Source organism: Apium graveolens, chromosome 11 (assembly GCF_009905375.1).
Source record: "Apium graveolens cultivar Ventura chromosome 11, ASM990537v1, whole genome shotgun sequence".
In the NCBI taxonomy this organism is placed as follows: Eukaryota; Viridiplantae; Streptophyta; class Magnoliopsida; order Apiales; family Apiaceae; genus Apium; species Apium graveolens.
This window is the reverse complement of record NC_133657.1, coordinates 57731258-57803346: the sequence shown is the minus strand read 5'-3', so window position 1 is coordinate 57803346 and position 72089 is coordinate 57731258. Positions and strand designations below refer to the sequence as shown.

Sequence of the window (72089 nt, the reverse complement as noted above, 5' to 3'; positions counted from 1 at the left end):
TTTCGAAAGGTGTGATGACATATGTTACTCAGGAAGTAAAAGATCTTTATCATCTTTTGGAGCATGAATTTCTGCCTCTAGATTTGGCATCGAAAGTTCAACCTTTGTTGGAAAAGATTTCGAAAGTTGGGGGTAAAATTTCATCAGCATCATCTGTGCCGGAAGTACAACTTTCTCAGTACGTTCCTGCTTTGGAGAAGCTGGCCACTTTGAGATTGCTACAGCAGGTAAACTGTTGCCATCTGCTTGTTATTATATAGTTATAGTAACACATTAGTGCTTTCACACATTAAAAATTATGAGTTTAATTTAGGATTATTTTGTCAATTTGCAGGTCTCTCATGTTTACCAAACAATGAAAATCGAGAGTTTAGCCAAGATGGTCCCTTTTTTCAGTTTTTCAGCCGTGGAGAAGCTCTCTGTAGATGCTGTCAAACATAATTTTGTTGCAATGAAAGTCGATCATATGAAGGGCGCTGTTATATTTAGCACTTTGGTTAGTCAAGATCATTATTCTGCACACACACACACTAATTTTTATAAACCTCCAATATTAACTGGAGACAACACTTAACTATTTACTCTTAATGGTAAACAAACCAAACCGTACTGTTTTCTCTCTCTCATTTATATGCAGAAACATATACTACTTATAAAAACCTCCAATGTTAAACTGTAGGCGACGCTTAACAATGTGTTCTTAATGGTAAATAAACCGAACAGTGTTCTTAATGGTAACTATTGCCGTACTAAAGATACCTTATTTTGAAAATAGCGAACCATTTATTAAAATCAAGACATTAATGAAGTAAAGATTCAACACATCAGATGTATTGATTCGTAGTGTTTCTCATTGTTCTTATTTGAGCCAAACCTTTTATGTATACATGTACTAAATTTCTTTTTCTTCATACAAGGTACCTGTCAATGTAATTCTTAATAACTGCTTTTTGTTTTATGTTAAGTATGTAATCGCATATGCCTATTTTCTTATCGTTCACCCAAGCATAACGTTATTATTATCAATTATTTGGAAATCAATAAAGCGCGCATCAGTGTTTAGTAGATTAATAAACTCTTATCCGAGTCTCTAACTTTATTCTTATAGTTCCTCTTTGAAGGAAGCCATTGCATTTGTGTACCTATAGTTTGCATTCCACAATGTGTTTTACTGAAAGTGTTTTTCTTTCAGGGCCTTGAATCTGATGGTCTGCGTGATCACCTGAGCTTATTTGCTGAATCTTTAAATAAAACAAGGAATATGGTGTACCCTTCTGAAATGAAGATATCAAAATTAGGTGAAATGTTGCCTAGTTTAGCTGACGTTGTTGATAAGGAACATAAAAGGCTACTTGCTCGAAAATTGGTTATAGAGAAAAGAAAGCAAGAACAAGAACGCCATCTTCTGGAACTGGTATATTAAACAATACGCTTTTAACATTTTTTTAAATATGGATGTTATCATTTTTTGGGGAATTATTATGATTAAGTTAACTTTCTTTTTTGAAGGAACGAGAGGAAGAATTAAAAAGGCTCAAGCTACAGAAAATAACTGAAGAGGCAGAGCAAAAAAGGCTTGCATCTGAATACGAGCAGAGGAAAAACCAACGAATCTTACGGGAAATAGAAGAGCGGGAGCTTCAGGAAGCACAAGCCTTGCTTCAAGAGGCTGAAAAGCGTAGTAAAAAGAAGGGAAAGAAGCCCCTCATGGATGGAGTAAGTAAAACTTATGTCTAATTTTACAAAAGAACCGAGGCTGATATTCATTTTTATTGCTAAATTCTAAGATTGAATTTACGATTGTAATCAGGAAAAAGTTACAAAACAATCGTTGATGGAGTTGGCTCTTAGTGAACAGCTAAGAGAAAAGCAAGAAATGGAGAAAAGATTGCAAAAGCTTGGTAAAACTATGGATTATTTGGAAAGAGCAAAAAGAGAAGAAGCTGCCCCCTTGATTGATGCAGCATTTCAACGTCGTTTGTCAGAAGAAAAGGTGCTTCATGAACATGAACAACAGGTATTATGTAAACTTTGGATAGATCCTTTGCAGATATTTTCCCAAGATCGGAAAACTTTTGTTCATCTAGAGGAAATCCCACCTGTTAATCAAGAGGTTCTAAGACTTGCAGGAAAACCGACCATCTTTATGTCTCCTTTGATATAAGGGTTTTTCTAGTGTGTGCCCCACATGCTAAGCACTAAAATTTAAAAATTTGGCTCATTTTGATTTGTTTAGACTATGTGAATGCAGGGGGTCCATCACCATTAAGAGCTATAAGCTAATCAAAATGAGCCAAACCTATAAAATTTAGTGCTTAATGTGTGCCCATTAGCACACCATAGAAAAACCGTTGATGTAAATATATCGAAAACTGACATGGTCATCACAATATTAATTGATAAATACCACATACTTATTTACATTATCGGGTTATTAGTTCTATTTTTGATGGAGAGAATATTAAATGATAACCTCTCAATTCCTTATATTTACTAACTCGTGTTCCATGCCCTATTTATTAGCAAGAGATAGAGCTAAGCAGGCTGCGTCACGATGGCGACCTCAAGGAAAAGAATAGGCTGCTAAGGATATTGGAGAATAAGGCAAGTACCTACTGCATTGTGTACTGTTACATAATTATCTAGTTTCAGCCTTCTGGCACGTGTTTCCGAAACCTGACAGAATTTATTGTTATGTTCTCTGTCATATTGATGTCATTTCTTAGGATTTTTGTGCATCTTACATTTCACATTGTTGTATGGGTTCATTTTTGCAGACACAGTTTCAGAACAAAGTTGTTAAATGTCGGCAAGATGAGTATGAAAGGATGAGAGGGGAAAGAGATGCACGGGTCAATGAAATTCTTCAGGCACGGAAGGAAGAGAGAGAAACCAAGAGAAAAATGTTGTTTTATTTGAGCGTTGAGGAGGAAAGGCTGAAAAAGCTGCAGGAAGAGGAGGAAGCTCGCAAGCTTATAGGTACTTCATTTTGTCATACACTACTAGTTAGTTTATGCAATATTTTGGGAAAGTATTCATGCAAATCTTTGTCGTATATATTTTATTATCATCCGCAGGTCAATTTGGAAACTACCACAAAATGTCCACAAGAGTAGTGCAAACGCATTCAGTAGAAGTACACTTTTTGTTGTTGAAGTGGTTGCTGCAGTTGCCCTATTGTGGGACTGCTATATCCTGCTTTTATGCGCACATATACAATAGTCTATTGTACCAATATTAAATCCAATAAATTTTTCGGAAAAATATTTATACTCTCTTGCCTTTTTATCATATATTAATTCAGAGGCTGAGAGACTTAAGAAAGAGGAAGCTGAGAAGAGGGCAAGGTTGGATAGAATTGCCGAGATTCAGAGGCAAAGAGAGCAGGAAATCGAAGAAAGGAGGAAAGCAAGTGAAGGACTCGCCAGACCTGAACTTCCTGGTGGATCTCGCCCGTTGGAGGCACCACCTGCTCCAACAGCAGCACCAGCTGCTGCCGCTGCAGCACCAACCCCAGGAAAATATGTGCCCAAGTTCCGTCGAGCTGAAGGGCAGGCTCCTCCTCCAGAACCTGACCGGTGGGGGAGCGGCAGACAAGACGATCGGGCACCACCTCCTCCTGGAGGTGATAGGTGGCGTGGTGGTGGTGGTCAAAGACAATCTTGGGGATCATCAAGGATCCCACCAAGGGGTGGCTAACTCTGTTTTAACTTGTGAATTTCAGCAGTTAGTAAAATATAGTCCTTTGTGAAATAGTGAGTGGATTCGGAACTTGACGATTATTGCTTCAAATTTTGGTGTTTTAATTTGGCTGCATGTAGAATCAATATATTTAGGGCCCAGATGTGTCGAATCTTGGTACTACTTTATGTGGTGAAGTTTTGAGAGCAATACAGTTCATTTGGACGCCAGATTCAAATTATATTGAGGAACGTTGTTGATTTTAATTGAGCAGCTTATTTCTTTTCCGATTTCAGTTGAGCAGCTTACTTTTTTACAAGGACTCTTTATGAACTTTTCCATGTGGATGGTCACTCTGTTAAGAACCTTGTAACTTAGGTTTTGCATACCTATACTTCTGGACTCTACCGGAGTAAGGTATATGATATATTTTGGTATGTTTTTTTTGTTGGTTGTGTTATTTCCATTTACACACTGTTATTTATTGAATATGCGAGTTATAGATAAATATGCATATTAATTATGCTATACCTAATAGATTTTAATAAATGATTGATAAGATAAAATAAATATTACAGATGAATTTAAGGGCTTTTATGTAAATGGTTTATACCAAATTTTTACTTAAAAAATATGTATATATTTATGATCAAATATATAATAATGAGTTAGATATATAAAATACATTGATGAGTTAGATATATTTTATATTGAAAGTATTAGTGATTAAATTTTGTTGTATAATAATAAGTAAGATATAAATATATGTATTAAATATGTAATAATGAGCTATTATTATCGATTATAATAAATATTTAATTAAAATATTTATGATTAAATTTATTCATTCAATATATATATTGTTCTATTATATATATAACTAGCATAATAACTTGTGCGAGCCACGTGTTATGTTTTAGAATTTTTTTATGGATCATACAATTATAATGTTCTTAATTATTTTTTTATTTATAAATGTTGTACAATATCTAACGTATAACAAATATAAGTTGATTGTTTATCGATACGTATTATTATCATTCAAGATATTATCAAATTATACAATATTTCTAATATAGCCCATTAAATGAAATATTTATATTTTTATTTGTGTTGTATAATTTTATTTAATGAATGAATATAAACATGGGTAGTCAATGTACGTTTAAAACGAAATGATTAAATTTAATCTCTAGAATGTCGTTAGTATGTTTACAAAGAAAAAACTAAAAATTAATATATATGTTGAATACAGAGTTGACAAAAAAATTTGAATTTTATTTAAATAAATATATGTACTGGTCTATATTATTACCGAGTTCACTACTAACTTACAATTAACTTACTCAATTTTAAAAAAAAAATACAGAACTAAAGTTAGAATGACTTGCAATCATAATACACAATAATGTAAAATTTACACTACTGTTAATATAAAAGTTGATTTTAATGAAAAATGTTAGTTTTTGAAATTCAACGCATGTATGTATGGAAAATGTCAGTTTTTTATTTACACTACTTTTAGCAAAATAAGATTAAGTTATATGCGCGTGTCATGTAAATTATCGCATGTTACATTTTTTAGTAAATTATGATGATTTCAATTATTTATATGCAATATTTGATTTATGTACATATATAATTATTAGTAACATTTAGTGAGTCAATTAATTACTTAAATAACATGCATTTATAATTTTTCAAAAATTAAAATTATATAATAAATAAATTGCAATAATTTATATATGGTATTCACATTATCACTGACAAACAATCTATATCTATTTTTCACGCAATCGAGTATCAGTCATGATTGTAACATAAAAATAAATTATATATTGTAAAGACTTATTATTGATATTCAAGATTTTTTTAAGAATTCGAAGGAGAAATTGTAATTATATCGTTATTTAAACCGTTTTTAAGTTTCTTTCATTACGATTCTAATATTTCTTCATATAATAATTTAATAACATTGTATACTGTTCTCCTAATATTAAATACTTTTCAATTCGATAAAATTTTATAAATATCAGTTGAACGAGTTAATTCTTTCAAATTATTGAATAATATATATCTTTTTCTTTAAAAAGTATAAAATGTATTGAATCAAATGCTACAATATATTATATATATAAATTTTATTTGAATAATTAAAAATATTAAAATAATTCAAAATATTTGTACAATATTATCTTGATCAATGAATATTTTTTATCGAAAAGAATTCTTTTTAAAAAGCTAGTTTTTTTAAAGTGAAAAATGAAAAATAAATTCATTTAATATATCATCGTAGTTTTAACAAATCTCGTGAGATCTCATATCAAATTTTGAATATTTTTAAAAACGGAGAAGTCCCAAAAACAATAATGTGCTACCAGTGAAGTTAGTAATTTTAAATACAAATAATTAATTGACTTAATCCTATAAAAACCCCAAACACATTAATTTATATGCATATGATATTAAAAAAATTAACATTATTGGTAAGATATTTTTGCCGAGCTTGTAATTTAAATTTGCTAAAAGTAGAATGTGACGATGTTTTTCGGCCAAGTCATGTAGACAAATTTCGAGTATTTTTTGAATAATGGGTCAAGTTCTGATTTTAAATTTGAAATAAACTAAAATGCATTGACTGATTATAGTTCGAACTTATCTAAATACGTAATACCAATATAGATTAATTATATATAATCGATTCTATTTTCAATGTTTTATTTACAAATTATATCTGTACATTTTAATTACTTTTTATAATATAAAATATGTTAAAAATATATAAGACATATTTTCAAACTAAAAAATGATTAATAAATAAGATAATAATCCATTTATGTACTATGCCTAACTTTATATCTGGAATTCAATTTTTTAAATTGACCTTACAAATATTCAACTAACTATCTTTTTTTTTCCAGAATACAAGTAACTATCTTTAAAATTAAATAAAGTATTCATTTAGCACACTTACATATTATGTGTATGATAAAAAGTACATATGATAATATGGTATAGTGATATAATATTATACAGGTGAATGAAATATCTTGAATTCGATTCCCACGAACCACGTATTCTTCTATTATATATAGAAAATATATGAGCACCAATTGCACTAAGATACGAAACTTCAGGTCCAAGTGCATCTTAATCTTTTTTTCTTGGACGGAATGGATCCTTTTCACTTCGAGTGACTGAACAACCATTGGTGTGGTTAGTGGGTGAGATTTGTCCATGTAGAACCGATCAAGGACTTTTTCTGTATAAATGGACCGATGAACAAATATGCCTGAAGATAAGTGCTCCACCTGTTTACCTAAACAAAATTTTGTCTTTCCAAGATCTTTCATTTCAAACTCATTTTTCAAATAAGTAGCAGTGTTAGTAATATCTTCAGAAGTACCTACAATATTCAAATCATCCACATATACATCAATAATAACAAATCCAGTTTGTGACTTTTTGATAAACTCACATGGACACACTTGATTATTCATATATCCATCATTCAATAAATATTCACTAAGCCTGTTGTACCACATACGACCAGATTGTTTTAAAATATATAATGATCGTTGTAATTTAACTGAATATAAATGACGGGGCTTAGTTTCATCTAACTTTAATCCTTCAAGGATTTTCAAATAAATATCACTATCAAGTGATCCATAAAGGTAGGCTGTCACAACGTCCATGAGACGTGTTTCTAATCTTTCCATACAAGCCATACCCATTAGAAAACGAAAAGTGACTCCATCCATTACAGGAGAGTAAGTTTCCAAGTAATCAAATCCAGGCATTTGAGAGAATCCCTGGGCTACTAGCCGGGCCATATATCTCCCAATTTCATTTCTCTCATTTCGTTTTCGTACAAACACCCATCTATTCTCGACGGGGACTACACCAGCTGGTGTTTGGACTGCAGGTCCAAATACATTTCTCTTGCGCAAGGATTGCAATTCTTCTTGAATCGCAATTTTCCATTTTGACCAATCATCTCGGTGTCGACACTCTTCCACACTTTGTGGTTCAGGATCGGAAGTCATAATAATATCATATGCCACGAAAAAAGCGTATACATCATCAACCTCAATACTCCCACGATCCAGTAATTTCGCGTTATGGACATAATTCATTGAAATCTCATAATTTTCAGGTATCTTTGGTTCTGTTTTAGGCAAAAAGCATGCACTAAATAAATCACGCAAGTATACTCGTTCGCAAGTAATATAAAATGATTTCTAGTTCATTCCCACAGAGACTCTGATTAATTATATTTAATTAACACTTACTCACCAATGTATGATTATTCTTCAATGCCAAGACAATAACAATCAAGGTTGGTTACTAATATTAACTACGAGAATTAAACACTTGAATTAACAATATTAAATACACATGTGATCCTAACTTCATTACTTCTTCATTCAATAGTTATTGTTATTAACCTTAGCATGTAATGGTGATGATATTAATCGAACAACACGAAACTGATAATCGCCAATTTTCGTTGCACGAATGCCATTCTACCAAACATCCACAATTAAGATAGAAGTTGAATAGGCATTAATTATGATGAGACCTTATATGTCTATGGAATTTGACAACATAACGATTTAAGCACAAGTTATTCATGATGATTACACAGGGTAAGTAAAACGGTTAGAGTCACCCACTAATCATGCATACAATACATGAACCTATGCTAGTATGGCAAGTTCTAAATTTCAAGATTCACTGTCGCTTCACAAGAGATTAATCGACTATCTTACATGTTCGCGACACATATAAGACGAATAAGCACAACCTATACTAGATATCATACAATCACCACATACCAAGGTATTAAACAATTAACTAAAGAAATCCATAGTAAATCCGCTAGGATCCCATGATCACGATTAGCCCATAATAGAACTCATCGTCACCATGGGTTCATATGAAAGCATGATAATAACACAACGATAAAGGGCTAATAAAAATACTTAATAAATAATGAAGTACGTCACAAGAGTATTAAGGTTCAAAGCATAAAGAAAACTAGCATCCACTGTTACAACGAATTAAAAGAATCACAAGATGAACGTATGCTTCCCCTTCTTCGTTGTTGCGTGGTAAAATGGTCTTCTCAATCTTCTTGCCCTTGCTCTTGATGAAGAAAATGTCTTCCCATAAGGTTTATATAAGCGTCCAAGAGTACCAGCCCCACAGAAGCCCAATTGTAATTGAATTAATAAAATCCAGATTCTGAAATTCCGCACGCAGGCGGTCGCCTGTTGTCTCCACGTGGCCGCCTGCTAGCACGCGGTCGCCTGCTCCTAGCGCGCGGCCTCCTGCTACCCTTCCGAAAAATACTTTATTTTGCTTCTGTTTTTGCTGATTTCTTCGCTCATCTCCCCTGGACTGATTCCAAGCACTTCCTTAAGCTTTATTTGATGAAAACCACCTATCTAAGCAAGTTATACCCTGAAATGCAAAAAAAAACTAGAAAACGCGTCAAATGCACAAAATACTTGAGTTCAAGACACCAATTCAAGCCGTTATGAAACACTCTAAGTGGTATAAAATGCCACTTATTACACCCCCACATTTGAATCGATGCTTGTCCTCAAGCATCACAGACTCAAATTTAGAATAAAAACATGCATGAATGCAACTATATGAATGCAGCGATCCCCTCGCGATGACTAAACCAACCAACACATGACATATCAACAAATGCAATTAGGCGACTAAAGATCAATCAAATCACGCAAGCTAACATACAACTAGAAACGTGGTGTGTGCGTATGCTTAACATATGTTAGGTCTCACATAGAAGGGGGTTGAATACAATGTTTATCACAATCAAATCGAATATAAGAACACAGAAAATATATTTTATTTAACACAATAAACTCTTTTACAATATGGAACTGTCCTCTCTCAGTGATGAACAACTTATCACGAGAGCTGCTAGGGTTACAATAAATAATAACTTCGATTATGTTAACACATATAGTGTAAACCATATGTCTGTATTTGTATACTACACAGTTACAAGATAAATTCTAATTGATATTAAATATAATTCTGCTTCCTAAAATATATCAACTAGTTATCTTTTCTTCCAAGTATTCTATTCTTCATAGAATTCCTTCTTCATGCATATCTCTTCTTGCGTTTGTCTTGATTTTCTTTCCTTTCAATCAGCCGCCTTCCTTATCTGAAAGTCTCCTTAAGTCCTGATATTATCTCCTGATAAATATCTCCTGATAACTTAAGTTCTGACAATTTAAGTTCTGATATATTAAGTTCTAACTTCAGTATAAGTACTAATTTCCAGTTATGTCACACCCCCAACTTAAACAGCAAAGTAAATGTAACTATTACACCTTTTAAAAATAAATAAACATAACCAAATCCAAGATCTTACAGTTTAGGGTTTGGAACAACCCAACACTACCATCTATTACAACTGATTTTAAATATCGAGTCCTCACACAAAACTACTATCTCTTATTCTACCTGAGCTCGAACATAAGCATCAGCATCACAGGTCTTACGGGCGGTCTGCTTGAATCTAACCATAGCTGCTAGCTGTAATATCAGGGTAAAGCAAGGAGTGAGCCAAATGCTCAACAAGTGCTAATCAATACGATACAAAACATAAGTCGAGATATATATTAAAGAATGTCAATGAGAGGACATAACCAATGATATCGAGAGATAAAACTTTTGGGTAGTGGCATCATTTTGTTTGTATCAAAACAACTTCAAAATCATACTTTTAATCAAAATCATTTTATGACGCTACGGATTACAGCCGGTGATCAGCCACGAAGTAATCCCGAACCTCGCTGGGTTCTACAATTTTATTAATGGGAATCCCTAGGCAACTTTTAAGCCTAATATAAGTGTGGAAAGGACTCGCGTCTCAGTCCAGATCCACTATTCAAGAAAACGTTTATCCCCCTTTGGGACTGAAAACCCACATTTTATTTATTTCAAAAACTGATTCCGAATTATAACAAAATCTCTTTTAACAGAAACATTTTATCAAGGAATTATAGATCTACTCGAAACACGGGAAATATGGTACTAAATTTCAGGGCCACGATCCACAAAACTATACTCTATTAGGGTAACTGAATGGTTTTCATATATCAAAGTTTGGACAAGGGAATTTAGCGAGGCTATTGGATATTATGAAGGGTAATGCCAAACTGGGCTTAAAGCAATGGTTTCTCATCAAGGTTCAAGTGCTGGATCATCAAGAAGGTAAGCTTCATGAATACTAAGGGTGTTAAGGTATGAAAAAAATGATCTTTAGCTCAGGATTTATCAGAATTGTCAAGCTTTAGGATAAGAAAGAGGGGTAATCAATGAGGAATCACTTTGATAAATATCTGGCTTTCAGGGTTCAAGGTAAGGTCTATAGGGGTTCAAGTATCAGGATGAGATATCAATACTTAGGAATCATTAGCATGTTAATCAAGAGAATCAACCAAGAGTTGTAACTACCCTTTCTTTTATCATGGCATTCAAATTACTTTAAATTACTGTCATGATAAGACTTTTGAACTACTTGCAATACGTACTCAAGGGTTCATGGCATTTCAAGGATAAACATAAGATACGCTTGACTTAAATATATATATATATATATCAAAATGACTCAGGATAGTTGCATCGATATAAATGAACTATTTACAGTGAATACGAAAGATAGGTTGAATCACTTGCCTTGAGAAAGGCTGGTCTGGTCTGACTGGTAGGAGCAACTGGAAGCTTCACTCGACCTTTATGGCAAGTTTTCCCTCATCTCGAGATCCTACATAAATAATAATAATCCTCATTATAATATATCCTCACCAACTTAACCTATTTACAACCCGAATTTAAACACGGATGACATTTAGGCCTATATGCACTTAATTTATATTCACCTTTAAATTATAATTGCACACACATAGCCACATAATCACATATCATATATTAATATCAAATAACACCATAAACACCATAATGCAACACTTGTCTTGGATGATCTCGACTCACAACTTAAGTCACTTGGTCGCTAAACTAGACAAAGTCTTCTAATTTTTGGCTTCCTAATTCGATGTGCCTTTACTAAACTATCCAAGACCTATTGACCCTCACTTGGGCCTTTTGCTCTACTGACCTTATACTATCTTACAACTATGGCGGTCAACCTAAATCTCACTCCTATGTGTTCTAAAACTATGTGATAAGTGTAAGTGCTCGCTGGTGCAAATTTCAGAATGATATCTATGGTTTCTTGAGTGTATTAGACACTCTTAAACTACAATTTTTCCTTCAAAACTTTTACAAAAGACTCTACTGACCTAAGGACATCTCTCAAACTTAATGTGGCTCAAGGGCCTGGCTTCGGCCTTCTTGGGCCAAAGCTCAAAGTCCATGGTTCCCCTGTTTTTCTGGGCAGAAAACGCCCTGACTTGAATTAACTTGTGACACATGGTTCTAACTCATATCCTATGATCTATGGTTGGAAAAACTTCTCTGACACTCCCTCTAACTAAGGCCCAACAGGGCCTAATGAGGGCCTACCCATGACATGGTCAAATCTCCCTATTTCTAAGTTGTAACAAAACTGTCCCCTGCTGGACATATTTTGTTATTCTACTTGTGCACCTAACCAAATGATATGCAAACCTCCAACCAACACCTAAAACCTTTTATATACTCCCAATACTAACTTCTGGTGGCTTGGGCCTCAAAGTGCACATCAATGACATGGTCAAAACTCACTGTAAACCTCAGGGTACTCAACTGATTTTTTGCAGAAACTATGACTCTCCTTTCTCTAAGGTTTTTACTTGACAAACTCAACCACCAACAACCCAATACCCAAAACAAGACTTAGACATGGTGATCTACTGAACTAACTCCCTTATACTCAAAATAATCTTGGTGGAGAACATCCTTACCTAAGGTGCAATTATGGCAAAACAAAAGAAACCACATTTCACAACTCACAAATCATCAAGTTTTTGAAACAACAAGTTATGCATTTTTATAAAAGATATACACGAATTATTACCGTGCATCAAGAAGCATTAATCAATATTAACTCCTTATTCCTACTGAAATTAAAGCTTACTAATAAAATCCTTCTTAATGACCAAAATCTTCCAACATTTCAAGAGAAATCCACATGCATTCATAACTTCGAGTTTTGCAAACCAAAACAACATATTTTCTAAATATATTCTATCATAAAATTGACATGCAAGCCTAGCATAAGCTATACCTAGATGATCACTTAGTATTCAAAGATTTTTATTAAATTTTCACTACAAGTTTCATGCCATTATCACATAAACATACAAAAATTGAACCAAGCAACAAGAATGATCTCTAAGACCATTCATTCGGCTCCCTTAAGGTCATGGCCGAATGAAATGGAAGGGAATGGCCATTTAACATCAAGAGTTTCTTTCTCAAGACTTGGAACTTCACCATTCCTTATAGTCCTCTAAAAAACAACCTTAAATCCACAAAAATCAGGGTTGTACTTTGAGTTTCAACTAAAACCTTAACATGCAACTTTAAAACTTAAACTTTTTACTCAAAACTCCTTGGAATAAATGTGATCATGGTATGGGAAGTAACATTTAATTGTTTAGAAGGTGGAAACTTGGTGGAGGAAGGAAGAAAATGGGGAGGGGGTTGGTTTCGGCTGAAAAACCGAGAGAAGGAGGGGGAGGGCCGAGAGTGAGGGAGTGAGGAGGGTGGGAGGAGAAAGTGTGATGGTGAGTGGAGTGGATGATCATATCAATTGCTTGCTTTAAGGTTTTTGATTTGGCAAATGTGAGTGGGAATGAGAATTGACAAGACTATCCCTCCACTTATACTTGGTTCATTTTGCATGCAAGGGTAAAGAAGGAATTTGGCTAGAAAAATAAGAGTTAGTGGGGTTGGAATTGTCTCTTTGGCCCTTTGAATTGAATAGAGAAAGATTTACATGCAAGGACAACCATGTAATTTGCTAATTATGACAACTAACATTTATAAAGATTTATTTTTTATAAAATAAAATACAAGTTCAAAAATTATAAAATTTATACCATAAAATAACTTGGATTTTTAGAAATTTTATAAAACCACTTTTGAATTTTGTGAACAAAATAACTTTTAAAAATATATTTATTCAAGGTTTAAAATATTCCTTATATATCAAAAATAAAAGAAATAAATAAACTTTTGCTTTGAAAAAAATCATATACCACATATCAAAAATTTAAGACGCAGAAATTCTCATTCACACAAACATACAATAGTTGAATATATTGGCATTCGGCTTTAAAATTACACCAAATTTACAATTAATATTACACGAAAATGCCGGTTGTAACATCCTCTCCCCCTTAAGGGATTCTGTCCCCAGAATCTAAGATAACAGATGAGGATACCGGGAACGCATATCAGACTCTAAATCCCAAGTCGATTCTTCAACCTTAGGGTTCCTACAAAGTACTTTTACTAACTTTACTGACTTATTTCTAAGACTCTTCCCTTTCCAGTCGAGTATTTTGACCGGTTGCTCCACAAATGACAGGTCTGCCTGAATTTCTACTAGTTCATATTCTATCACATGGCTAGCGTCAGGATTGTACTTCTTAAGCAACGACACATGGAACACATTATGCACATGCTGATACTGAGGTGGTAAGGCCAACTCGTAGGCCACCTTCCCCACTTGACTCAAAATTTTCAAAAGAACCTATATATCTAGGTGCTAACTTCCCTTTCTTGCCAAATCTAGACAACCCTGTTCTAGGTGACACCTTCAACAAAACAGCTTCGCCAATTTGGAATCGAACATCCTTACGCGCTGGATCCGCATACTTCTTCTGTCTATCTTGATCAGCAAGCAACCTTTTCTGAAATAACTTGACTGTGTCATGCAACTGTTGTACCAATTCAGAGCCGAGAATTCTTCCTTCTCCTACTTCATCCCAACTTATTGGTGATCTACATTTTCGCCCGTACAAAGCTTCGTATGGTGGCATGCCAATACTGGAATGATAGCTATTGTTGTAAGAGAATTCAATCAACGGCAAGTGGTCGTCCCAACTTCCTGCAAAATCGATTGCACAACTGCGCAACATGTCTTCGATTGTTTGAATTGTCCTTTTGCTCTGACCATCAGTCTGCGGGTGGTATGCCGTGCTCATATTCAACTTCGTGCCAACACATTCTTGAAATTGCTTCCAGAATCTCGAGTTAAATCGAGGATCTCTGTCTGAAACTATTGATACGGGTACTCCATGCCTTAGTACGATTTCGCGCACATACAGATGAACCAATTTGTCTAATGACGACTTCTCATTAATTGGAAGGAAATGCGCTGACTTCGTAAGACGATCAACTATAACCCATATAACGTCATGACCGGATTTCGTTCGCGGTAGTCCTACTATAAAGTCCATAGCGATATTTTCCCATTTCCATTCTGGAATCTTTAGGGACTGAATTAATCCGCTTGGTCATTGATGTTCTGGCTTCACTTTCTGACAAGTATAACACTTCGCAACCCATTCCGCTACGTCTCGCTTCATATTTGGCCACCAAAAGTTTTTCTTTAAGTCCCGATACATCTTGGTACTCCCAGGGTGGATTGAAAATTTCAAATTGTGGGCTTCGTGTAGGATCTCATTCTTTAATTCAGGTACATGAGGAATCCAAATTCTGGAAGAAAACCTTAGTATCCCTTGCTCATCCCTTTGAGTATTAATCTCCTCTCCAGATAACTGATTCTTCTCTTTCTCCATTACTTCTTCTTGACATTTCTTTATCTTTTCCACTAGTGTTGGCTGAAAGGTCATTGCACGACAAACTTCCTTAACTTTTCCGCAATCACAAAGTTCCAGTTCAAATCTCTTGATTTCTTCAGATAATTCCTTTGATGTTGTCATCATATTCAGTTTCTCCTTCCTACTTAGAGCATCGGCCACAACATTCGCCTTTCCAGGATGGTAATTTATCGAGCAGTCATAGTCCTTGATCAATTCCAGCCATCTCCTCTGCCTCATATTGAGCTCCTTCTGAGTGAAAATATACTTTAAACTCTTATGATCTGTGTAGATTTTACACTTTTCTCCGTAGAGGTAATGTCTCCAAATCTTAAGTACGAACACTATGGCGGCTAGTTCCAAGTCATGCGTCGGGTACTTCAACTCATGCGGTTTCAACTGTCTTGACGCATACGCAATCACCTTACTATGTTGCATTAACACACAACCCAATCCCTTATGTGAAGCATCGCTGAATATCACAAAGTTTCCTTAGTCATCTGGAAGCACTAACACCGGAGCTGTTACTAATCTCTGCTTCAACTCTTGAAAGCTATCCTCACATTCTGCACTCTATTCAAACTTTTGATTCTTTCTGATTAACTTGGTCAATGGCGTGGCGATTTTCGAAAAATCCTTGACGAACCTTCTATAGTATCCTGCCAATCCTAGAAAACTTCGCACTTCCAAAGGAGTCTTTGGCCTCTCCCAACTCATAACTGCCTCAATCTTTGCCGGATCCACTTTAACTCCTTCATTTCCAATGACATGCTCCAAAAATTAAACTTCCTTTAACCAAAACTCACATTTGGTAAACTTGGCATACAACTTCTCTTGCCGTAGTATCTCTAATGCTATCCAGAGGTGCTGTTTATGCTCTTCTTCTGACTTAGAATAAATAAGGATGTCATCAATGAATACCACGACAAACTTGTCCAAATACTTCTTAAATACTTGATTCATCAGATCCATAAATGAGGCCGGGGCGTTGGTCCATCCAAACGGCATTACTAGGAATTCATAATGCCCATATCTGGTCCTAAATGCTGTCTTGGGAATATCTTCTTCTTTTATCTTTAATTGATGATATCCCGATCTCAAGTCGATCTTTGAAAAGCATTTTGCTCCCTTCAGCTGATCAAAAAGGTCATCTATTCTTGGTAGCGGGTAGCGGTTCTTGATCGTCACCTTATTCAACTCCCAATAATCTATGCATAGCCGCATACTCCCATCTTTCTTCTTGACAAACAGAACAGGTGCTCCCCATGGCGACGTACTTGGCCGTATCACTCCTTTATCTAACAATTCTTGTAGCTGGCTCGCCAACTCTTTCATTTCTGCTGGTGCCATCCTATATGGGGCCTTTGAAACTGGTTCCGTGCTTGGAGCAAGGTTGATCTCAAACTCGATTTGTCGATCTGGAGGTAAGCCTGGTAGTTCGTCTGGAAACACATCGGGAAACTCGTTAACTACGGGGATATCTTCTATGCTGGGACTGCCTTTTTCTGAATCCACTATATACGCTAGGAACGACTCACAACCTTTTCTAAGTAGCTTCTTAGCCTGAACGATTGTAAGAAATAGCTGTTCTTTCCTCTGCCCCTTAAATACTACCTTCTCTCCACTCTTCGTCTTTAAATACACTTTCTTGGTCTTATAATTAATCTGAGCGTTATTCTCTCCTAACCAATCCATACCTAGAATTATATCAAACTCCCCCAACTTGAAGAGTATCAAGTCGGCTGAAAACTTATATCCTGAAATATCGATCTCACACTTCGGACAGAATTGATTCACAGGAATCTTCTCTTGGTTCGCAATTACCACATTTACTACCTCACTCATAATCATTTTATCACATTGAAGCTTATCAACAAAAGATTCTGATATGAAAGATCTTGTTGCTCCCGAATCAATCAATACTTTAGCTTTGACATTATCGAGTAAAAGTGTACCTGATATCACCTCAGAATTCTGAACAGCATCCTTCATTTTCAGATCAAATGTCCTTGCTGTTGCTTGCGGGGTTGGTGCGGGTGGTGGAGGTAATGCCAATACCTCAGCCGGCATGCTCGCACTGGTACTTGCCACGTTCATTAGAGCTTTGACTGGTCCGATTGCCTTACACTCCCTAGCCATGTGTCCAGTCTTCCCACACTTATAACACGTAACTCCTGGCTTCGGCATCTTGCACTCATTCGCCAAATGTCCCTTCTGATTGCACCTATAGCATGTCATGCTCAACTTATTACACACTCCAGGGTGCCTTCTTCCACAGTGCCTGCATTCGGGTCTCTGGAACCTGTTTTCTACAACTTGTCCTTGGCTTGCATGGTTGTTCCCTTTTGATTCTTGCCTTTTGCCCAAATTTCCCTTCTTTTGAAAATTTCCGCCCTTATGGAATTTGATCCTCTTTACATTCCGATATTGTGAACTTCCGGCTTCAGACTTTTCTCCATAAAATGGAACCTTCCTCTTCTTGTTATCCCTTTCCTTCCTTGACTGCGTCCCATTATTCTCAATCAGAGCAGCTTTCTGTACTACTCCTGCATAAGTTTCAAGCTCAAACATAGCCACTCTATCTCTGATCCAAGGCTCCAATCCTTGCTGAAATTTCTTCGCTTTTTCCTCCTTGGTGCTGGTATACTTTATTACAAATCTTGACAACTCAGTGAACTTCTTCTCATATTCCAATACAGTCATGCTCCCTTGCTTCAACTCAAGAAATTTAAGCTCCATCTGATTCTGCATGTACTTAGGGTAATACTTGTCCAAAAATAACTTCTTAAATCTCTCCCAAGAAACTTGTTGAGTTGCTTCCATAGCTTTTACTGATTCCCACCAATAGATGACTTCACCCTTCAAGAAGTAAGTAGCATACGACGTCTTCTGATCATCTCCTAACTGTACCAACTCAAAAGCCCTTTCCATTTCCTTAATCCATGTGTTAGATATTACTGGATCAGTGGTATCATGGAATGCAGGTGGATTCACATTCTGAAAAGCTTTGAAAGTGACAACTTGTCTATGTGGTACTGGTGGTTCAGGTGGTTGGTGTGGTTCACGGTTATCTTGGTTTTCAATTCGCTATTGAAGGGTTAGTTGTTGTTGAGCTATAGCATTGGTTTGTTGTTGCAAAGCTTCCAGTAATCGAATTATATTTGGGTCTGTGGTGGATGTGGTTGTAGGGTTCTTCTTTTTGGGAGGCATAATCCTGAAATAAGAGTTATGTCAAAACAGATATGAATGATTAAAATAATTTGAGGGTATCGCATGGCATTCTTATTTACTTATGAGGTCAAGTTTCAAATTAAGCAGATATGGCGATGCATATAAAAGCGTAAAATAACAGTTGAGAGCAAATGGAACAATAGAGCATGATTATTGGAATTTAAAGGTCACAATACATAGGATTAGGACAAAGTCTGATTCTAGGAACAACAGGCTTAGTTAAAGGAAATAACGGAAATAACTGGGAATTCTGCGGAGTCTGATAATACAACAACATGAAAAGGTAAATAGAAAGAACTAAGGCTCCACTCCATCTGAACGGGGCTTGGTAGTCTTTTCCTCTCGAAGCGTCTTCACAATGCTCTGGAGCTCATCCGCCACCATCTGAATGACATACTGGCTGGTGCGGTCTCGGTGCGCTGGCATCTCCTCAAGCTTAGTGTTGACGTACTAAACCAAGGTCTCAAGTCTCGCAGTCATTTGCTCCTTGGGCTTCCCTTCATAGTTTCGGCTGTCCGGGTACACGTTCTTTAGTCGGTCTATCAGTCGGTCGAACTTGCCCTGAAGCATGTCGAACTCGCGCCTCAACTCAGCATACACGGAGAAAGCAATGGTGTCGTCCATCCCAGAGGATGACGAGGAATGCGCCCTTTGCTGACAAACCAATAAAAGGAGTATTAATAATAAACTTACTTAAAATACTCTCTCGCATATTATCTATAACCTATACATATACCCTATAACCTATTTGGGCTGTCCAGGGACTCTAAACCGTAGCTTTGATACCAAAACCTGCCACACCCCCAACTTAAACAACAAAGTAAATGTAACTATTACACCATTTAAAATTAATTAAACATAACCAAATCCAAGATCTTACAGTTTAGGGTTTGGAACAGCCCAACACTACCATCTATTACAACTGATTTTAAATATTGAGTCCTCACACAAAACTACTATCTCTTATTCTACCTGAGCTCGAACATAAACATCAGCATCACAGGTCTTACGGGCGATCTGCTTGAATCTAACCATAGCTGCTAGCTGTAATATCAGGGTAAAGCAAAGAGTGAGCCAAATACTCAACAAGTGCTAATCAATACGATACAAAACATAAGTTGAGATATATATTAAAGAATGTCAATGAGAGGACATAACCAATGATATCAAGAGATAAAACTTTTGGGTAGTGGCATCATTTTGTTTGTATCAAAACAACTTCAAAATCATACTTTTAATCAAAATCATTTTATGACGCTACAGATTACAGCCGGTGATCAGCCGCGAAGTAATCCCGAACCTCGCTGGGTTCTAACATTAATGGGAATCCCTAGGCAACTTTTAAGCCTAATATAAGTGTGGAAATGACTCGCGTCTCAGTCCAGATCCACTATTCAAGAAAACGTTTATCCCCCTTTGGGACTGAAAACCCACGTTTTATTTATTCCAAAAACTGATGCCGAATTATAACAAAATCTCTTTTAACAGAAACATTTTATCAAGGAATTATAGATCTACTCGAAACACGGGAAATATGGTACTAAATTTCAGGGCCACGATCCACAAAACTATACTCTATCAGGGTAACTGAATGGTTTTCATATATCAAAGTTTGGACAAGGGAATTTAGCGAGGCTATTGGATATTATGAAGGGTAATGCCAAACTGGGCTTAAAACAATGGTTTCTCATCAAGGTTCAAGTGCTGGATCATCAAGAAGGTAAGCTTCATGAATACTAAGGGTGTTAAGGTATGAAGAAATGATCTTTAGCTCAGGATTTATCAAAATTGTCAAGCTTTAGGATAAGAAAGAGGGGTAATCAATGAGGAATCACTTTGATAAATATCTGGCTTTCAAGGTTCAAGGTAAGGTTCTATAGGGGTTCAAGTATAAGGATGAAATATCAATACTTAGGAATCATTAGCATGTTAATCAAGAGAATCAACCAAGAGTTGTAACTACCCTTTCTTTTATCATGGCATTCAAATTACTTTAAATTATGGTCATGATAAGACTTTTGAACTACTTGCAATACTTACTCAAGGGTTCATGGCATTTCAAGGATAAACATAAGATACGCTTGACTTAAATATATATATAAAAATGACTCAGGATAGTTACATCGATATAAATGAACTATTTATAGTGAATACGAAAGACAGGTTGAATCACTTGCCTTGAGAAAGGCTGGTCTGGTCTGACTAGTAGGAGCAACTGGAAGCTTCACTCGACCTTTATGGCAAGTTTTCCCTCGTCTCGAGATCCTACATAAATAATAATAATCCTCATTATAATATATCCTCACCAACTTAAACTATTTACAACCCGAATTTAAACACGGATGGCATTTAGGCCTATATGCACTTAATTTATATTCACCTTTAAATTATAATTGCACACACATAGCCACATAATCACATATCATATATTAATACCAAATAACACCATATACACCATAATGCAACACTTGGCTTGGATGATCTCGACTCACAACTTAAGTCACTTGGTCGCTAAACTAGACAAAGTCTTCTAATTTTTGACTTCCTAATTCGATGTGCCTTTACTAAAATATCCAAGACCTATTGACCCTCACTTGGGCCTTTTGCTCTACTGACCTTATACTATCTTACAACTATGGTGGTTAACCTAAATCTCACTCCTAAGTGTTCTAAAACTATGTGATAAGTGTAAATGCTCACTGGTGCAAATTTCAGAATGATATCTATGGTTTCTTGAGTGTATTAGACACTCTTAAACTACAATTTTCCTTCAAAACTTTTACACAAGACTCCCCTGACCTAAGGACATCTCCCAAACTTAATGTGGCTCAAGCCTGGCTTGGGCCTTCTTGGGCCTAAGCTCAAAGTCCATGGTTCCCCTGTTTTTCTGGGCAGAAAACGCCCTGACTTGAATTAACTTGTGACACATGGTTTTAACTCATATCCTATGATCTATGGTTGGAAAAACTTCTATGACACTCCCTCTAACTAAGGCCCAACAGGGCCTAATGAGGGCCTACCCATGACATGGTCAAATCTCCCTATTTCTAAGTTGCAACAAAACTGTCCCCTGCTGGACAGATTTTGTTATTCTACTTGTGCACCTAACCAAATGACATGCAAACCTCCAAACAACACCTAAAACCTTTTATATACTCCCAATACTAACTTCTGGTGGCTTGGGCCTCAAAGTGCACATCAATGACATGGTCAAAACTCACTCTAAACCTCAGGGCACTAAACTGATTTTCTGCAGAAACTATGACTCTCCTTTCTCTAAGGTTTTTACTTGACAAACTCAACCACCAACAACCCAATACCCAAACCAAGACTTAGACATGGTGATCTACTGAACTAACTCCCTTATACTCAAAATAATCTTGGTGGAGATCATCCTTACCTAAGGTGCAATTATGGCAAAACAAAAGAAACCACATTTCACAACTCACAAATCATCAAGTTTTTGAAACAACAAGTTATGCATTTTTATAAAAGATATACACGAATTATTACCGTGCATCAAGAAGAATTAATCAATATTAACTCCTTATTCCTACTGAAATTAAAGCTTACTAATAAAATCCTTCCCAATCATCAAAATCTTCCAACATTTCAAGAGAAATCCACATGCATGCATAACTTCGAGTTCTGCAAACCAAAACAACATATTTTCTAAATATATTCTATCATAAAATTGACATGCAAGCCTAGCATAATCTATACCTAGATGATCACTTAGCATGCAAAGAGTTTTATCAAATTTTCACTACAAGTTTCATGCCATTATCACATAAACATACAAAAATTGAACCAAGCAACAAGAATGATCTCTAGGACCATTCATTCGGCTCCCTTAAGGTCATGGTCGAATGAAATGGAAGGGAATGGCCATTTAACAACAAGATTTTCTTTCTCAAGACTAGGCACTTCACCATTCCTTGTAGTCCTCTCAAAAATAACCTTAAATCCACAAAAATCAGGGTTGTACTTTGAGTTTCAACTAAAACCTTAACATGCAACTTTAAAATTTAAACTTTTTACTCAAAACTCCTTGGAATATATGTGATCATGGTATGGGAAGTAACATTTAATTGTGTAGAAGGTGGAAACTTGGTGGAGGAATGAAGAAAATGGGGAGGGGGTTGGTTTCGGCTGAAAAACTGAGAGAAGGAGGGGGAGGGCCGAAAGTGAGGGAGTGAGGAGGGTGGGAGGAGAAAGTGTGATGGTGAGTGGAGTGGATGATCATATCAATTGCTTGCTTTAAAGTTTTTGATTTGGCAAATGTGAGTGAGAATGAGAATTGACAAGACTATCCCTCCACTTGTACTTGGTTCATTTTGCATGCAAGGGTAAAGAAGGAATTTGGCTAGAAAAATAAGAGTTAGTGGGGGTTGGAATTGTCTCTTTGGCCCTGTGAATTGAATAGAGAAGGATTTGCATGCAAGGATAACCATGTAATTTGCTAATTATGACAACTAACATTTATAAAGATTTATTTTTTATAAAATAAAATACAAGTTCAAAAATTATTAAATTTATACCATAAAATAACTTGGATTTTTAGAAATTTTATAAAACCACTTTTGAATTTTGTGAACAAAATAACTTTTAAAAAGATATTTATTCAATTTTTAAAATATTCCTTATATATCAAAAATAAAAGAGATAAATAAACTTTTGCTTTGAAAAAAATCATATACCACATAACGAAAATTTAAGACACAGAAATTCTCATTCACACAAATATACAATAGTTGAATATATTGGCATTCGGCTTTAAAATTACACCAAATTTACAATTAATATTACACGAAAATGCCGGTTGTAACAAGTTAAGTACTGATTTGTCCTGTTAAGTAAGATCTGAAAACTAAACACAAATCATATTAGTCATGACATTATCAAATATATCTAACATTCTCCCCAACTTGTAAAGTAGCATAATTTACAAGTTTAACAGATATTTGATGATGTCAAAAATATTAAGTACAAATGCATGAAAATTTGACTAGATAACTACAACTTACAGTCCTTGTAGCTTTACCATCCTCAAGGTCTGATAACAACTTCAGTCTGTATACACATCAGAATTAAGCAGTTGTAGATCTTTGAATTGGCTTCAATTACTGATCTCTTTGATATAAGGAGTTGTTCTGAGATGGTTCTTTAACAAACATCTCTCAGCATATTCAAGTTCATTAACCATCCTCCTTTTAGCATTCTTCAACTCAACTGTATCTTCACCAATTTGAAAGATAGCAGCCCTGAGATCATTTATTCTAGCTTTCCTTATATCCTGATCTAGTCTGATTAAATATGCCTTGTCAGACTCAAGAATGAATTCCACAGCCTAATAACCCAGAAAAGTAGTTATAATCTTAGCAGAGTTAGGCTTCATCTCGACAATATCACCTTTATGATCTTTGTACTTGGGACAGTATGTTCTGTCAGACTTTGCAGAGTAAAGCTTCTTCTGTCTTTGAATTTGAGGCTTCAAATAATTTGCAGCACTATCTGTTAATCTGTTCTTCACTTGAAGTAAGAATAGAACATGTTCCAGTTCCTCAAAATACTTTAGTGGTATAGCATTCTACCTAATATGGTATACCCTTCCATCTGTCATAAAATATAACAAGATGTGTTCTTTCAAAAATGTATGGTAAACCCTCTGTACAGATTTAAGCTGATTCAATCTTTCAGGAGTTGCTCCAACACCTGGTTCACTTAAAGAAGTTGGATCATTGGTTGTGTTCTATATTCTTCTTTCATCAGCACTACCCAATCCAGATTTATCTCTTGCTTCTTTTCCTGTAACACCTCTTGCTTCAAAACCACTTGTTGCAGTCTTCAAAGATTGAGTCTGTTTAGCTTTGGTGAATCCTGGTAGGAGTAACTTTCAAGGTTTAACATGAGCAATGTAAAAGGTTTCATTTTCCTTATCTTCTGATATCAAGCCAACTTGAGTTATGTCAGAGGTTGCTTGCTTCACTGTCATATTAGAACTTACTATATCTTGACTCTGAACAACATGAGCCATGTCAGAGGTTGTTTGAGAAATATTCCTTTTTATCAGAGTAAGACTATCATCTTCATCAGATATTTCTTCATCCATGAATGGCACATAAACCTTTACAGGTTCATCAACTTTTTCTTTGCCCTTGGATCTTGGATCTATCTCCACTTGTGATTTGACTTTAGTTGCCTCAGGATTTGTCCTTTCTTTTATCACAATGCCTTTAGCCTTAGGAAATTTTCTTTTCAACAACAGAAGCTTTAGATTTAGAGTTGACTTTTTCTAACTTAAGTCTAGCTTCTTCTTCCTTTAGACTCTCAAAGTCCATTCCTGGATTTTCTTTCAGAATAACTGTCTTGAAATTTCCTCATCAAGTTCCAGATGTTCATCAGAACTTATCCTTTTACCAGTATCAGAACTTATTCTTCTCCCAGTATCAGAACTCGTTCTTTGACTTGTAGTTCCAGCTTTGCTTGATGAAAAACCTTTACCTTGACCATGACCTCCACCCATTCCAGAGTTTCCCTGGTCATCTTTTCCATCATCCTTTCCCTTCAGTGTCTTAACAGTTTTGTATTTGGACTTAATTACTTTCTCCCCCTTTTTGGCATCAGCAGGTAAAAGAAGAGAGACAAGCAATTTCACTGAGGATTGGATCTCATTGAGTTGATTTTGATGAGAAGCTTGATTCTTCAAAATGTCATCAATCTGAGCCTGTTGCTTCTCCTGAGTTTTCTCAATATACTCAATTCTGTCAAAGGTAGGTTTGAAAAACCTTTTCTTGTCCAGCTTGACAAGCATATCTTGCTGATTTATGGATTCTTGAATCTTGTCTACCTTGGCCTGAGTTACAGATTGTTGACCTTGAAGGTGCCTTGTACTTAGTGCAGTAAATCTGAGCTGTGTCTTGAAATCATCATTGACTAGCATCTCATCAGCTTTAGCCAAGTGCTCAGCAAGTATGTTTGAAGTAGGAACAAAATCAACTTTATTTCATTCCTTAGTCCACTCCCTTCCTCTAGGAGTTTCACTCCAAGGTACCGGTGCATCTTCTCTAACAAACTTCTTGATTAATTCAGCTTTGTTTGGAGCTTGTTGAGGTGCATGTCCTGATGGACCAGCTTCATCAGCATCGACATTGGCAGCAACTTCACCAGTAAGTTCAGCATTAGCAGCATCAGAACTTATAGAATCAACATCATTAGCATCCTCAGATAAAAGAATAGTATGAGAGGCTATTGAGGCTTCAACATCATCCTCTAAGTGCTGATCTCCAACTAAGTTCTGATCAACAGCTAAACCTTGATGCCCACCAAAAATCTGATTTGCATAATCCAGATTCAGAATTGGTGTAGTAGGAATATCTTCATTAAAATCAGCATCTAGAATTGGTGTGGTTGGTGGAGTGATTTGAGTTGGTGGAGCTTCTAAGTACAAAACCTCAGGCATAATCAAGTTATGAATATCAATCTCAGCACTTGTACCTGGGTCATCAGTATGTACTTGTTCAATTATAGGTGACACAGGAGGAATATGCACTCTGTCTTGAGCAGTTTCTGGTTGTGCTGAAGGAAGTGATTCAATAATAATTGGTTCTGTTGGGATCAGAGATTCCTGACCCCCTTCCTTAGCTGCTTCCTCAACTTTTGATTCTGACTCAACTGTGTCCCTGTGAGCTCTTTGCTTTTTCATTTTCTTCAAGGGTGGAGACACTGTAGGAGCTTTATCATCAGGATTTAGCTTTCTAAGCCTTTGAGAGACCTATAACTCCCAGTTACAGTGTCTTTCTGAGAAGAGATCTTCTCAGCTTCTACTACAATAGGTTCAGATATGGGAACCTGTTCCTTATTGTCTGACTCATCTCTCAGAACAAGTTTCCTTCTCTTCTGTTGAGTCTGAGGTACTGTCTTAGTCCTCTTGGGTTTGGAAGATGAAGGCTTCACAGGATGTGCTGTAGGTTGAGATGACTGTGATGGTTTGAAATATGTCCTGATTGAGGGTTGAGTAGGTTGAGGTTGATAAGTTTGAGGTGTTTGTGTAGATGTGGTATGTTCTGATGGCTGTTGTGGTGGCTTGGATGTGGGTTGAACATCAGGATAAACAGATGTGTAGGTTTGAGGATCAGCATTTACCAGTATCCGTTTCACTAACTGAGGTATTTGTAAGGGTCTAACCACTTGTTTCTTAATGTCAGCATTTAACAAATCATTAAAAGCCCTTTTTGCAAGCTTAAAGGGTGGAATTAAATCAGTGGTAGGTTGGGGTTCATCAGCACAACAAAAAGTATATATAAGCTGACATAATCTAGCAAAGTATATTACATTCCTATCCTCTGTCATCCTATCCCCTATGAAACCTAGCACAACACTTGCAAAATCAAAGTGAGTTTGATGAATAAGAGCATACCCGATTTGTTAACTCATGATTGGAATAACATCAAAGTTGGAGCATTTATTGGCGAATGCCTTAGTGATGCAATCAAAGAAAAAGTTCCATTCTTTCCTGATATTTTCTCTTTTCAGTTGACCAAGCTTTCCCAAACTTTTCTCATAACCCAAACTTGCCATAAGCTGCTGTAGAACAGGGTCCTCCACTGTTGAGAATGTACAACCTTATGGTAAGTGGAGAGCTTTGTGAACTGCCCCAAGAGCTTTTTTTTCTCCCGATTTTGGTGCAGATTAAGCAGGCACTTTTTTCTTTTCACTTGAAGGATACATCATTTACTCCAAATACGATGCTTGGAGTACCAGTAGCACCACCACCATCAAAAATCCCAGTCCGCCAAAACGTCAGTACTTGTTGGCTTGAAATGGTTTGAGGTTGGGTCAAAGCATACCCACTCTCACTATTTGCTAAGAAATCTTGCAAAAAGTGCAAATCTGATGGAGCTTCAGCCTTATTCAAGATTGCAGCATAGTTATTTGGTACAAACTTGGCTCCATCAACAATTAAATCTTTAGGCGCCATCAGAAATAAGTGAGAAACTTGTTTGCCTGAAAGGTGTTTGTTGAAATGTCCGTATAGTGAACCGTCAGAAAATGTGAGAGAATAAGAAAAGAGAGAGTGAAATAGAATAAAAATATGAATACATATTTGAAAATATTTTATCTCTTTTACTTAGACAACCCACAGCCGAGCCGCGCAAAAGGGCGCGAGGATAGTTACAGCAGTTAATGAGGAGTGGAACAGACCTTTACACCTGTCAAACATGCAGCAGTTAAGGCAAAAGTTAATGGGAACGGTAAATAAGCAATTATCACTTTGCACGTTCAGTTTAAAAAGAAAACTGTTCCCACTAAACAAATGATTATTACTGCTTTATCTCACATAAACCAATATTCCAAAAAAAATGTGACTGTTGAGGTAATGACCAAAAATAAACCAAGTAAATAAATACTGCCACGTCAGCATCAGAACTTGATTATTATCAGAATTTAAAAGTCATCAGGATATGGCTTCTTAACTCGAAAAGTGAATATTTATTCCTGTAATTCTTCACACAAATACTGACATGGGTACATCAGAACTTAATCATCAGAACTTCCATCAGAACTTGTCCTCAGAATTTATGCAACTAACACTTAAACTGTTCATCCAAAATAACATTTATCACCATAGTAATTTTCATCATTCATATGGAGTGTATGTGTGTGCATTAAGCTAAATATCAGAAAAAGAGTAAAGTGTGATTCACTTCAGTACATCTTAGAAATAAGGCATAACTAAGAACTTTGCTTAAAATCTGTCATGATTCTGAAGTCTACTATAGAATGAGTTCATGCATAAGTCCACCTCAACTGTTTTGTGCTCATTTTATGCATCTTATGTGGCTTCTCAGTGTAAGTGAGTCACAACTGCTAATCAAAATTTATGCTATTATCAGAGTATTTCTCCAGTAATCAGAGAATGTGAAAAGTCACCAAGAAAACTTTATTTTACTTTTCTAATGCATATTACTTGACACTAGCAATGCACTTGGGTCTTTCCTTCCACATTTTTTACTCTAGATCTCAAAGGAGTACCTGATTTTTATTACTTTTCTTTTCTTTTTCTTTTGATAAGTGAGGCTTATCAGCACTTAGTACATTCACCAGATTTACTAACATCAGAACTTAACATATAAGAAGCATTATTCTAGTTTTTGACTTAGTAATAAGATACACAAAGTAAACTTCAACTAAACTCAATATCAGAATTTGCTTGTGTTAAAAGATTTCCACATAAACAATTACTTCAAACATGGGATCCTTAGTATATTAAAGACTACTAGGTCAGCATCTAGCACAATAATCCTCATTGGATTATATAGTCACAGAAACATTCATATCACTATCAGAGTTTAGAAATTCACATCAGACAACAATCAACATTTAAGCAAATTTTCAATTTAGGCACAAAATTCACACACATAGTACTATCTGCAAATACTGATCATAAAGTCTGATGTATCAGAACATAAACTAAGCAGATTTAGAAAAAGAACCTGAAACCATTCCAAGTTCATTTACCAATCTTGTAAAGGTTGCTTCACATAGTGGTTTTGTGAAGACATCTGCTAGTTGTTGACCTGTTAGAACAAAATGCAATTCCACTGTACCTTCATCCACATGTTCCCTTATGAAGTGGTACCTAATGCTGATGTGCTCTGTCATTGAGTGTTGAACTGGATTAACTGTCATAGCAATAGCACTTTGATTATTACAGTAAATAGGGATTTTAGAATATATTAACCCATAATCCAGTAACTGATTCTTCATCCAAAGAATCTGTGCACAACTGCTTCCTGCAGCAATGTACTCTGCTTCTACATTTGATGTGGAAATTGACTTCTATTTCTTCTTAAACCAAGAAACTAATCCGCCTCCAAGAAATTGGCAACTTCTACTTGTGCTTTTCCTGTCAATTTTGCATCCTGTAAAATCTGCATCTGAGTAACCTATTAGCTTAAAGTCTGATTCTATAGGATACCACAATTTCAGATCAGCTGTACCCTTAAGGTACTTGAAAATTCTTTTCACAGCTGTTAAGTGAGGTTCTCTAGGATATGCTTGAAATCTTGCACAAAGACAGGTAGCATACATGATATCAGGTCTACTTACAGTTAGATAGAGTTGTGAGCCAATCATACCTCTGTAATCAGTAATATCTACTGATGTACCAGTATCCTTATCCAATTTTGTTATAGTGGCCATAGGAGTGGATGCACTTGAACAATCTTGCATTCCAAATTTCTTCAACAAATTTCTGGTGTACTTAGATTGATAAATAAAAGTTCCTTCTTCATTCTGCTTGACTTGAAGGCCCAGAAAATAGCTAAGTTGTCCCATCATACTCATTTGATATCTTGACTATATTAGCTTGACAAACCTTTTACAAAGTCTGTCATTTGTAGAACCAAAAATGATATCATCAACATATATCTGCACCAAAAGTAAGTCCTTTCCATGGTTGAGATAAAATAGTGTTTTGTCAATAGTCCCTCTGTTAAATCCACTTTCCAGAAGAAACTGAGCTAATGTCTCATACAATGCTCTTGGAGCTTGCTTAAGGCCATAAAGTGCTTTGTCAAGTCTGTAGACATGATTAGAAAATTTTGAATCTACAAAACCTGGAGGTTGTTCAACATAAACTTCTTCCTGTAAACTCTTTGTGAGCAGTATAAGCCAAAATTATCCCTATGGCTTCCAATCTAGCAACTGGTGCAAATGTTTCATCATAATTAATTCCCTCCTGTTGAGAATATCCTTTTGCAACCAGCCTTGCTTTATTCCTTGTAATTATGCCCTCACTATCAGTTTTGTTTCTAAACACCCACTTTGTACCAACAACAGATCTGTTCTTAGGTCTTTGTACTAGGGGCCAGACTTTATTTCTTTCAAATTCATTTAACTCTTCCTGCATTGCTTGCACCCAATCAGCATCTTTATGAGCTTCTTCCACTTTCTTTGGTTCAGTCTGAGAAAGAAAAGAATGATAGAGACATTCATTTGATGTAGCTATTCTAGTTCTGACACCTGTATCAGGATTTCCAATAATTAAGTCAGGTGTATGTGCTTTAGTCCACTTCCTTACAGATGGAAGGTTTTCTCTAGAACTGGATGCTCCCCCATGATCCATGCTGTCTTCATCAACCTTTTCTGATGCTCCCCCTAAAATATGCTTTCTAGGTTGGATCCTTCAAAATTGGAGTTCCTAGAATTATCAGAACTTGACCCATTAGAACTTGATGAATCAGAACATGAAGAGCCATTTGTAGGTTCTGATGCTTCTTGAGATGTGGTTGTATCTTCAGTATGCTCCCCCTGCACAGGTGCATCTTCTTTTGGCGTAGTCACCACAGTTCCAATAACATCGGAGTTTAATCCATCAGAGTTTGCAGTATCAGGATTTAGACTGTCAGGATTTACACTTTCAGGATTTAGACTGTCAGGATTTACACTGTCAGGATTTAGACTGTCAGGATTTACAGTATCAGAATTTAAAACTTCATTATCAAATCTCAGCTGATCATGATCATTGAAATCTTCAAGTCCTGTAATCTTCTTATCATCAAAAGAGACATTGATAGATTCCATGACAACCCTTGTTCTTAAATTGTAGACTCTAAAGGCTTTTGTGGAAAGTGGATATCCAACAAAAATTCCTTCATCAGCTTTTATATCAAATTTGGATAGCTGTTCAGGATGAGTCTTAAGAACAAAACACTTACATCCAAATACATAAAAATACTTCAGATTTGGCTTCTTTTTCTTCACCATCTCATATGGTGTCTTTCCATGCTTGTTAATGAGTGTTGCATTTTGAGTAAAACAAGCAGTCTGCACAACTTCAGCCCAAAAATAGGTTGGTAACATTGCCTCATCAAGCATAGTTCATGTAGCATCAATGAGAGTTCTATTCTTTCTTTCAACCACTCCATTTTGCAGTGGAGTTCTAGGAGCAGAGAATTCCTGCTTGATTTCTTGGTCTTTGCAGAACTCTTCCATAATCAAATTCTTGAACTCAGTACCATTATCACTTCTTATTATTTTCACAGAGTCTTTAACCACTTTATCCAGTTGTTTGACATGATCAATCAAGATAGATGCAGTTTCACTTTTTCTGTGCAAGAAATACACCCATGTGTATCTGGTAAACTCATCCACCATGACCATAGCATATTTCTTCTTTGCAATAGACATGACATTCACTGGATCAGATAGATCAACATGTAGTAGGTGATAAGGCTCAAGAATTGAAGATTCAGTCTTGCTCTTGAATGAAGATTTTCTTTGTTTTGCCTTTTGATAGGAATCACAAAGGCCATCAGGAGCAAATACTGATTTTGACAAACCTCTCACAAGATCTTTCTTGGCTAGTTCATTTATATTGTTGAAATTTAAATGAGAGAGTTTTTTGTGCCAATTCCAGCTTTTTTTAATTGATACTCTACTTAACAGACATATTGGAGAACCATCAGTACTTGTTAAAAGCTTGGCTTCATAAATGTTACCATGCATGTATCCTTTCAGAGCAACTTTGCCTGTAGATTTGCTTACAACTTCACAGTGTTCTTCAAAGAAATCTACCTGATAACCTCTGTCACAGATTTGACTAACACTCAACAAATTATGTTTAAGTCCTGAGACTAGAGCTACTTTTTCAATGATGACATTCCCCAGATTGATATTGCCATATCCCAAAGTTTTTCCCAGGTTGCCATCTCCATAAGAAACACTTGGGCCAGCTTTCTCCACAAAGTCTGATAGCAGGGCTTTATTTCCAGTCATATGTCCTGAACATCCATTGTCCAGAACTAGGATGTTTTTCCTGTTGCCCTGCAATCACAAAGACCACTAATGATTAGTTTTAAGGACCCAGACTTGCTTGGATCCTTTGGCCTTATTAAGTTTGTTAACATTTGCAGCGGATTTAGCATTAGAGTTTATGTTAACATTTTTCTTATCAGCATTTACACTATCAGACTTTGCATCAGAACTTACACTAGAAGGAATAATGCTAACTTTCTTTAAAGAAGGTTTTATTTGATAATAATCATAGTACAAACTATGATATTCCTTACAAGTAAAAATGGAATGCCATAAACTACCACAATGAAAACAAGGATTTTGTGGCCTATATCTAACAGACTGACTCTTAACTCCTGACTTTGAAGGTAAGGAGTTTATGTTCTTATTTTTCCTGCAAAAAGAAGCCATATGGTTAGAATTTCCACAGTTATAACATTTCTTTCTAGGAGCATTAGGAACATGCTTATAATCATTACTTTTATTCACACCTTCCTTTCCATTCTATTTTTCTAGGGAGCTTTACCTTGTTTATATTCTTAACATCTTTCAGCTTATGCTTAAGCTGCTTCTTTGTCATTAAGCCTATGTTAACTTCAGTTGGCTTATCCTGTTTTGGTTTGTCAGAAGTTAATTTCTCTTTAACTTCTGATTTATCAATATCAGACTTTACAGCTACAAACTTAACACGATTTACCTTTGGCTTTTGTTTAACAACTATAGGCTCAATTTCTACAGTTCCCTTATCATTCTTATCATCTCCATAACCCAAGCCTTCTTTCCAGTTTCCACTACTTAACAAATTCTGAGTTGTTCTGCCAGAGTTAGTCCAAGTCCTGATCATCTCTCTTTCCTTTTCTAACTCAGTTTTTAGAGATTCATTTATTTCAAGTACTTCATCCCTAACATAAAATGCATCATCTCTATCTTTCTGAGTTTGATGGAACATGACTAACTCTTTTCCTAAATAATCATTCCTCTTTTTATAAGCAAGATTTTCAGAAGTTAATCTTTCACATGTTAAAGTTTGATCTCTATAACTAATGAATATGGTTTTAAGATATCTTCTCAACTCAGTAATATCATCAGTATGAAAGGCATAAGTAGTTTGAGGTACCTTTAACTCAGCATTATCAGAACTGCTATCAGCATTTGCCATCAAGGCATAGTTCACTTTACTTTCAGAATCTGAAGTGTCTGTCCAGTTTTTCTTCTTTGTGACAAGAGCCTTGCCTTTGTCACTCTTCACTTTCTTACAATCAGGAGATATGTGGCCTTTATCACCAAAGTTGTAGCACTTGACATTTCAGTAATCTCCTCTGTCAGACTTTCCTCCTTTGCCTTAAGATTTTCTGAAACCCTTCTTATCAGAACTTGCACCTTTCCTGGAAATTTCTTTCCCTTTATGAATTTTTTGTATGCAATCCTTGTGATTCCTTTCACCATAAGAGCACACAGCTTCATCATTTCTTCAGTATCTATCTCAGGTAAGCTTTCAGTTTCTGAGTCATCATCACTATCAGAGCTTGATGACTCAGTATCAGACTTTGTGATGAGAGCTTTTCCTTTGCCTTTTTTTGAGGCAGCTGCATTGGGGGATTCCTCCTCAGCCTTTAGAGCAACTGTCCTTGACTTTATTCTATACTTCTTGCTTCTTTGTTCCATCTCAAGTTCATGAGTCTTGAGCATCCCATAAATTTCATCAAGAGTTGTTTCTTCAAGATTATAGTCGTCTCTTATAGTGGTGGCCTTCAAATCCCAACTTTCAGGAAGAGATAACATGAATTTAAGGTTTGAATCTTCAAGATCATATTCCTTGTCAACTAGTGACAAATCATTCAAGAGTTTGACAAATCTGTCATATAAACCAGTCAATGACTCATCAGGTTTTGAGTCAAAGTGCTCATACTCTTGAGTGAGTATAGTCTTCCTGTTCTTCTTAATTGAATCAGTTCCCTGGCATCTTGTCTCCAAGGCATCCCATATCTCCTTTGCAGTCTTGCAGTTAATTACCCTGTTTGACATGACATTATCAATGGCACTATGCATCAAGTGTCAAACCTTAGCATCATTAGCAATCAATGAGATATCTTCAGCAGTGTAATCACTCTTCTCCTTTGGTACAGACTTTGCTGGTTCACCTGCAACTACAACAGAGAGTTTGGTTGGCTTGTGTGGTCCTTCATTGATTCTGTCAAGGTATTCTGGATCTGTAGCTTCCAGAAACATAGAAATCCTCACATTCCATATGAGATATTCAGATGGTTTCAGTATGGGAACTCTAATAGTCTCATATCGACTATGGATTTGAGTCTTTGGAGGTTCTTCAGTTTTGGTGGGATTGGTTGGAGTTTATTCTTCTTCAGACATGATTGTTTTTGGATCTTAAACTGTTTGTGTGTTAACAGATCTGCTCTGATACCACTTGTTAGGTCTCACACACTGTAGAAGGGGGTTGAATACAGTGTTTATCACAATCAAATCGAATATAAGAACACAAAAAACGGATTTTATTTAACACAATAAACTCTGTTACAATATGGAACTGTCCTCTCTCAGTGATGAACAACTTATCACGAGAGCTGCTAGGGTTACAATAAATAATAACTTCGATTATGTTAACACATATAGTGTAAACCCTATGTCTGTGTTTATATTCTACACAGTTACAAGATAAATTTGAATTGATATTGAATATAATTCTGCTTCCTAAAATATATTAACTAGTTATCTTTTCTTCCAAGTATTCTATTCTTCATAGAATTCCTTCTTCATGCATATCTCTTCTTGCGTTTGTCTTGATCTTCTTTCCTTTCAATCAGCCGCCTTCCTTATCTGAAAGTCTCCTTAAGTCCTGATATCATCTCCTGATAAATATCTCCTGATAACTTAAGTTCTGACAACTTAAGTTCTGATATCTTAAGTTCTGACTTCAGTATAAGTACTAATTTCCAGTTGAGTATTGATTTGTCCTGTTAAGTAAGATCTGAAAACTAAATACAAATCATATTAGTCATGACATTATCAAATATATCTAACAACATATATGCTTCGAAACTAGATCAATCACCAGAACTTAATTATCCTCAAGGCAATCACAAGCTGATACGAAGAATATATTCTAGACATAAAATGACTTATAACACTTCAAGATTATTGGAGTTTATTACGAAATCATGCTTTTATTCAATACATAATACAAATGCTTATTTGATCGTGCAATGAGTGAGGTCCACAAAAGACTTATGCAATGTTACCCATTTAGCGAGCGTTAGGTTAGCGGTTCCCAGACTATAAAAGCCTTAGGTCACTAGGCAAAAAGTCCCCTAAGAACTTAATAACTCGAATACCAAAGAGCCCACTCATGATATATTGTGCATTGAACCATATTTTTTTTTCAATTTCTGAGCAAGTGCGTTTCGCTCCATCTTGCTCAACCCTAGACTACTCGCATACAATACGAGCCGACTACTAGCCATTTGACGCCTAGCCACAACTAGCAATGAATTCCAATTTTTATCTCTAATTTTTATCTTTTCATGTCCTTTATCATTAAGAGCCTATCATGCATTCTAAGTATAAGCAATAGATTAACCTCAAAAACCATCAAACCATGACAACAATCTAGTCCTTAAGCATACTCTAAGGCTTAGTGAAATTACAAGTGTTTCTAGCATGCATATCAACCTAACAAGATTCAACATCACTTTAACGCTATCACTACACTCGCATCAATATCACATATTAATCGGTAAAGCAACACAAAGGGATCATGGTATATGCATGAGCTATATGACATGATAAATAAAGCTATAAATCCTTAAAAAAACTATATGACAAAAATATGCAACTATATGAACTAAACTAACATGAAAATGCAACTACATGACACACACACAAATATGTTCTTTAACTACCACCCCCAAAATTAAATTCTTCACTGTCACCAATGAAGGTAATAGAAAGGAACACAGGGTATACCTACTCAGATGAATCATCATCATCATCATCCTCAAAGGGTGGAGTGTCAGGAGGTGGATAAGTAGAATTCTCACCAAAAACGGGCCACTGGATATTAGCTCCAAGGCCTCTAAATGCAGTCCCAAGTGCCTGGGTGAGCTCATCCGCAAACCGACTCTGCGACTCATACATTGCATCCATCCTCCTCGAAAGCCTCCTGTAATGGACATCAGCCAACCCCGAACCATCTCCTCCCTGGGCTCTCGAAGAGCCTGCCTCTCCCTGAGCCTGACTGGGCCTAGCCATGGTAGCACCAGCTGCTGGAACTCCTCTTGGAAGATGATACCCCAAACCATGTAGCTCGGGCTCTCCACCCGTCCACTCCTGCATCGTATTCAAAATCGATGAATCAATAGGAGCGACCGGCATCTGCAGCTGCTCATACGGAGGCCACTGGACTCCAACTGCCTTGCAAAGCTTCATGACAATAGAGGCATACGGGATAGAGTATTGCGATTTCCCCCTCAAAAACTTCACAATCCCTTGGTAGATGTACTCACCAAGGTCCACATAATATTCATCATTCAGAATTCCCCATAACAACCTCGCCCTCTCCACTGTAACCTCATGTGCATGCAAAGAAGGAAGAATATTAGCACATATAAACGCATTCCAAGCACGAGCATACCTGTTCATCGCGATAGCAGGGAAACTACGATAATTGTTGGATCCCCTTTTGAACTTCCACACTGTGCCCGGCCGACAGAGAGTAGCAATAATCAAGTCCAAATCAAAGTCCTCAGGGGTCTTTGCATTCCAATGCTCCTCTTGTGGTTTTCTTTATCTCTGTCCAATCACCCGGTAAATCGCCTCGGGCTGATAATCAACAGTAAGCCCACGAACAACAAAAACCCATTCTTGTCGGCCTTGGAGTTCGCATAGAACTCGCGAACGATACTCATCGGAACTGCCTCAGGTGACTCGCAGAATGTAATCCATCCCTTCTCAGCAATCATTGGTAGCAACTCACCATCCCTCCCCGATGGCAAGAGCCCCCTCTCCCTCATAATAGGCTTAGTCAGAATCTTGGTGTACTCTTCTTCAGCAGCCCCATCCAACAATCGGGGCCTCGCAACAGTATTCCTCGAAGAATCAGTAACAGTCGGATTGGTGCTGCCGCTACCCACAGTTCGTGATCTCTTTTGGGTCATAAAAATTGTGAATAAGAGTTGGAGAGTTTATGTTTGGTGTTTAGGAGATTTTTTGTAGAGTTTAAAGTGTGTGGGATGTGTATGGAGAGGTTATATCTATTTATAGGGCAAATTAGGGTTATAATTTGATTAGGAGTGGGGATTGTGGCAAGGTATGGGGGGGGGGCGAAATCGTGGGTTAATGGGTTACTTTTTTTTGTGATTTTTTTTAGGCTGAAAAATAAATTTTTAAAAGACAGGGTTGCACGCGGCTGCCTGGCACCAGCAGGCGGGCACCTGCTCCTGGCGCGCGGGCGCCTGCTAGGACTATATTCTAAGGTGTCCTATGGTCTCATATCTTGGGTTACCTCCCAAGAAGCGCTTCTTTTACGTCATTAGCTTGACGTGGAGTTATGCAATCAAGTTGACAATAAAACGACACTAACCACTTCACTGGTTGCCGTATCCCCATAATAGTGCTTCAATCTCTCACCATTTACTTTGAATGCTTGGCTCAGATCATTCCCAAAAAATCTCCACCGCTCCATGTGGAAACATAGTTTTGACGATAAATGGTCCAGACCACCTTGATTTCAACTTTCCAGAAAAAGTCGGAGACGGGAGTTGAATAGAAGAACTTGTTGCCCCAACACGAATGACTTAGGCGATAGCTTCCTGTCATGCCACCTTTTTACCTTTTCCTTGTACATTTTGTTGTTTTCGTACGCTTGAAGTCGAAATTCATCAAGTTCATTTAACTGAAGCATTCGCTTCTTCCCAGTTACATCTGGATCAAGGTTTAACTTCTTCAATGGCCAATAAGCCTTATGCTCAAGCTCCGCAGGTAAATGACATCCCTTACCATAGACAAGTTGAAACGGGGACATCCCAAGTGGAGTCTTATATGCTGTTCTATAAGCCCAAACAGCTTCATCGAGCTTCAAAGACCAATCTTTCCTTGACGGAAAAACGACTTTCTCTAGAATGCGCTTAATCTCTCTATTAGACACTTCAGCTTGACCATTAGTTTGCGAATGATAGGCAGTAGCGATGCGATGATTCACATTGTAGCGTTGCATCATAGAAGTGAACTTACGATTGCAGAAATGCGAACCTTCGTCACTTATGATAACTCGTGGCATTCCAAACCTTGTGAATATCTGCTTATGAAGAAAACTCAACACTACCTTTGCATCATTAGTCGGTAGAGCTTTGACTTCTACCCATTTCGAGACATAATCGACTGCCAGCAAGATGTACTGATTATTGTAGGACGAGATAAATGGTCCCATAAAATCGATTCCCCAAACATCGAAGACCTCAACTTCAAGTAGCACATTTAAAGGAATCTCATCCTTTCTGGAAAGATTCCCAACTCTTTGGCAACGATCGCACCTTAAAATGAACTGATGTGCATCCTTAAATAACGTAGGCCAGAAAAAACCTGCTTGAAGAATACGAGCTGCTGTCTTTTCACCACCATAATGTCCACCATAAACTGTGGAATGAAAGTCTCGTAATATCCCCTCCGTCTTACAGAATGGGATACATCTCCTGATGATCTGGTCAGCTCCCTGTCTAAACAAACATAGTTCATCCCACATGTACCACTTTACCTCATGCAGAAACTTCTTCTTTTGAGCCGCCTTCATATTAGGAGGCATTGTATTACTAACAAGATAGTTCACAATATCTGCGAACCATGGCTCTTCCTCCTAAATTACGAATAACTGCTCATCCGGAAAAGATTCATTGATCAATGTCTTATCATGTGAAGTACAATTGGGATTCTCCAATCTAGAGAGATGGTCAGCTACTTGATTTTCAGTACCTTTTCGATCCTTGATCTCTAACTCAAAATCCTGTAGCAAGAGAACCCAACGAATAAGTCTAGGCTTCGAATCCTTCTTTGAGACAAAATAGCAGATGTCAGCGTGATCAGTGAACACTGTCACCTTTGTCCAAGTAGATAAGATCAAAATTTTTTGAAACCATAAACTATAGCCAAGAGCTCTTTCTCAGTAGTGGTGTAGTTCAGTTGGGCTCCATTTAGCGTCTTACTAGCATAGTAGACCACATGAAAGATATTATTCTTCTGCTTCCCAAGAACTGCTCCCACTGCATAATCACTTGCATCACACATCATATTAAAAGGTTCTCTCCAATCAGGTATCGTAATAACTGGTGCTGTGATTAAACTCTTCTTGAAAGTCTCGAATGCTGCCAAACATTCATCATCAAATTTGAAAGGCATATCTTTCTCGAGCAAATTGCACAACAGCTTAGATATCTTAGAGAAGTCCTTGATGAAACGCCGATAAAAACCCGCATGACCAAGAAAGCTCTTTCACAGAAATAGGTGGCGGAAGATTTTCAATGACGCCCACCTTGGCTTTATCCACCTCAAGACCCTTACTAGAGACCTTATGCCCAAGAATGATGCCTTGTTGCACCATGAAGTGACATTTTTCCCAATTGAGCACCAGATTGGTCTCAATACACCTTTTGAGCACCAAACGGAGATTATTCAGGCATTCATCATACGAAGTTCCAAAAACGAAGAAGTCGTCCATGAACACTTCGACATTATTTCCAATCATCTCAAAGAATATAGCCATCATGCATCTCTGAAAAGTGGCAGGTGCACCACATAAGCCAAAAGAAACTCTGCAAAAAGCAAACGTGCCAAATGGACAAGTGAAAGTAGTCTTCTCTTGATCTTCTGGTGCAATGCAAATTTGATTGTAGCCCGAATAGCCATCCAGGAGACAATAATACTCATGACCAGCCAACCTGTCAAGCATCTGATCAATGAATGGAAGAGGGAAGTGATCCTTCCTCGTGGCTTTATTCAACTTCCTGTAGTCCATGCATACCCTCCAACCTGTGACTGTTCGAGTGGGGATGAGCTCGTTCTTCTCATTTGCTACCACAGTAATACCTCCTTTCTTAGGTACACATTGCACGGGGCTCACCCAAGAACTGTCAGAAATAGGATATATAATTTCTGCATCCAGCCATTTTACAATTTCTTTCTTCACCACTTCTTTCATGATATGATTAAGCCTTCACTGTTGCTCAACAGTCGGCTTGATACCTTCCTCTAGCAGAATTTTATACATGCAGTACGAAGGGCTGATCCCTTTTATATCTGCTATAGTCCATCCGATGGCCGATTTAAATTCTCTCAGAATCCTCAAGAACTTGTCCTCTTCACTACCTGAAAGGTCAGATGCAATAATTACAGGCAAAGTAGATGCATCACCTAAAAAAGCATACCTTAAATGTTCAGGCACTGGTTTAAGCTCCAAAGTAGGTGCTTCCTCAATAGATGGTTTGAGCTTTCCCTCTGCATTCTTGAGATCAGTATTTCCAAGAGGTTCAAATGGCATGTCTAGCTTCCGTTTCCAAGGAGAAGCATTTAGATATTGTAGCTGCTCATTGCCTTCATCATCTTCACTGTCAAAATCCCCCAATAAGGCTTTTTCTAAGGCATCAGACCTTAGCTCACGATCAAGTCCTGAAGTGACTGCAGAATTGATCAAATCCACCTTTAAGCACTCCTCATCTTCCGTAGGGAATTTCATCGTATTGAACACATTGAATGTCACATCTTGATCTTGCACCCTCATAGTGAGTTCACCTTTTTGCACATCTATCAAGGTGCGGCCTGTAGCCAAGAAAGGTCTTCTTAAAATTATGGGAATCTTCTTATCTTCCTCGAAATCCAGAATGACAAAATCTGCATGAAAGATGAGTTTGTCCACCCTTACTAGCACGTTCTCCACAATGCCTCATGGGTATGTAATCGAATGATCAGCCAATTGTAGAGACATATGGGTGGGCTTCAGATCAGGCAAATTCAGCTTTTTGAAGATAGACAACGGCATCAAATTGATGTTTGCTCCCAAATCGCACATGCACTTCTCAAATGACAACTTGCCAATGGTGCAAGGAATGGTGAAGCTTCCTGGATCCTTAAGCTTTGGAGGTAACTTTTGTTGCAACACGGCACTGCACTCATCCGTTAGAGCAACGGTATCAAGATCATCCAGTTTCACCTTCCTTGAAAGAATACCTTTCATGTATTTCACATAACTAGGCATTTGCTCAAAAGCCTCAGCGAAAGGTATGCTGATATAAAGTTTCTTGAACACCTCTAGAAACTTACCAAATTGCTTGTCCAGCTTTTGTTTTTGCAATTGCTTAGGAAAAGGTGGTGGAGGATAGAGCTGTTTCTCCCCTGTATTACCCTCAGGTAGAGTGTGTTCAACAGTAGTCTTCCTTGGTACCGCCTCTTTCTCCTTTTGCATTCCTTCTTCATCTATAACTTCTACATCTTTTACTTTTTCAGCATCAACAACTTTTCCAGACCTTAAGGTGACAGCTTTGACTTGCTCTTTAGCTTCCTTCCTTCCTGGCACTTCAGTATCGCTGGGAAGTGTGCCAGGTTGACGATTGAGCAAGGCATTGACTATTTGTCCAATTTGATTTTCCAAGGTCTTGATAGAAACAACTTGACTTTTACACAACAGCTTTAACTCCTCGAAATCAGCACTAGAAGGTGGAGAAGCACCTCCTTGTTGAGGATATGATTGCCTATGAGCAGATTGCCGAGGTTGCTGGAATCCAGGTGAATTAAACTGTTTATTTGCAGCTTACTGATATTGTTGCTGAACAACATTCTGATTATTGCTCTAGCTGAAATTGGGATGATTTCTGTTGTTAGGATGATAAGTAGCGGGCACAGGCTGCTGTGATCTCTGAAAATTGTTCAAATACTGAACAAATTCATTAACAAGAGAACACTGATCCGTAGCGTGAGAGCCTGCACAAAGCTCACAGACACTAGCTATTTGATTTACGCCATAGTTGGCTAAAGAATCGACCTTCATAGTTAGCGCCTGGAGTTGCTCTGCAATAGCTATAGCTGTATCAACTTCCAGAATACCTGCTACCTTCCCATACATCATCCTTTGAGTTGGGTTTTGATACTCGTTTGCAGCCATAGTTTCAATGAGATTATAGGCCTCAATATAGCTTTTGGCCCACAAGGCGCCTCTAGAAGCTCCATCGAGCATGGGTCGAGATTGGACCCCCAAACCATTGTAGAAACTAGTGACCACCATCCATTCAGGCATACCATGATGTGGACACTTTCTCAACATCTCCTTGTAGCGCTCCCAAGTCTCGCACATAGATTCTCCTGGCTGCTGCACAAATTGAGTAAGAGCACTCCTCATAGCTGTAGTTTTGGCCATTGGAAAGAACTTCACCAGAAACTTTTGCGCAAGATCTTGCCAAGTAGTGATGGACCCAGCTGGTAAAGAATGTAACCAGTCCTTAGCTTTGTCCCTCAGAGAGAATGGGAAAAGCCTCATCTTGATAGCCTCATCAGTAACACCATTATATTTGAAAGTACCACAAATCTCGACAAAATTCCTGATATGCATGTTGGGATCTTCAGTCACAGCCTCTCCGAAAGAAATAGAATTCTGCACCATCTGAATAGTGCCTGACTTGATTTCAAAAGTATTGGCCTCAATAGCCGGATGAATGATGCTTGACTAAATGTCATCAATTTTAGGCTGAGAAAAGTCCATGAGAGCTTGATCAGCTTGAGCTAGACGATCACCCATTGTTTCAGGTTCTTTCTTTTCACTCTCTTTATCCGAATCTTCCAAAACTATCTTCTCCGGAAAGTCAAGAGCTTTATCTGTTTCCTCAGCTTTATCCAGATTTCTCTTGCGAGTGCGAGAACGTGTTTTCATAAACGCTCGCTAGAGTACCTGAAACACAACCGGAAGCAGTAAGTAACAAGTCTTAATCAATTAATCCTAATGACCACTGATGGCAATTACATAAACTAAAAAAGTTAATACCGAGTCCCCGGCAGCGGCGCCAAAAACTTGTTAGGCACAAAGCATGTGCTAAATAAATCACGCACGTATACGCGTTCACAAGTAATATATAATAATTTCTAGTTCGTTCCCATAGAGACTCTGATTAATTATATTTAATTAACACTTACTCACCAATGTATGATTATTCTTCAATGCCAAGACAATAACAATCAAGGTTGGTTACTAATATTAACTACGAGAATTAAACACTTGAATTAACAATATTAAACATACATGAGATCCTAACTTCATTACTTCTTCATTCAATATTTATTGTTATTAACCTTAGCATGTAATGATGATGATATTAATCGAACAACACGAAACCGATAATCGCCAACTTTCGTTGCACGAATACCATTCTACCAAGCATCCACAATTAAGATAGAAGTTGAATATGCATCAATTATGTTGAGACCCCATATGTCTACATAATTTGACAACATAACAATTTAAGCACAAGTTATTCATGATGATTACACAGGGTAAGTAAAACGGTTAGAGTCACCCACTAATCATGCATACAATACATGAACCTATGCTAGCATGGCAAGTTCTAAATCTCAAGATTCACTGTCGCTTCACAAGAGATTAACAGACTATCTTACATGTTCGCGATGCATATAAGACGAATAAGCTCAACCTATACTAGATATCATATAATCACCACATACCAAGGTATTAAACAATTAACTAAAGAAATCCATAGTAAATCCGCTAGGATCCCATGATCACGATTAGCCCATAATAGAACTCATTGTCACCATGGGTTCATATGAAAGCATGATAATAACACAACGATAAAGGGCTAATAAAAATACTTAATAAATAATGAAGTCCATCACAAGAGTATTAAGGTTCAAAGCATAAAGAAAACTAGCATCCACTGTTACAATGAATTAAAAAAATCACAAGATGAATGTATGCTTCCTCTTCTTTGTTGTTGCGTGCTAAAACGGTCTTCTCAATCTTCTTGCCCTTGATCTTGATGAAGAAAATGTCTTTCCATAAGGTTTTTATAAACGTCCAAGAGTACCAGCCCAACAGAAGCCCAATTGTAATTGAATTAATAAAATCCAGATTCTGAAATTCCGCACGCAGGCGGTCGCCTGTTGTCTCCACGCGGCCGCCTGCTAGCACGCGGTCGCCTGCTACCCTTTTGGAAAATACTTTATTTTGTATCTGTTTTTGCTGATTTCTTCGCTCATCTCCCCTGGACTGATTCCAAGCACTTCCTTAAGCTTTATTTGATGAAAACCACCTATCTAAGCAAGTTATACCCTAAAATGCAAAAACACTAGAAAACACGTCAAATACACTAAATACTTGAGTTCAAGACACCAATTCAAGCCGCTATGAAACGCTCTAGGTGGTATAAAATGCCACTTATCAAAAGTATTTGCCACTTCTGGGGCACGTGCCACTTCTGGGGCAACATTCTCTTCTGGAGGAAATCCCACGTCTGGGAGTTTTGTTATAGCCACTTCAGGGGATTGAACCTCTTCAGAAGGTAATACCGCTTCTGGGGTATTTTCTGGAACACTTGCCACTTCAGGGGCAGGTCCAATTAATTTCCGTTTTCGTGATACAACATCTTTTGCACCAACAGGTCTACCACGCTTCTAGCATGGCTTTGAATCACCAATCAATTCTTGAGGAACTGATTTCTTAGTAGGGATTTCAACTCGTGCCAGAGCATTAACAACAGGTATATGTGACCTTATAATATGTCTAGAGTCACTAAAAACATCCGATATTTGATTAGCAATATTTTGCATATGAATAATTCTTTGAACTTCAGATTCACATTGATTAGTACGTGAATCAATAAAATTTAATCCTGATGCATTCTATGATATTTCAGAATTTAATTTATGCAAATCATTATCTCCCCCTAATTTAGGGAACATGGATTCATCAAAATGACAATCAGCATAACGAGCAATAAAAACATCACCAGTTAATGGTTCCAGATACCTTATAATAGATGGAGAATCAAAACCAACATTTATACCAATTCTTCTTTGAGGTCCCATTTTAGTTCTTTATGGTGGTGATATTGGAACACACACAGCACAACCAAATACTTTTAAATGAGATATATTAGGTACTTGACCAAGAACTAATTCTTGAGGGGATTATTTATGGTAAGCAAAAGGCCTTATTCTAATTATATTTACAACATGAAGTATTTCATGACCCCAAATAGATATAGGTAACTTTGCTCTTAGGAGTAAGGGACGTGCAATAAGTTGAAGTCTTTTAATTAAGGATTCTGCTAAACTATTTTGTGTATGTACGTGAGCTACCGGGTGTTCGAATGAGATTCCTACTGACATATAATAATCATTAAAAGTTGCAGAAGTAAATTCAGCAGCATTATCTAGTTGGATTGATTTAATGGGATGGTCAGGAAATTAAGCTCAAAGTTTAATTATTTGGGCAAGTATTTTTGTAAAGGCTGTATTTCAGGTTGTAAGTAGACATACATGAGACCATCGAGTTGATGCATCAATTAAAACCATAAAGTACCTAAATTAGCCAGAAGATGGATGAATAGGACCACAAATGTCACCTTGAATTCTTTATAAGAATTTCGGGGACTCAGTTTGAAGCTTAAATGTGGATGATCGGGCAATCAGTTTTCCTAAAGAACATGCTGAACAATGAAGTTCATCTTGGGATATTATCTTTTGAATTTTAAGAGGATGTCCCACAGAATTTTCAACGATACGACGTATCATAGATACTCCTGGATGACCGAGTTTTTCATTCCAAAGGGAAAGTAGTTTTGGGAATATGACTTTGGGAATGTTGACACTATGAGATTTAATAACTCGTATACTCGTAACATATAATCCTGAAGAAATCGAGTGGAATTTTTCTAAGACCCTTTTATTATCAATGGTGTTTGAGGTGATGAGAAAGTATTCTTTTTCATTCTCATTAGTAGTTTTAACGTGAAACCCATTAAGACAGATATCTTTAAAACTCAGTAGGTTTCTAGTTGACTTGCTAGAGTATAGAGCCTCTTGTATGTGTATGTGTGTCTTATTTGGTAGAAGAAAACTAGATTTCCCAAAACCTTCTATTATATTTGATGTACCCGATACCGTCCAGACATGTGAGTTGGTTTTAGTCAACTGTGAGAAGTATTTCTGACTTTATAAAATAGTGTGTGTGGTTGCTCAGTCAACAATGCATATATCTTCCATCTCTATACATATATAAACGAAAAACATCTTTATTGAAAACACACCGAGTACATAGAACAACACATGAAACAAGTACATAAAATAAGTACATAATGGAAATAAGTAAAACACAAAGGAAATAAGTAAAGCAAGATAATACATATGAAGTCTAGTCGTCTAAACCATAATAAAGATTAGCACTAATTTCTATTTCATTTGAGGCCTTATTGATTGGTTCATTAACTAGATTATAATTAGCAAAGTTGGTTTCTACTCTCTTTCCATTATTCGTTTTGGATGACTCGTAGAGGTCGACAAGATGTTTGGGTGTGCGACAAGTACGTTGCCAGTGCTCCTCAGATACGCACCTATGACAGATGCCTCGGTTCTCTCCTTCTTGGGGTACCTTTCTTTTATTTGGCACTTCACGTTGCCATTTCTGGTGGACAGAGTTGTAACCATCACGTTGCCATTTCAGGTGGCTAGAATGATATTGATTGCGAAACCGACCATGTAAATTTCCACGTCCACGGTTTCGTCCATAACCCTGTTCTCCTCTATGCCCTTTCCCACATTCATTCTTCAGGAATGAAGTGTTATGTACTTCAGGTAACTGGGCAGAGCCTGTGGGGCGTATTCGATGATTTTTCAGTAGCAACTCATTATTCTTTTCAGCCACAAGAAGGAGAGATATCAGCTCGCCATATTTATGAAAATTCCGCTCCCTACATTGCTGAGCCAGGATCATAGTGTTGGGGTGAAAGGTTGAGAGGGTCTTTTCAATCATTTCAAAATCAGCAATATTTTCACCACATAAAATTAATTTTGAGCTTATCTTGAAAAGAGCAGAATTATATTCAGCTACAAATTTGAAATCCTGTAACCTCAAATTAATCCAGTCATATCGGGCAGATGGCAAGTGAACAAGTTTATGGTGATCAAATCTATCCTTGAGATTATTCCAAAGGGTGAGTGGATTTTTGATAGTGAGGTATTCAGATTTTAGATCTTCGTCGATGTGATGCCTAAGAAAGATAATTGCTTTTTGTATTTTGTTCAACAATTGGGATTTTTTCTGGGTCAATAGTATCATTTAGGCAATTATCACTAAGGTGTAATTCCGCATCAAGGACCCATGACAAATAATTATTTCCCGAAACATCCAAGGCAACACACTCTAATTTTGCAAGATTCGCCATTCTGAATAGATTTTAAATAAGATATAATATGTCACATAATATTTAAACAGGCAAGTTGAAATAATAACTTTATACAAGAGTTACGATGACAAAGCCGGCCAAAAAACTTTTGATTATTACTTGACGACAATGCCATCTTTATAGTAGTATTACTTGACGGCAGAGCCATCTTTATAGTATTATTTGACGGCATAACCATCTTTATAGATTTCAATCAGTAACATAAATAAATATGTAACAATAATTAGAATAAAATGAGTAAAAGAAATCGTACCTCTTTTATGAAATAGTTATAGTTGATAGAGACTCGTGGGCAGAATAAGTCGTACCTCTTTCGAGAATCAAGCTTCAATTGGCAGAGACTCGTGCTGATAACGTGTTATAAACCTTGACTTAAAATATTAGTTATGTTTAATATAGAGGAACTATAGGAGAATAGATGATATAAAGAGAAAGTTGTATATCATTTCATTAGCTAAATGTTTACAAGTCTTACTAAGTAAGCTATTCAAATCTTCTTCATTAAGTATTACAAAACTTCGTTGGTAAGTTTTGTAAATCATCCTCGATAAACTTTACAAGTCTTCCTAATTAAGTTTCTTTCTTAAAAAGCTGTGCAAGTCTTCCTCAGCAAGATTTGAGAGACTTCCTCGATACGTTTTGACAATCACTTTATATTTTTATTCAAATATTTTAACAAAATTATATATATACATACCTTTACAAGAAAATGTTATGCGCGCATTATTCCAAAAACAAATATCCAATATGGGGAGAACTTACTTTCATCTAGTTCCGTAGAGAACTATTATATATATTTATTTTAAACTATAATAACTGAATAGAGGTATAATTTGTAGTCGCTTAATTCCTGTTTTTGATTATCTCTTAATCACGACTTTCAAATCTTCTCAATTAAATTATTTGAACTATTAAATTAAAATACTTAAAACACGTATGACCAAAATTTTCAAATTCCATTCTCACCAATGACATAATAAATTAAGCATATAGTATTATTTTATCAAAATTTTCAAGTTTGATTCCTGCCAACAACATATTAAATTAAATATCTAGTATTCTCTTACCAAAAGTTTCAGGTCCGATTCTCGGCAACAACATATTTAATTAAGCATATAGTATTATTTTACTAAAATTTTCAAGTTCGAGTCTCGCCAACGACATAATAAATTAAGCATACAGTATTATCTTACAAAATTTTCAGGTTCGATTCTCGCCCAAAACATATTTAACAAAAAATTAGAGTATTATTTTTTTGAAGGTAAAAATAAAACTAACTGCGTAATTTTTATACTATTTAATCTTATCATAAATTAAACTCACTGAGTAGAAGTTTATACTAATGTCAGTTTTATACCCGTGCGATCTACGGTATGGTTATCATTTCTTAATATGATTTTTTTAACTTTATTTTTATTCAACTAAATTTTAATATGATAATTTGATTCCTAAATAAATTTTATATTTTTCATAAATAATGTATTTTTCAAAGAATTATACTTTTTACACTTATATATTTAGTTATTATTATATCTTTATATTTGACCTTGATAAATTTTGATATAATTTATGTGTTAAAATTTATTTTATTTTCGTTCTCTGAATTTTTTTACATTATAAATTTGTAAAGAAACTATTTTAATCATATCACATTAATATATTTACATCGTTATTTTTCTATAATATATATATTTTTTTTCTTAATGTTGTGGAGTTTGAAAATTGGAAAGTTGTTTGGAGTTTGCATTTTGCCGTGTTTGTAACAATATTTTATTATTTTTCTGTTCTAGTAAAATTTTTGAAAAATATACTTTACATTTTATTGGAATATTGAAGTTTGATATTTAGAACATCTCCAACAGTTTTTTAGTTCGTTTACTAAATTTAGTATAAAATATTGAATCATAATAATTTAAGACATCAATATCTATTCTCATCTCCAACAACATTCCCTATATTCATTCCTTATATAAATTTTTATCATTAAAATTAGATGACTATTTCAAAAAGTGAGAAAAGAGAAAGGGCTTTTTTCTAATCTATATTATAAAATAAGAGTTAAAAGACGAGGGAGATTAGCTAAAAATAAGGAATGTGAACAGGATCTTAGTGGATCTAAGTGATTTAAGGAATCATTAGGATATTGTTGGAGTGGTTTTTTTCTCCATCTTCTTTATATTATAATTTAATAGGGGTGTTCATCAAACCGCCCTCCCTGCATCGCCCTGCACCGCTCTACGTGGTTTAAACTTTTCGTGGTGCGGTCGTGGTTTGCTTTTTTGTCAAACCGCACGGTGCAGTGCGGTTTGCGATTTGGGACTTTGCTCTCGTGGTTCAAACTGCACCGCACCGCATATTATTATTATTATAATTATTATAATAATAATTATTATATAATATATATTATTGTACCTTTTATAATAAAAAAATATAAAATATTATTGTCCCTTATAATATAAATAAATATATATAATAAGCATTTATGTAGAAATGTTGTAGCTTATAGTGGATGGTTGGATGCTATCGTTTATTGTTTTTTTATCAGTGACTAAGATAATTTGAAATTGAGAAAATGAATTTTTTCGTCACTCAACTTAACTTGTCTTTAGAAATTTACCATTCAACTATAATTTTTTTCTTTTACTCACTAATGTTAGCTTCATATTTTTTTTAGTCACTAACGTTAGGTTTGAATTTGATTATTAGCATTATGTCAATTTTTTATAGCATTATTAAAATATAGCGGTAGTCTGTAATATTTAATGATTTGATATATGTTCCCCAAGACATTTACCTTGATCTATGTAACTTTTTAATATTTTTAGTACTTTATGATCAGTTTGCTAATTTGATTGTATTGATTTTTTATTTTCATATTTCCCAAATCTCTTACTTCAATTAAAGAAATCTCTTAAAATTTTTAATAGTATCTTCTACCTTGTATATGTAGTAGTTAAATATTTCTCTTAATCTTAAAAGGCTAAAATAGTTGTTGACTTGTTGCCCCTATTATGATTATATTAGCATTTGACGGATTGGGATGTCTCTTCCTAATAATTTTGGTTTTGAGCTTAGTACCCCACCTAAAAAAATAACAGACGTATATGATCCGATTTTATGCGTCTCTTTACAACGTATATACATGTATACTGACCGGATGTTTAAAATAATATGCGTCCTTCCTACAACAGACGTATATAATTCAGACATTATAAGATTTCTTCATATGCATATGAAAAACTCAGACGCATATAAGTTTTTTATAAGATGCATATGACATTTTTTGTACTAGTTGCCACTATGTTTTAATAATGCTACAAAAAGTTGACAAAATACTAATAATTAAATCCAAACCTAACGTTAAGGACTAGAAAAAATCCGAACTTAGCATTAATGAGTAAAACAAAAAAAAATTATAGTTGAGTGATAAATTTCTAAACGCACAGTAAGTTGGGTGACGAAAAAAATCGATTTTTCCTTTGAAATTTTATCTGATGTATGCTAAAAAAAATTGTAGTGCATTGTCTAGATTTACTAAAATTGTATTTTCAAGTAATACTATCAACTTGAAACTTATTTATTAATTCATTTATTGATGTATTGAAAATTATAAACCGCCTGCACTAAAATTTATTATTTTGTTAAAGAGTTTAAACCGCTCAAACCGCTTAAACCGCACCGCACCATATTTCCGTGATGTGGTTTGCGCGGTTTAAGTTTTACGCGGTGCAGTTACAGTTTGAGAATTTGAACAAACCGCACCCACAGTTTGGTTTGCGGTTTTGGTCGAAACCGCCCCATACCGCACAACGAACACCCCTATAATATAAGATTTCAAATAGCTTAGCTATTGAAGTTGCTCTTAGGAAGTTATAATATTTATTTAAAGCAAGAATTTCTTAATGATGCTTCAAAACCATTTTTGAATCTTTTTTTATTAAATATTTCATACAAAATTATTATGAATTCTCCTACATAAATACGAGAACACAAATGAAAATACAGACATTTGTCATGAAGAATTTTTTTTTTGGAATTACTTTAGTCCTACGTCACATTGCTCTTTCTTAATCTCTTAACTATGTACCCCGGGTCGACCCGAAATACTCGTAAAAGCCCTTTATTAACTTAACCCCTTGTTTGTTGTTGAATCATTCCAGTAAATATCAAAAAAAAATATACATAAGTCTGGTAATAATAATGAGTTCACTCGCACTGAGAATCGCAAAACATTTCACTTCTCCTGTTTTCACACGCCACTCTCCATTTCATGGTACTCTATACTTCTTGCTATTACCCTGCCTCTCTATCTGTGTATTGTTCCTTTTACATGTTTGTTGTTTATTAACTTGTTATCTTATATATGTTTCTTTGAGGACTTTTATCAAACAGACAGTAGTAAACACAATATTATATACATTATTGTTTTGTTTTCGGTGATTTATAGTTGCGGGTTGTGTGCGAAAAGGAAGCAATGCTGTGTATTCAACAGGCAGTGATAATGACAATGATGCTGATAAAGTTGATGACTTCATTCCCCAAAAGCAAGAGTTGTATTTACAGGGCGTTGAACCCCAAAAAGGCTGGGATTTTCGGGGTGTGCATAAGGTAAAATTACAGTTTTTTTTAAAATCATTCTCTATGTTTTTGTATTGTTATTTTCGAACCTGACATGAAATGTTTATTTTCAACTTTTGAGTCAGTCGGTTATACTTGATCAAGGCATGCTAAGTGTAAAATTTTATTCAAGCTTGGGTAAACCTTAAAAAATATGTTCCAAGTCATTTGCAAGTACGACTGCTTAAATTGTACTCTTGTTTGACAACTACTAGGTATGAAAGAGCGTGTTAGTGTAATTATCTGGGTGCATGTAATTTGATATTTTCCATCTAGTTGGTCGACTTTTTTGTAATGTTTTCCACTTAGTAAGTCAATTTATGCTTTTAGTTGACTTTATTGTAATATTTTCCACTTAGCAAGTCAATTTATGCTGAGACTATTAACAATACCTTGAGAGTGATTTGTATTTCATGTTAAAATAAATCTATACAAGAGAACTAATCACTTAAGGTTAGGTATTTTTAAGTTGATGGCATCCGGGAATGTGATCGGGGTATGTTGGATTCAAGAATTGCTGTGCACAATGAAGATCTTGGCGCTTATGCAATCCAAAAACTTATCAAAAAGTATGTAACATTAATTTCTTTCCATTTAGCTTATTTTGTTCCTTTGCCTTACTAATGTCGGATTGTTCCTTCAGCTCTTCAGTTTATGTTGAGGGTGATATCGAAACTAGAGTCTACAACGATAGTATTAATGGTACTGTTAAAAACATACCAGAGATTTGTGTGCGCCGCGATGGTATGTAAACTTCACTTAGTTAACATCTTATAGTCTCCCAAATTATTTTTTCTATTTCATTTAATTCATTCTGTGATTCTTTGTATCAAAGTCTTTCTTATTGCTATGTGGGAGATATGTTTTTAATGTAATTTTTGCCTCAATTAGAAAAGGCCCAGTGGCCCACTATCTTCTCTTAGCCTTCCCGGTAATGTCAATTATCTTAGTTAGACAAGAATTCCATAGGAATTTATATAAGGATGATATGGTTCCTTTGTTCTAATGTATAAGCCAGTTTTGCTGGAAAATTGTATATTGGTAGTAGCTTAGTCATCTAATAGCTCTCTTCATATACAACAACTAAAGCATAGATGACTGGTTGCGAACTCACAAGCCCTCTTCATATACAGCAATTAAAGCATAGATGACTGGTTGCGAACTCACAACTGTGATTGTAAACATGTTGATATTGCTAGACATTTTATATTTCTTCTATCAATTAACCTACCATTACTTTTCACAGTTTTTTCCTTATATTTAATTAAATATCTCCCATTTCATTCTATGTGATTGTTCTCATTCCATTTTGGATGTTAACATGATAATTTATCAGTAAAATGGAGATTCATAATGAGGTAAAATAAAAGAATGAAATCAGATAGAAAAATTATAGAAAAATTAGGATACAAAGAATTAGGGGAATATTTATAGGGAGGTCTTGCTCAAATGAGAACCCCCATTAGTTTGAGATATGAGATCTTATCTCTAACACACATTTTTTATATCTAAACTAAATCCTCACCACACACTTAATATTTTAATTTTTTCTCTCTTATCCATCCCCTTTCTCTATACCCACAATCACCGCCACAACCCTCCCAACCTTTAACTGCCACCTCCGGCGACCGCCTCCGGTAGCCTTACATAATCACCAACAATTTACGAAAATCACCACCACTAAATCATCACAAACCACCACATCAGCACCGGCTCCGCCAGCATGCCGTCTACCACTACCATCCACCACCTACAGATCACCTGAATCGCACAGAAATCACCAGCTTTGAGCAAAAATCCCCACAATCAAATAAAAATCGTAACAACCGTCATTAATCATCAACCAAGCCGATGTAATTACCATTACACACCACTGTCGCCATCTGCACACTGCCACCATATACATAATCACTAGGTGAAAGTAAGAAAAAAAAATCAACAAAATTCGCCATAAACTGACGCATAATCGCCAGATTTCAACTCCCTTGGTGGAGATTAATCTCATATCTCACATTAATAGAGGAGATTAATCTCATATCTCATACGAATGGGGGGTTCTCATTTGAGCAACTCCCTTTATAGAGAATATAATAGAATAGAGGAGAGAGAGTAGTCATGCATAGCAGAAACTTAAAAGGGAAATGACTATTCAAATTGGTCCTTAACTACCGTCTAACATTCCAATTATATAGTCAAGCTACCTATGCACTGTATGCATCATGATTATCCTAAGCCTCGTGAGAATTCTCAGACCTCAAGCCTTGCATATTGTTCAGCTAAACAAGTTTAACTCTTCAACTATCATATTGGTGTAGAATAGGTACATATATAATTGCAAATTGACTTCTTGCTAGATACAACAGAGAATTCCCTAACCAAATTGAAATTGAAGAAAGTTTAGGTTTCTGGTTTAGGGAAGTTATCTGGAAATCATTGTGAATTCTGAAAGTGAGACAAGTTTATTTTTTGGTGAACATCATCTCAGTGCGATTTTTTTCCCTTTGTAGGTAGGATTTGCCTTATAAAATCAGGTGAAAGTGTCAGCAATATATCTTCGGATGAACTACTTAAGCTCTTTAATTAGTGTACTGGATTGTATTTTCATTCTTGTAGTTATGATCAAGTAAACTCAATGTTGTACCAATACTTTTGTATGTTTTTGACAGGAGAGGGATTGCTCTAATGTAAAGTTGAGCTGTTCTGAACCCAGAAAGGCTTTGCAGCTGGAGAACAAGGTGTCTGGATATCGAGTAAGGCTATATATTCATCCAATTAGATTTTTTATGTATCCGGAAAGATTTTGTATTGGCTCGTGGTTAGTTTTTAGTTTTAATTCAGATGCTCCCAACATCATTCAATGTGTTTCTGGCTCGTATTTACTTTTAAATAATTGATGTAACCCGGATACTCGTAGTTAAGTGATTATGTCTAGTGTAATTCATTTTATACTGAAGAAAATGCTCTTTGATAAAGAAAATTTAGTTGCTTAGTAATCCTGGGAAGACTTCTTATTTCTACTTTCAATCTATATTAATGCAAGGGAATTATGAAGTGTGAATATTTTACCTAAAGTGAAAAAGGTCACAGATTGCCAAATTGGTACCCCAGTCTAAAACTTGATCTTATGTACAATTTCAACTCTTGGGCCATGTTTGTTTCAAGGGATTATAATCTCGGGATAATAATTCGAGAATAACTAATCCCATCAAAATTAGTCCAATGGATAAAATAATCATATCCTATGTTTGTTTGGAAGGATTAAGTGTAGGATTTGGCTATAACCCTTTAAATTTATTTTGAGGGATAGTATTTGGGATTGAAAATAGTTTAAATTATCTTATCTCATGTTTATTTCACATGAAATAATAATGAGGGGATTACAATTCTTTAAAAAAATGACTTGTAAGATAGTATAAAACAATATCTCCTCTCATCAAGTATTAGAGGGGATTATAATCCTATCCTACTTAATATCATGAAACAAATATGACCTTAATGTTCACATAGCCCCTTGGGGATCTCTCCTAAAGATACTGGGAAGACATGTACGAGTCAATAATGTGTCATATAAATATACTAGCCATAGCCAGTTAATTTTATTCAGCTTCAATTTCCTTTTAATGCTTTTTACTTGGAAAAATAAAAATATTAATAGAGGTACACTCTAATATATGTTTGTGTTTATAAAGCAGTGCATACATGTAGTTAAATTTTCTTATAACTTACCAAATTCTTAAATGTTGGTATGCGTGTTCCTCGAAAGGAAATCACATCATAACACAATTGTTTTGGATTTGTTATGCACCATGGTATTAAGATGGTAAAAGTTTTTTGGATTTGGCTCTGCAGTTGCCAGTTAGGCCCTTTTCTGACTAAACTAGTCACACACCTCCATTCATTTCATATAAAGATTTTATAAGTTTTGAAGTGCAAAAAGATCGCCAGGCCTTGGTATGTTAAGAAAATTTTACAATGTTCACATTTCCTGTATATTGTATATATTGTAAGAAGCAAATATATAACAAACATATAAAGGTTTTTTCTTCCGAAAAACTTGATATGTTCACGTAATAACATGTTAAAATAGTGCAATGAAACATTGAGAGCTAATATATTACGTGTTGTCTATCATTTTATCTACAAAGCCTATTGCCCGATAGAAGTAGGTATGTGATCTGTCCATGTCAATAAATTGGAGCTCAGATGTGTTGGGTTTTGATCCAAGATAATTGTTGGGCTTGGGGATACAAGATATAATTGAATTAAATAATAATTATATGGGTATACAATTATTATCATAATGGGATTGAGTCATAATTGTATGAATAAACAATTATTATTATAATCAGATCAGATATTTCTTATTGTCTAAGTTTGTGATGACTATGTATACATAGTTATGTTTTTATTTTGATGTATGCTTAAAAAATATAATCGTCTTAGGTATCGTGTGAAAGATACTTGAGCATTGATTGGCTCAAGTATTAGTTTGGAACACCATTGAGGTGTTATGTATTATTGTATTATTAATAAATGTTTGAAATAATAATACAAGTTTGGACGTGGACGTATTGATATAATTGAATCTCGAAAATATGTGTGTGTTTTCTTCTAACAAGTGGTATTAAGAAACAAGGTTGAAGGTTCGTGATGAATTGAGATGGAGGAAAATTTGAGGTTTAATTTGTACAGTGGAGTACATTAATGGATTTGTTGACAAAGTTACGTATGGTATGACGGTTGACTTGCACCATGGATCAATTCGTTCGAATTCGAGGTGGAAGATGAACGAGATCATTGCAATAGTTGCAATGATTTTTGATGGTTAATCAACCAGGTGAAGAATTTAGATAATGCTCGTAATGTTCTTCAAAAGAGGCTGAAGGATTGTGAAAGTAAGAATCGGGTGACTCAATGATGAAAGGAGGCACTCGTGGTTAATGCACATAATTTTAGGGATAGATATGCCGTTATGATGAAGAAAAATAGTTTGAAGGTCACTATAAGGGTTTCAGTGATTTTTAAAAGTTGGAAAAACGAGTTGAATGAATTCTTGTTCGAGGGGGAGGCATCGGCGAATGAATGTTGATGTTTTGATGATTACCGTTCAATCTGATATGAAGTATTGGGTTAACGTGGATGATTGTTGGGTTTCAACCCTAGATGTTTGGTTGAACTTGGTGATACAATACATAATTGGATTGGATAATAATTGTATGTGTACACAATTATTATCATAATGAAATTGAGTAATAATTGTATGAGTAAAAAAATATTATTATAATCATATTATGTATGTTTTGTTGGCTAAGTTTGTGATGACTATATATATATACATAGTCATATTATTATTTTGATGTATGCTTAAATGATTTAGTCGTCTTAGGTATCGTGTATAAGATGTTTGGGTATTGGTTGACTCAAGTATTAGTTTGGAACACCATTAAGGTGTAATGTGTTGATTACCAACGATATGTTATGTATTGATATATTATTGATAATTTATTTGAATTAATAAACAAGTTTGAACATGGGTTTTCCACGTGATATATGTTATGTATGTCCTCCGTATTGATATAATTGAATTTTGAAAATGTGTATTTTCTCCTAACATGATGGTGCTTATGCTATGCATACAATCAATAGATTACCACTGCTCCGGTGGTCAATATTGGAAAACTTAATCTTGTCTAAGCCGAAGTTAGTAACATAAATGGATATGTTAAGCCAAATCCTCTATCAATCCGACTGGAGAATGTGAATAGGTTTAGAATTTTGAGAATTTACTTTTACTTTTTCATTGCTATTTCCACTGTGGCATTGTCATTGCATTAGTTGTTGCTTGTTCGATCTTTTGGGACTTATAGATTGATAGAACTACATAGGGTCTGAGACTCACTTCCTTGAAAAGAGGTAGACGTGTTATGTAGGCTGTGACCGTTCAATAAATGTAGCGGAAGCTCGACTCAAATAAGGTAAACGGTGAAATAATTTCAGAAAGAAAGCAACTCATCCCTCACAACCTTCACCAGTCTTTGGCCTAAACCTCGAAATATGCTCAATTACAGCTGCTGAATTATGGTTCGAAGAAGCCTAAGAACTTCCAGAAAGGGAAATAATAGGTGTTTTTTATCCTTACACTATTTTCTAAAGGAGACCAGTAAATCATCAACTACATCGAAGACTTCCCTTTACTTCATAGGACCTAAGCGATGTGGAAATATGAACACACCTCTAACAAAAGAGAGGACCACCCTTAACTTCAAAAAAATATAAAGCCTACGGATTAAAGACACTTTCGGGAATGGGAAGGCAATTCTACATATTGTCTAAAATGATAGAGAAACTTTAAAAGAAAAAAGAGAAAGAATCGGGAGTTGGCGCCTACATAACTGCTTGCTTGCTTACCAAGCCATCCTGGAAAGCTCCTCCAGTTCGCTTATTATTCTTGACTTGACTTATTATTATAAAAATTATTCACTATCCAAATGAAAGACGATCGATTATCTACCCAAGAAGATAGAGAGTCCCACATACGATAAAAGGTCACAAATAAAGTTGAACCAAGTAACATTACAAAGGCATAATGATAGTAGGGTCGGGATATCCCCACCAGCAAAACAGTTAGAATATATATCCTTATATTTTATTATTATAAAAAAAATTAAAATTTTCCTGCATCTTCTTGGGAACTAAATTAGCATGTCTTCTCTATTTATATGATTGTGCCACTTATGGAATGGGGTTGGGAGAAAGTATAATGATTAGGAAAAATAACAAATATATAAGTGGAATCAGTTATATATGTTTTGTTCCCCATGCATGGCCCCTGCTTGAAGTATCATATGATAACAGAAATAGCAGGTTGTCAAAGGGTGGGGACTAGAGATGGCCAGTAGTGTGGTTCGGGCGGTCCAGACTGGGTTTATTACGGGTTGAACACGTGAACGAGTACTGAACCGACACTGAAGTTGAACGAATCGGGCCGGGCCGGTCTCGAACCGAAGGACACGGACTCATAATCGGCACTGGGCTCGCGAGCTGTGCGGGCTGAGCCGTGCAGGTTCGCGGGTTGGATATCTTTTGAACTTGTGGCCGTGTTTGGTCCATGTAGCCTACTACAAATCACATATGCACCAGTTTTTTTTTGCATCACATATCCTATTTGTGATCATTAGGAAGGACTGGGCTCAGATTAGTACCACAGGCTTAAGCAATTTTTCAATTATCTCTTGAGCTTGTCTCAATCTCAAATCAATGACGTTGCCAGATAAGTCAGCCTCAATCAAAATATGGAGCTGTTCATTTAGGTGCTCATACCCAAGTCGTCCTCTTAGCTTCTCTTCCTTCAATATGAAATCGTAAAAAAGTAAGGCACACAAACTCAACAGGACACACAAGGAAACGTCCAATATTATCTTAAGAAAAGCCCGGCTAAATTCATAAAGCAACAGATCACCATACTTACATGTTTGCAGGTTTTCGTTGTGAAAATCAGATGGCGCGTGCACAACACTCGCGGGCCTGTGCGGGCTGTGCGAGTTGCGCAGTTAGTGCAACTCACGCGGGTCGTGTACATGCCGGTCTCGTGCGGGCCGGTCCGGTCCCCGGTTTTCAAATATTGGATTCATAACCGGCTTGTATATTTCAACGAATTATTCGGCTTTGAACCGGGCCGGTTCAGGCCAAATAATTACGGGTTTCCGTACGAGTGGGTCCCAAGCGGGCGGTTTGAAACCGCATATTTGGCCAACTCTAGTGGAGACGCAGGGGCGGACGTAGGATGACTTAACGAGGGGGTCAAAATAAATAATTTCTTGTTAGTTAAGATCAATTTTAATCAAGAAATAAGTAAAAAATAGTAGAAGATGCCAATATAGTACTGCAACACATAAAACAAGGCTGTCAATTAACTGAAGTATGATACTTCATATACATGCATAAATGTATACTAGAAATGGGGGGTCAAGGCCACCCTTGGTCATAGCCTGGGTCCACCCCTGGTGGAGACCAGTGAAGAAGTGCTCTCCCTACTTTCATAGAGCACTAAACATTTTAGTTATTTTAATTTTCCCATGTAATAACTATATTACGTGTATGTTATAATTTGGTACCGAATATAATTTTTTTATTTTTTTCATGTAACAACTATATTACGTGTATGTTATAATTTGGTATGAAATATAATTTGGTACCATATTAAATGTCTTACAATGGTGGTAGAGGATTTGTAGACACTTGTAATATTCAAGGAGACTCTAAGTTGGAACTTTATAGGGTATTTATTTTGGCATTTTCTGAAAGCATACAAGATTCACCATATTTATTTATGCATTCTCCAAAGAGTATAAAATATATTTAGATTACTTGAATAGTTGAGCTGGGTGATGAAGTAGCAATCAGTTTCCAGATAAATGGAGGTAGCTTTATACAATGATTACTGTATTTATTTTATTAATCATTTTACTACTCTTTATTTTCATGTAAGTTTGGTCGCTCATATTGATGATGACAACATCATAATGCAGTAAACAAACATCACCCGAGGACCTATTTACTTTACAGGTCTATCCTCCCTGAGTAGTAGGCTCCACATCCATTTTAGCACTCCTTTAAAGTACAGTTTTGTAAATAGTTTTTATTTTTTTTAATATAAATTTGTTAGAAAAATATAAAAATAAATTAATAAAAAATATTTTTTCTTCACCTTGAAATGCGTATTAAGCATTGAAAAAAAACCTTATAATAAAAGAGTGGGAGTATATTTTTAGAATTGGCTGTGAGTGTGTATAATTAGGGTCCTTACTCTTTTGACTCTTCTTGTGTCTACTAACCTCTCGCCTAAAGTTATGGTGTTTGCTGTATATATAATTTCTCATTTTCATAATTTTCATATCCGCTTCCGAAGATTGTCTTAGATGTGGCAGCTTGGATGTACCATATCCCCTTAGCAGTTGCGGAGGCACTACCAGATCATAGTAGGTCTGGGCCCCCCTGGATTTCAGCCATATGTAATTTTAAATATTTTTTTACTTAAGGTCCAATTTCAATTTTGCAGACTTGTTCCCTCTCTCTTGCTTGAAGTTAAAACTTGACTTAAATAAAATTTATGTAGTAAGACTAGTTATTCTTCATTCATCAAAATAACATTGTTGGTCTCCTTTCCGAGAACTCAAATTAATCTGCCATCTTCCTTCTTAAATCTGCATCTAAATTTATAAATTTGAGTAGTTATTTTGATCTAAGCATACAATTTGAAAATAAATGATCTTAATGTCAGCTTGATATAGTATTCCTTAATGTTTTATTCGTGTATTTTATAATTTTCTTAATGGAAAAATAATATATAGTGTAATTTGGCCCACCCCGGAGTGTAACTCTGGCTCCGCCACTGCCCCTTAGCATCGGTGGTAACTGTGGAAACCTAACATACAAGATTCACTGTAACAACGGCAATTTAGAGTTCTTATCAGCTCAAGCTGCTCATTACAAAATCATAAACATAAACCCCAGTTTGTATAAGCTCATAATTAAGCCACCCTCAGTCCAAAAGCCCATGTGTCAGTCTTCTGATCTCTCTCTAGGGGGCTTTCTGGCTCGATGACAAGTCTCCATTTAAAATTTCAACACACAACACAATCATGTTATTTAACTGCTCAGATACTATACCGTTGTCTCCTTTGAATTGCTCTCCAAACAGCTTATGTAGGTTGTTCGAAGAGAAGACCGTGGAGGGGAGTGGATGCAGAAACACACTTTGTTGTAGTTTTTCGAAAGGTGCGTCCATTACTTCACATGGAATTCGAATTAGAGTTGGAGGTTGTACTGCTTATACTTCTGTGGTAGAACTAAAACCGGATATCCCTGCTGATTTATGGAACTATGACATTGAGTTGCAATGGGCACCCCGCCCCTACTTTAAAGTCTTATCTCTGCAGCTTCTTGATGAGGCCTTGGATTATATTCACAAAACCAAAATAAAATGAAAAAATAATATAAGATCAGGAATAAAATGAGACCAAAAATGATTTTCTTACAACAACATTATTTGCTTTTTCAATGTATAATAGAAAACGATTTAATTCTGAATTTAACTGAAAGAATGATTAATAATATCAAGATATATTATTACTTGCTTGGACCGAGAAATCAAAGATGTTAGATATATTTGTGATGTCATGGATAATATGATTTGTGTTTAAGTTTTCAGATCTTACTTAACAGGACAAATCAGTACTTAACTGAAAATCAGTACTTATACTGAAGTCAGGACTTAAGATATCAGAACTTATGTTATCAGAACTTAAGTTATCAGAAGATATTTATCAGGAGATAATATCAGGACTTAAGGAGATTTTCAGATAAGGCAGGCGGCTGATTGAAAGGAAAGAAGATCAAGACAAACGCAAGAAGAAATATGCATGAAGAAGGAATTCTATGAAGAATAGAATAAATGGAAGAAAAGATAACTAGTTGATATATTTTAGGAAGCAGAATTATATTCCATATCAATTAGAACATTATCTTGTAACTGTGTAGTATATAAACACATGCATAGGGTTTACACTATATGTGTTATCTTAATCGAAGTTATTATTCTTTGTAACCCTAGCAGCTCTCGTGATAATTTGTTCATCGCTGAGAGAGGACAATTCCATATTGTAACAGAGTTTATTGTGTTGAATAAAATATATTTTTTGTTACTTGAGTTCTTATATTCGATTTGATTGTAGTAAAACACTGTATTCAACCTCCTTCTACAGTGTGTGTGACCTAACAAAAGAGATACTACAATATCGTCTATTCAAAGGAAAGAAATAAAAATGGATATTAATGGTGATTCAAAAAAATTGACTCCTATACAATTGAATAAAAATGGGATATTATTTATCGATCACATTCGTTTGTCTGTAAAAAGCGATGGATACTTTATTATATATCAAACCGTAGGTATATCGTTGGTTCATAAAAGTAAGTATGTCAAAACTCCTCAAAGATATTAAGAACAAAGATATATCAATAAAAATTAAATTGGATGAATCTAGCATTCGAAAGAGAGACAAAAAATATCATGATTTTATTATTCCTGAAAAGATATGGGATGTTTTGGAAACAAGGTGTCAGGGAACTGATTCGATCAAAAAGAACAGGTTGACTATACTCACTCAAGAGTATGAGCACTCAAAGCCTGATGAGTCATTAACTGATTTATATGACAGATTTGTCAAACTCTTGAATGGTTTGTCACTAGTTGACAAAGAGTATGATATTGAAGATTTAAATCTTAAATTCCTGTTAGCTCTTCCTGAAAGATGGGATTTGAAGGCCACAATAATAAGAGACAACTATGCCCTTGAGGAAACAACTCTTGATGAAATTTATGGGATGCTCAAGACTCATGAACTTGAGATGGAACAAAGAAGCAAGAGGAATGGAAGAAAGTCAAGGACAGTTGCTTTTGTGGCTGAGGAGGAAATTCCCAAAGAAGCTGCCTCAAAGAAAGGCAAGGGGAAGGCTCTCATCACAAAGTCTGATACTGAGTCATCAAGTTCTGATAGAGATGATGACTCAGAAACTGAAAGTATATCTGAAATAGACCCTGATGAAGAGATGATGAAGCTTTGTGCTCTTATGGTGAAAGGAATCACAAAGATTGCATACAGGAAATTCAGGAGAGGAAAAAAGTTTTCCAGGAAAGGTGCAAGTTCTGATAAGAAAGGTTTCAGAAAATCTGAAGGCAAAGGAGGAAAGTCTGATATAGGAGATTACTCAAATGTTAAATGCTACAACTGTGGTGAGAAAGGCCACATATCTCCTGATTGCAGAAAAGGGAAGAGTGATAAAGGAAAGGCTCTTGTCACAAAGAAGAAAAGCTGGTCAGATGCTTCAGATTCTGAGGATGAGGAAAACTATGCCTTGATGGCAAATGCTGATAGCAGTTCTGATACTGCTGACTTAAAGGTACCTCAAACACTACTAAAAAATCAGCATTAGACATCGCACATTAGACATCAGTCAGAAAAGTCACTGATGTTAAAAGCCTTTTTTACATCACATAAAAAAGTGATGTCTTTTTGGTATGTTTACATCAGCTTTTGAGTAAAGTGATGTCTAAGTTGTTCTTTTAAAAACTACGTCACATCAGTTAACATATAAACCGATGTCTAATTTTTTTAACATCGGTTGACATAATAACCGATGTCTAAGCTCAATTTTAAAAAATTAGAGCCCGCTGCTTCTCCCTTTTGCTCCCCGCCCTTAGCCAAATTTTTTCCCCCTTAGTATATTTCCCCATCCCGCCTATTCACTCATTCACTTTAATAACATTATAACATAAAATTAAAAATAAATCAAAATCAAAACAAAAACAAAAAATTACAATCTCCACAATAACAAAAACAAAAACTCATTCAGTCATTCCCCCTTTCTCTCTCGACTGCTAAACCTAGAACTCTCAAATATATGCTTACTGTCTTTCCCCCCTTTCCGATTAGACCTTGAATCTCCAATTAAACCTCTCAAATTCTTCAACTCATCTCTTAATTTCTTACTGTCTTTCTTTCAAATGTTTTTTTTCTCATCTGTTTCAATTTTTGTGACAGATTCGAAGATTAAGGAGTTAAGTGTGTTCATTGAAGTTTAAGGTGAGGAGTAGAGTTTCTTGGAGCTAAATCTTGTAGCTAAGGGTTTATTAAAGCTTAAATCTTGGAGCTAATTAAGTTGGATTTTGGTCTTGGAGTTTGTTGCTGTGTTTTTTGGGATTTTGAAGCTTGCTTTGTTAGGTATATTCTTCTTTACATATCTATTTATATATGTTTGGGCTGCATTTTGTGTAGTTGTATGTATGCATGTGAAATTGAAATGTGTAGTTGTTGCATGTGTAGTTGTATGTGTAGTTAAAATACGGATTTACATGTAATAACAAGTGCTTGTATATATCTGTGTTTGTGTTGTTTGTAAATATATTTGTGTTTAGTCTATTTACTAATTCATATTATAATCTTAAAATCATGTATTCAGATATTCTTAGTTTTCCTAGGCAGAATAATTCAGTTTGTGTCAGTGTCGAAAAGATGCTACATGTCCATTAAGAGTTCAAATGTAGTATATTGCATTTTGGGCAGTAGGTTTCTTTTGGTTACAAATTTACTTAGAGTAATCTCCAGTTTCTGGTTGTGATATATCATATATGAAATTATATTTAAATATGCAGCATTGTCTTTGATTTTTAACATAACTCTGATTACAACTTTGCAGATTACAGATGTTGAAAATTTGATAGTAGCACTAATATCAAAAGCATCAACTAGGCAAAGAGTTGGAAGGGCAGGAAGAGTACGTCCTGGAAAATGTTATAGGTGCTGAACTGAGAAGTTCTCATTTTATTGACAATAGTTTCTTTTTAGAAGTTGTGCCTATTATTATTATCTATTCTAAATATCAAGAAGATTTTAATGGTTTAGGTGTGATACTGTGTCCAAATTCTGCCTACTGTGTGCACAGTTTGAAGTGAATTAGATCTTGAAAAACAGGGCGTGATATGAGTTGATAATTTTCATAGATTGATGGGTGAATATCTTCCATAACATCTCTTCTGGTTTGAATTAGGGGTTACCTGTGTAGGCCGAGTCTTGAATAATTTCTCCCTTTATATCATCCAACTAGACTTAATGAATAAAATACTAGTCGGTAGGTGTTTATTATATGTAATTTCAGCTTTGATTGATCATTCTAGGTTTTAACAGCTCGATAACTCATGATTTTGATATTACGCTTTCATATGTATATGCATGTCTTTATCTTTCTACTTTTTGAGCTTATCTCTGGCACTGGATATCTCTGTTGTTTTTTATTGCAATTATGTCCAAGTTCCACCTCTTTGGTGTTTTTGTTATTGAAAATGGATGGTTGAATTTAATTATAATTCATCTTCGACATTCTTCTCAAATATCACTGCATGAGTTCTTGTTCGTAAATTTATTAAGTTTTTGTTTTGATTTTGCTGGAGAGCAAGACTTTGTTGAATAATATTAATTTGAGCTATACGATATTAGGCTCTACACATAGGAGTATTACATCAATGAATTATCTACAGAGGGGATTCCAGAGATTCAGAGAACAAGTCTTGTTTCCTCTGTAATGTATGATGATGCCTAACTTACTTCACCAGCTGGTTTCCAAATAGCTGAAATTCCATTAGTATGTTGCAGTATATCTTTCTTTTAAAAAATTGAATAATTTTATCTTTCTTCCTGAGCACACACACAAGAGATGCCTGGTATAATTTCTGCACTTCTCTCTGTTATCCAAGTGCAAAACCACCTACCTAGCCATATAGTAAACATAATTTATACTGATTTCATGATTTTTAGTACTCAGAATATTTAACTTTATGTAGGAACCAATGTTCTCAAAAATGATCTTAGCTTCAGATGAACTTGGATGTTCCGAGGAGATCTTAACAATTGATGTTGTCCTTTCCATACAGGTAGACTCTCCCCTATATCATAATCTTTTTGGAATTCTTCATATTTGATCTAGCTGTTTGCATAACATAGAAATATGAACATCTTGAGTTGAATGATACAATAATTGTATGATAAGTTACATTCTAAGAGTTCTCTAATCAATTGTATACATATAGTCTACACTGGATCTTCAGAATTCTGCAAATATTTGAGATGCTTAAGATATTACTAATAAATCAATGTGAGGCTGCAGATAGTAGCCAAGCTGCGATTCTATACACTGGCCTATATTTAGTCGCATTTGGGGCTGGTGGACTAAAAGCGGTGCTTCCTTCCTTGGGAGCAGACCAGTTTGATGAGTCAGACCCTGAAGAGTCTAATACCCTTTCTAGTTTCTTTAACTGGTTCCTATTTTTTGTTGTTACTGGGGCTATCTTTGGTGTCACTTTCTTGGTCTGGATTAGTGAAAATGAAGGCTGGAACTGGGGATTTGGGGTGTCTACTTTTGCAGTAGCAATCACAATCTTGTTCCTGTGCATGGGAAGATCACTCTACAGGAACAATGTCCCAAAAGGAAGCCCACTCAGTCGAATAATGCAGGTGTGCACCATTTTGTACAATTACACAGGATGTATGCATGGTCATTGTAATTGCAGATAGATATACTTTGATGTCCATTATTTTGATGGGGCTAATTCATGACTTCAAATGCTTTTTTCTAAAACTAGGTATTTGTGGCTGCAATTAGAAACCGTAATCTTTCACTGCCAGAAAACGCAGTAGGATTCCACGAGGTTCATGATAAACAATCTGAGACTCTTCACAGAACAAATCAATTCAGGTGCCTACTCTTATTCATCTTAGCTAGCTAGTGGAGATTCTTAGTGTTCGGAAAATTTAATCTCTCTATATTGCAGGTTCTTGGATCACGCAGCAGTTATTGTGACTACAGATTCATCTACTGTTAATAATCCGGGACCCTGGAAAATGTGTACTGTGACACAAGTCGAGGAAACAAAAATTTTAATTCGGATGCTCTCGATAATTTTAAGCACTATCTTCATGAATACATGTTTGGCTCAACTCCAAACTTTCAGCATTCAATAGAGTAATACGATGGACAGAAATCTTCTTGGTTTTCAAGTCCCTGGATCTTCGATCCCTGGAATTCCACTAGTGTTTATGTTTATATTGATCCCAATATATGATCGTGTATGTGTTCCAATTCTCCAAAAGTTCACAGGGATTCCCACTGGAGTCACACACCTCCAAAGAATAGGAGTTGGACTCGTTCTCTCAGCCATTTCTATGGCTGTGGCAGGAATAGTAGAGATACACCGCAAATCTGTTGCTGTCGAGTACAACATGGTTGATTCTGCAGAGCCTTTGCCTATGACTGTGTTCTGGTTAGGTTTCCAATATGCAATATTTGGAATGGCTGATATGTTTACATTATGAATAGTCTAGTAAAGCTCATGTTTTTTTTAAAAAAACTTCTATTGCAGTCTATCTGGGTATCGTCCAGGGGATCACAGAAAGAGCTAGATGAAGCAAAGATGAGATTTGCTGCTGCCGAGGTTTCATCTCAACTCATGTTTAATTTATATAGTGCTTCAGCTGGTTTAGCAGCTGTTAAATTTTAGAAGAGCTTCAGCTGGTTTAGCAGATGTATTTCTGTTTGGGATGAACTATGTAAATGATCGATGGTGGATGTCTAGTACTTGCTTTTGCAGTTATGTAGTTTGTTTGGATTATGAATTTTGGTTGGTGGTGGATATATGTACGTAATTGGTATAATCTATGGTAAATCAATGAATGTATGTTTGTTTTTGCGTTTGTTTTGGTTTGGTTAGTTTTGGAATGGTAAAATGGCAGTTGGTATGTTTTTGGATGACTCTTGTTTGGGTTTTGGGCATTTGATTGAAACAGGGGATTCATGAATAAAAAAAAATAAATAAACATCACTTCATGAACAAAATAACTGATGTAAAATGTAGTCAAATAAGATATTTCATACAATAAACTGATGTCATAAGCAGGCACATATATCAGCTCACAAGAAATGACTGATGTAAAACAATATAATAGATATCACATTTTGAAAGAACTGATGTTAAACACACACAAAGACATCGGTTTCATTAAAAAAAAGAAAGGTACGACATCGCTTCTCATAAAAGACTGATGTAATATGTTAAGTTACACATCAGTTTAACAAGTTTTTCGATGTTAATGTATCATATTGCTTTATATGTGATAAGTTTAAAATGATATACATGACATATGAATGAATAACTGAAACCATAGTGAAGGTATACATTGAAGAAAAATACATCACATTGTTAAGAAAAATGATGTCTAAACTGTGTATAGACATCGGCTAATAAGCGATGTGTAATGCACCTACCTTTCTCATCGCATGCAAAGACATCGCTTGGATTTTAAATAGACATCGGCTAATAAGCGATGTCTATTGACAAATTTCTAGTAGTGAAACTACTTATGCCTTTCATACTGATGATATTACTGAGCTGAGAAGATATCGCAAAACCATGTTCATTAGTTATAAAGATCAAACTTTAACATGTGAAAGATTAACTTCTGAAATCTTGCTTATAAAAAGAGGAATGATTATTTAGAAAAAGAGTTAGTCATGTTCCATCAAACTCAGAAAGATAGAGATGATGCCTTTTATGTTAGGGATGAAGTGCTAAAAATGAATGAATCTCTAAAAACTGAGTTAGAAAAGGAAAGAGAGATTGTCAGGACTTGGACTAACTCTGGTAGAGCAACTCAGGATATTCTTAGTAGTGGAAACTGGAAAGAGGGCTTAGGTTATGGAGATGATAAGAACAGTAAGGGAACTGTAGAAACTGAGCCTATAGTTGTTAAACAAAAACCAAAGGTAAATCCTGTTAAGTTTGTAACTGCAAAGACTGATATTGAGAAATCAGAAGTTAAGGAGAAATTAACTTCTGACAAACCTAAACAAGATAAGCCAACTGAAGTTAACATAGGCTTAATGACTAAGAAGCAGCTTAAACATAAGCTGAAAGATGTTAAGAATGTAAATAAGGTAAAGCCGCCTAGGAAAAATAGGAATGGAAAGGAAGGTGTGAACAAAAGTAACAATTATAAGCCTATTCCTAATGCTCCTAGAAAAATATGTCATAACTGTGGAAACTCTAACCATCTGGCTTCTTTTTGCAGGAAGAATAAGAACATAAACTCCTTACCTTCAAAATCAGGAGTTAAGAGTCAGTCTGTTAGATATAAGCCACAAAATCCTTGTTTTCATTGTGGTAGTTTATGGCATTCCATGTATACTTGTAAGGAATATCATAGTCTTTACTATGATTATTATCAAATAAAAACTTCTTTAAAGAAAGTTAGCATTATTCCTTCTAGTGTAAGTTCTGATGCAAAGTCTGATATTGCAAATTCTGATAAGGAAACTGTTAACATAAACTCTGATGCTAAATCCGCTGCAAATGTTAACAAACTTAATAAGGCCAAAGGATCCAAGCAAGTCTGGGTTCTTAAAACTAATCATTAGTGGTCTTTGTGATTGCAGGGCAACAAGAAGAATATCCTAGTTCTGGATAGTGGATATTCAGGACATATGACTGAAAATAAAGCCCTGCTATCAGACTTTGTGGAGAAAGCTGGCCCAGGTATTTCTTATGGAGATGGCAACAATGTAAAAACTCTGGGATATGGCAATATCAATATTGGGAATGTCATCATTGAAAAAGTAGCTCTGGTCTCAGGACTTAAACACAATCTGCTGAGTGTTAGGAAAATCTGTGACATAGGTTGTCATGTGGATTTCTTTGAAGAACACTGTGAAGTTGTAAGCAAATCTACAGGCAAAGTTGTTCTGAAAGGATACAGGCATGGTAACATTTATAAAGCCAAGCTTTCAACAAGTTCTGATGGTTCTGCAATCTGTCTGTTAAGTAGAGCATCAATTGAAGAAAGCTGGGATTGGCACAAGAAACTCTCTCATTTAAATTTTAACAATATAAATGAACTAGTCAAGAAAGATCTTGTGAGAGGACTGCCAAAATCAGTATTTGCTCTTGATGGCTTTTGTGATTCATGTTAGAAGGCAAAATAAAGAAAATCTTCATTCAAAAGCAAGACTGAATCATCAATTCTTGAGCCTTATCACCTACTACATGTTGATCTATTTGGTCCAGTGAATGTCATGTCTATTGTAAAGAAGAAATATGTTATGGTCATAGTGGATGAGTTCACCATACACACATGGGTGTATTTTTTGCACACAAAAAGTGAAACTGCATCTATCTTGATTGATCATGTCAAGCAACTAGATAAATTGGTCAAAGATTCTGTGAAGATCATAAGAAGTGATAATGGCACTGAGTTCAAGAATTTGATCATGGAAGAGTTCTGTAAAAGCCATGAAATAAAGCAGGAATTCTCTGCTCCTGGAACTCCACAGCAAAATGGAGTTGTTGAAAGAAAGAATAGAACTCTTATTGAAGCTACATGAACTATGCTTGAACAGTTTATGTGTCATATTACATAAATTCTGAGGATAAGTTCTGATGGAAGTTCTGATGATTAAGTTCTGATGTAACCATATCAGTATTTGTGTGAAGAATTACATGAATAAGAATTCACTTTTCGAGTTAAGGAGCCATATTCTGATGACTTTTAAATCCTGAAAATAATCAAGTTCTGATGCTGACGTGGTAGTATTTATTTACTTGGTTTATTTTTGGTCATTAGTTGAACGATAATATTTTTATAGAATATTGGTTTATGTGAGAGAAAATAGTCATAATCATTATGTGTTAGTGGTTAACGTGTATGTCCTGAAAATATGCATGTTCACGGTAATTATTGCTTATTTTACGTGCCCATTAACTCTTGTTCTAACCGTTTACTGAGTCAGCTCATGGTGCCAGGTGTAAAGTGTATCCCATGCTTCAAAAATACAACTGTTGAGTGGAGAGAGTATATATATGAGAGAT

At 35.6% G+C, this 72089-nt stretch overlaps 2 protein-coding genes, 1 non-coding gene and 1 pseudogene across 5 annotated transcripts in view; 3 read left to right on the top strand and 1 right to left on the bottom strand.

The window, feature by feature from the left end:
• The window catches only part of LOC141696856 (eukaryotic translation initiation factor 3 subunit A-like), an 8277-nt gene extending 4309 nt beyond the window's left edge, over nucleotides 1-3968 (top strand). For 2 of the 3 annotated variants that reach the window (XM_074500986.1, XM_074500987.1), the window contains exons 7-14: nucleotides 1-227; nucleotides 335-496; nucleotides 1193-1414; nucleotides 1510-1716; nucleotides 1811-2017; nucleotides 2524-2604; nucleotides 2778-2979; nucleotides 3305-3968. The exon at nucleotides 1-227 is cut by the window's left edge and continues 1 nt beyond it. In XM_074500986.1, the coding sequence (XP_074357087.1) occupies nucleotides 1-227; nucleotides 335-496; nucleotides 1193-1414; nucleotides 1510-1716; nucleotides 1811-2017; nucleotides 2524-2604; nucleotides 2778-2979; nucleotides 3305-3699 (1703 nt within the window). In that variant the 3' untranslated portion in view covers nucleotides 3700-3968. The other variant, XM_074500988.1, reaches the window with a different exon arrangement.
• Nucleotides 3969-42823: 38855 nt separating this feature from the next.
• On the top strand, nucleotides 42824-42930 carry LOC141699088 (small nucleolar RNA R71). The gene has a single exon (XR_012565575.1). It is a non-coding gene; the product is annotated as a small nucleolar RNA R71 (small nucleolar RNA).
• Nucleotides 42931-46950: 4020 nt separating this feature from the next.
• Nucleotides 46951-47874, bottom strand: LOC141695522 (uncharacterized). The gene has a single exon (XM_074499761.1). The coding sequence runs from the start codon at nucleotides 47872-47874 to the stop codon at nucleotides 46951-46953; it is 924 nt and encodes a 307-aa protein (XP_074355862.1).
• Nucleotides 47875-51697: 3823 nt separating this feature from the next.
• On the top strand, nucleotides 51698-68544 carry LOC141695521 (protein NRT1/ PTR FAMILY 4.5-like; annotated as a pseudogene).
• Nucleotides 68545-72089: the final 3545 nt, after the last annotated feature.

Coding starts and splice junctions, on each gene's coding strand:
- LOC141695522 (XM_074499761.1), bottom strand. CDS start 47,874: ATGATACTATTGACCCAGAAAAAATCCCAATTGTTGAACAAAATACAA.